Source organism: Rhipicephalus microplus, chromosome X, assembly GCF_043290135.1.
Source record: "Rhipicephalus microplus isolate Deutch F79 chromosome X, USDA_Rmic, whole genome shotgun sequence".
NCBI classification, from domain to species: domain Eukaryota; kingdom Metazoa; phylum Arthropoda; class Arachnida; order Ixodida; family Ixodidae; genus Rhipicephalus; species Rhipicephalus microplus.
In genome coordinates, this window is record NC_134710.1 from 416,980,075 (window position 1) to 417,052,163 (window position 72,089).

The 72,089-nt window shown below is 44.9% G+C and overlaps 1 protein-coding gene across 1 annotated transcript; it reads right to left on the minus strand.

Moving 5' to 3' along the window:
* Positions 1 to 1,935: 1,935 nt before the first annotated feature.
* LOC119182923 (uncharacterized) lies at positions 1,936 to 46,517 on the minus strand. The gene is made up of 5 exons (XM_075880298.1): positions 45,927 to 46,517; positions 44,129 to 44,373; positions 37,390 to 37,555; positions 4,050 to 4,168; positions 1,936 to 3,595 (listed from the first exon to the last, which is right to left on the minus strand). Exons 2-4 carry the CDS (start codon positions 44,292 to 44,294, stop codon positions 4,087 to 4,089), a joined length of 414 nt encoding a protein of 137 aa, XP_075736413.1. The 5' UTR covers positions 44,295 to 44,373; positions 45,927 to 46,517; the 3' UTR covers positions 1,936 to 3,595; positions 4,050 to 4,086.
* Positions 46,518 to 72,089: the final 25,572 nt, after the last annotated feature.

Consider the following 72,089-nt stretch of genomic DNA (forward strand, 5'->3'; position numbering starts at 1 on the left):
CTGCAGACACTTTTGAAAACGCGCTTAGAAAATGCGAGCATGTTATTCGGCAAGAGATGCATCGCATAGCAGTAGGGTGAGAAGGCACATGTATGCACAAAGGCACAAGGGAGAATAAATTATAATAGTGGTCAGTAAGCACCACCGCGGTGGTCTAGTGGCTAAGGTACTCAGCTGCTGACCCGCAGGTCGCGGGATCGAATCCCATCTGCGGCGGTTGCATTTCCGAAGGAGGCGGAAATGTAGACCCATGTGGTCTGATTTGGGTGCACGCTAAAGAACCCCAGGTGGTTGAAATTGCCAAAGCCCTTCACTACGGCGTCTCTCATAATCATGTGGTGGTTTTAGGTCGTTAAACTCCACATGTCAATCAATCAGTGGTCAGTAAGAAGAATTTACGTTCATTTCGTCCACTCATAAGGGAGCGTGGTGCAGTTTCAAAAATGCAGGGACCATACATTGTAAAAAGGGAGCATTTTTGACAGAGATCTATCTGGCTGCGTAAAAATGTACGTATAAACAGACTTTCCAGCCACGGTTAGTCTATATTTTTTAATATAAAATTAAAACTGTCTCTGCATTTCGAGACCCATTTGGTCTCTTCTTCAGGCGGTGACTCCTTTGGGATGGGTCTCGAAACGTCGGGCCAGTTTTACTTTTAGACTAGTAGTAGCAGGATAGTATATATTATTCGTATGGGACAAAGTGGTTCAAGTTAGGAAGAGGACACGATTTTCTATTGTCCACAAGGTAACAGTGTCACGGAGAATTAGGTCAAGGAATAAATAGAAAAAAAGGTAAATAAATCAGTTTTAAACCAATATCTGTAGTAGACAACCGAATATCAACAATCAACAATGACCAACTGTGCTGAAGATCCAATACATTGCTCCACTACATATCATCATAACATATTTTTGTAGCGTCATGTGTCAACTTAGCCCTTTAAAGACAACTATTTCCAACACAAATTTAGTGCATAACTCTGCATTATTTCATGAAATGTGCACTTGCTTTTGAAAACTATTCATGCAACACACACAGACGGCAAATATGAAGCTTCACTTGGAATCTGAAGTGAGATGTTCTCATTTCGCACAATTTTGTGTTGACCTCTTTCCTATCTGCTTTACATAAAACATTCATGTTCTTTTCCTAAACTCTTCCTGTTTTCAGACTTGGTTCAGGTAAAGACAAAGCTTGGTGTAACAATGTTTGCTGGTACACAGTGCCAGAATGGGGAATCGCATCAAGCTGCTACGGCAGCAGCTGCTAATTCCTCTTTTTGCAAATGTTTCACAATAATTTTCCCTATCTGTTTCCTTGTAAACACTACTATTGCATATATGAACACTGCGCAAGCTTTAGAGCAGAACAGCATGCTCAATGAACTTAAACGTCATACAAGATGTATCAAATATCTGCATATAATTTTCTATTGCAGGTCTAGGCACTGCGGTGCGCAGAGCAGTTGAAGTTGGAGACCATTTGCGCGAATTTTTTCAGAAGAGTAAAGAACGCCTTCGCCGTTTATCGGAATAGCGGGATGCTATGCTGCAGCTTGAAAGGGAGCAAATGCGGATTATTCACCGTGCCGAAGCTACTATGCTTAGGATGTTTGAAAACGACGCAGAGGAGTAGTTGGGGCTAATGTCCCTCATGTAATGTCCCTATGGCACCTTTGAGGAATAAATAAATAAATAAATAAATAATGACAGCACCCTACCTTCTGAATTATAACAATGATGAAAACTTTCAAAAACAGCGAGGGCCAGCATGGATGAACAAAATTTCACAATTTTCTTTTGATCACACATCAAGCAGCTATGTGACCATGTGTTGAGGATGCAGTATTTCTATGCGCAGAATTGTAGCAACCATGAGGACATGCAGTTGCACAGGTTATACAGGAAAGGACATGCCGAAGGGCCTGAATGCCATATGAAAGAAAAAACAAGACATTTATTTAGGAAGATTACTTACTTCTTATTTATGTATCGTTGTCACAGAGTAAAACGTTTATGGGAGTGTTACAAAACACATTTAAGCATTTAGTAATTAATATCAACAAGGCACGTAGCAAGTTTCTTTCATACTATGTCAACTGCTAGGTCGTAAAAAACAAATACAGGTGCAAAATGAAAACACAACTTGTGTATACAATTTTAGCAAAAGTTTGACGAAAAAAGCTTTCATCTATAGCATTTACAATATCAGTGGCAAAGTGAATAGGCGAGGAAGAAGACACAGGCGAAACTGCTATGTGTTAAATACATAGGAGGACACGAATACCATAGACAACCATTGCCTTGAACTTTTTCAATATTGATGCATGCATTGTATACAATGATGATTGCCACTGCTGTTGACTGTCTCTGTCATGATTTCATGAACAGAGACAATATAGCAGCCCTGAAAGACTGCACATCCCACTGAGGTTTAGCTTGTTTACGGGGCTTAAAAGGTTCAAAACAAGAACTTGTTTTTACCAAAACAGAAAAACCTGCGGATATCTGTGTAGCAAAATATGTTGCACATCGAAAGAAGCTTATCAGTTTGAAAGCAACTGAACTTCATGATTACTGTCTTACACGCGAAAAGCGACTCATTAAATGTGGCCGATTCATTACTTTAAAAAAATACGCCTTTAAAATTTAAGGTAGCTGACACCCGGTCAGAAAAAGTCAAACGCGATCAGTGGAGCAACTGCTCAGTGTAATTCGCGCAAAACAGTGACCTCCCAGCCACAACCAAGTGTGAAATATTGATTACGAAACGAATACACAAGGCATGCAACTATTTTCTGTTCAGTTCATTACCAAGTTGTTGTCCTTTTGTCCATTGGATGAATAAACTGCCTTAACACAATTATTCTTGTTCATTCAGTCCAGATTTTATTATTTGTATCTAGAGGTGAGCTCAACTTATTTTTATAATGTTATGCACTGCTCTGCATACCTCTAGTATTTTTCATTTATGCATTTCTTGTGTTGTGTGTGCCACTAATTTTAGCATTTCAACATTTTGGATTTGCAGTGAATGTAGCTTCCAAGTTGATACTTTGTAGAGAGTGGTTATGCGCATCTTCGGAAAAGTGGCAAAGTACTTTCACTGGTTTACGGACGTCGTTAGGAAGGAAGTTGATTTTTCGAAGATATTCAGAACAAGTACTATGACTGAGTAGCCTCTTTCTCAAGAAAATATACCACCATAAATGTCAACTACAGATACACATATAATCATACTTGCAACACAGGAACACCTGCCGGCAAAGGAAATGTAATCTTTTAGAGTAGAATGACAAATGAACACCAACCTGCATCACCATCAAAGAAGCAACTAACAGCCATACCGCCACAACAGTTCACATGCCCAGTGGAGTTCACATATGCAAACTGAGCAGCATGTTGAGTTTCCCATTCTTTGCTCGAGACTGCCAATGTGGTTCGACTTGAAAGAACAAGCTCGCCAGGTCAAGATACATCCAAGAGGGGTACACTGTCGACGATGTTGGCAAACAGCAATCGCAGGGTGATGGCTGTGACGACTATATGGCACAAGCCATGGTACGAGGCAATCGGTTGGCAATGAGGGCCTGCATTATGAAGAGGAAGTGATTAGACCCAAACTAGTAGCTTATCAAGCAAACAAAATAATTAAATGAGAACACTTCTGTAAAAAAATGCAGAAAATGGGCTGACAAAATCTGTCTGCAACATTCTATGAAAGCTGTGCCAGGACTACAGAAAGCTATGTAACAATGCACAATCCAGCAGTGAAAAAACACAGCAGTGAGGAAACTTAAAAAAGTGCAGAGATGAAATTTGTGAAGCTTTATTGAGCTGAATGATTGGCTCCTTACTTATTAATGATGGCAAAGAATCAACGTTTTGAGCTTATTTACAGTCTCAGTTCAGTTCTTCAGCTCAATTATATTCAGTCTACCTCGTTATTTTCAAAGTGGCAATCTTCATTGAGCTAAATAATATAAATGATGCACAAAGAAACTTGTTAGTAGTTTAAAATTGCAATATAAATATGGTGCTTACCAAACAGATGGCACTCACAGCATAGTATTCCTTTCTGTCACTCCTCATCAGCTGCATTGGTGGCAAAGTAAGATGAAATTCTGCTCTTCAATTTTTTCTTCTGGCACGTGCTTATGTACCTAAAACACAATAAAAAAATTCATCCAAAACATGAAAATAAATCTATCAGCATGATTTTTGGTACAACACAGTATGCATTAGAGTTATAACTAAGGAGCAGATGTCAAAATGTTCCAAAAGACATGCCAGTTCATGATTAAAAATATAGACTGATACTTAACACAACACAATATAGCAAAAACTACATAAACGTTTCGCCAAATATGCAGTTGGCATCCTCAGTATGCCCTGGCACCAAATGAGCGGAGGTTACACAGTTTGCTGCTTGTCCCGTATGTCGCTTAGTATGCGGCCGCGGTTGTTGTCGCGCGCCAACTTTTCACACTAATGAATCAAGAATCGAGAAGATTTCTCTGGCCCCACTTTTGTTCCCGAACTAGCATTGTCTCATTATTGAAGTCGAAGGCATGTCCCCTTGTCGAACAGTGTTCGTCGAGTTTTCTCTTATATTGTGTGGCATGGGTGGCTTTTGAAATGTTTCCCTTGTTCTCTTTGAGCCATGTTGGTCGCTTCCTGCCTATTTCACTCATGCATAAGGTGTCGCATACATCATTGTTCAGCACTTGCAGTCATATAGGTGGAAAGCGTGGTTACTTAATATAACGAAGTCATTATCTGCGCAAGTTTATCAACGACACCCAGAAACACATGCAAAAGAGAACAAGAAGTGTGCCGCGTGAAAACACAAAACCCATTGTTTTTGTACCTTACGTTGAAGGTTTTTCAGACTCTGTCCACTGAAAAATAAAACAATTTTCAAGCCTCATTGTACCTTGATAAACGTGCTCTCTAAGCCCAAAGAGAGCACCCCTGCGAACGATCAAAACATGGTTGTTTACGTTTTTGTGCCATGGCTGCGACACCACATATATTGTCAAAACTGGCAGGAAGTTCTCAACGAGTTTTAATGAACACAAATGGGACATCACAAAAGCCACTCATTCTCAGACAGAACTCGTCAAACACTGCTTGAAAATGGGGCATGCCTTCGACTTCCGTAATTTGACGACACTGGCTCGGGAACAAAAGAGAGGGAAGAGAAAGCTTTTCTAGTCGTGGTTAGACCGTCATGACCAGTCAGCGTGCAACAACAATCACGGCCTCCATCCGGATGAGTAGACACATACAAGACATTCAGTGAATTTGGTCACCTCCACACATTTGGTGCCAGTGCACACTAAGCATGCCACTCACATAAGAGGCGCAATGTCTGTGTATATTTGTTATATATTGTTGTGAAAATTCGGAGTACATATTATGATCACTAAGGAGCAGAGTTTTATTTCCATGTTAATTTGGCATATGTTCAAATATTTATAGAGAAAAAATTTTATTCAAACAAAAAGAAATATTTATAGACTTGCTTTCTCTCTTTGCGTACATAATTCATTCGTGAAGCAAAATAAACATTGCTGCTTAGCATTCATGCCATGTGTCAACTACTGATAATTTGCCATCGCATAATTATGCTATTGCCAGTGAACTACTTTCTTGGAAATTGTTATCTATGCGTCTCTTCTATTTGGCTACACAAACTGTGTTAATTCAAAAAGGGCAACAGTTGGCCACCAAATGTTTGGTTAGTAGTGAGCTCAACGGGTGCTGCTCACTCTACCAGATTGCTCCTTCTAAATTTAAAGCATCAAAACAAACTTGACCCAATTTCATGCATTTGCCTTAAGTAAAATTCCAAAATTTCCCAACTTTTCTAGACTAGGACAAGCTTAGTTCTTTGCTCTAGATTTTGTCCAAGCATTTGCCTTAAGTGAAATTCAAAATTTCCCAAATTTTTTAGAATTAGACAAGCTTAGTTCTTTGCTCTACATTTTGTCGTATAAGATTAAAACATTTATGTACTTCCTCGTCATGAAGACACTGTATCAGTGGCTTCGCAGAGGCATTCCCTTGAAGATCATGTTAAGCTGCAAATTCACAACAAAACATGGCTAAGTCACGTAAAATTCCTAGCCTTAATTATACTGGTATAACTTATATTAGCAGTATTTTGCCTCATGCAAGGCAAACGAGTACCTGCATTTTACGACATTTCGTTTAAAACATACCATCTTTCTGACACTAAATTATTCTAATATGCATCACTCTATAATGCCTCTGTCGGAGCTTAAAGCACACTGAACAAAAACAGGAAAAAAAACAAAAGCATCAAAATTCCACTTGAGAGCAGCTTCTGTTTCGATAAACCATTTACTTTCAGTGTTTCTCAAGATCTGCCTGTATTTTTCATGCAATGCTAGCAGGCCGCAGCTGCACACCAGTTTTTGTGAGGCAGCACCTCGATGGGCATGATGTCAGACGTCCCTGCGGCATGATGTCATATGTCCTGTCCTGCTACTTCCCTTTCTCCACTTCTGCTTTACATCATGCACTCTTCCTTCAACAGAAGTGCTAAGATGGCCCCCTTTTCAGGGATTTACTCTCAAACCGGTAGCATTATTCACTACCGGTGCTATTCACATTCGTTCTAGGAACCCTACAAGGGGAATGTAGTGAGTTAAGAGACACGAGCGATAGCTGGCAAGGTTTGCAAACCCTTTTCAGGGAATGTTAAATGTCACCTCCTCTACTTGCTCTCGTGGCCACTAGATGTGGCAGTTCGTAAAAAACACCGGAGCAGATGACATGTGCTCCGGCGTTCCCTTTAACAGTGGACCCCTCTGCACATATACTGTGGGTGTTGCGCATGGTTCGCTTGATACTTATGTCGCTACAAACAAAAGCTACCAGGAAAACTATCTTTTACAACTTCCTGACTAATATTACACAAAGCCCCTTTTTCATGCCTTGCAGTGAGCGAAAAAATGGTGATTTCATGGGCAAGAACGGCGGAAGGAATTTGCCAGCCAAATCATTACTAGCCTCATGCATCGCTAAAGAGATGTATCGGTTGCCATTTTCTTTTTCTTTCTCCCATAGCTACTTGAAACCTTCAAGAATATTGTGCCGGGGCAAGGTCTTGGCTTACAGGACAGCGTCCACCGAGAATCGGTAGCAGAACAAGATGTCCGAGTTGCCTCTCGTGCAAGCGCCTAACGCACAGGCGTCTTCTTCATCTTCGCTAAGTGCCACGCTTGCTCCCGTCGATGATGCACCGTAACATCATTCCCCTGCTGCGGAAGCGCCGTCACGGCGCTTAGTATGGCGGCGACGAACGAGGAGGGTGATACGGTTTCAGTCTGGAAACGTGTACAACGTCTGTCTGGAGTGAGGTGGTTTAAAAGGCATTGTTTAGGGGTGCGATCTCGTAGCTCACGTCACTAAGTTGTCGTAACACTTTGTAGGGGCCATGGTAGTGTGATAGTAGCTTCTCTGATAAGCCGACTTGGCGGTTTGGTGTCCAGAGAAGTACCAGAGACCCCGGCGAGAAGTGCACGCTTTGGTGGCGACTGTCATAGCGGTCTTTTTGCTGCGCTTGCGACAAGTGCAGCCGATCACGGGCAAGCTGACGGGCTGCATGGGCTCGAGAAACGACATCGCTGGCGTACTCAGTAGACAAGGGGGCAGCCGAAGGAAGGAGCGTGTCAAATGGTAATGCTGGATGTCGGCCAAATAGCAAATAAAACGGCGAATAACTAGCTGTGTCGTGCCGTGAAGAATTGTACGCGAACGTGACAAAGGGGAGTGCTTTGTCCCAGTCACGGTGATCTGGCGAAACGTACATTGACAGCATCTGCGTCAGCGTTCGGTTCAGACGCTCGGTCAATTCATTTGTCTGTGGATGATAAGCGGTGGTAAGCTTGTGCTCAGTGGAGCAGGCGCGGAGAATGTCATCCACAACACGTGAAAGAAAGTACCTTCCTCGATCAGTAAGCAGCTGCCGCGGAGCGCCGTGATGAAGAATGACTTCATACAAGAGAAAGTCGGCGACGTCAGTGGAACAGCTTGTCGGCAGTGCTTTAGTGATGGCAAAGCGTGTGGCGTAGTCTGTGGCGACTGCAACCCATTTATTTCCGGAGGTGGACGTAGGAAACGGGCCCAACAGGTCAAGGCCAACACGGAAGAATGGTTCCGTCGGTATGTCAATGGCCTGTAGGAGGCCAGACGGTAGCACAAAGGGGCGCTTGCGGCGTTGGCAGCGGTCGCAAGCAGTGACGTAGCGAACCACAGAACGATACAGTCCGGGCCAGAAAAAACGACGTCGCACACGATCGTAGGTACGAGAGACGCCTAGGTGACCGGCTGTAGGTACGTCATGTAGTTGTTCGAGAACGCTGGTACGCAGGTGATGGGGAAGCACGAGTAGTAATTCCGGGCCATCAGCGTTGAAGCTGCGACGGTACAGAATGTTGTCGTGCAGTTCGAACATGCGAACGGAAGGGTCTGTTGGAGCAGAGGTCAGACGCTCGATAACGGAGAGTAACGACGGGTCACGTCGTTGTTCGGTGGAGATATCACCCAAAGCGTGGATGGAGAGAACGCAGGGGTCTGAATCAAGGTCTGTCAAGTCGGGCGTTTCAACCGGATAACGTGACAGTCTGCGCCTGTGTGGAGGCGTCCCGACTTGTAGTGGACCACGAATGAGTATTCTTGCAGACGGAGTGCCCAGCGACCAAGACGTCCAGATGGGTCCTTTAGCGATGACAGCCAGCAAAGAGCGTGATGGTCCGTAACAACGGAAAAAGTTCAGCCATACAGGTAAGGCCTGAATTTCGCCACGGCCCACACTAAAGCTAGGCATTCACGCTCAGTGATGGAGAACTTCCGTTCGGCAGGTGAAAGAAGACGACTGGCGTAAGCAATCACGCGGTCCTTCCCGTGCTGTCGTTGGCCAAGGACCGCTCCAATTCCATGGCCACTGGCATCGGTACGAAGCTCTGTAGGTGATGCTGGGTCGAAATGGGCCAGTATTGGTGGCGTAGTCAGCAGATGGATAAGAGCCGAAAAGGCGTCCGCTTGCTCTATACCCCATGCGAAGGGAACGTCCTTCTTTAAGAGATCAGTAAGCGGTCGAGCGATGTCGGCGAACTTGCGGACAAATCGACGAAAATAGGAACATAGCCCTACAAAACTTCGGACGTCCTTGGTTGAGCGTGGTTCAGTAAATTGTTGTACTGCTCGCACCTTTTCGGGATCTGGTTGAACACCATCGGCACTGACAAGGTGGTCAAGTATGGTGATTTGGCGACGTCCGAAATGGCATTTTGCAGAATGGAGCTGGAGAGCAGCTCTTCGAAAAACATCCAGAACGGCTGACAGACGTGTTATATGGCTGTCAAAGGTGGGTGAAAAGACGATGACATCGTCTAAATAACATAAGCAGATGGACCACTTATATCCTCGGAGAAGGGAGTCCATCATGCGCTCGAAAGTTGCCGGCGCATTACACAGTCCAAACGGCATGACTTTGAACTGGTAGAGGCCGTCGGGCGTAACGAAAGCGGTTTTTTCACGATCCATGGGGTCGACGGAAATTTGCCAATAGCCGGATCGAAGGTCGATAGACGAAAAGTACTGGGCACCATGGAGGCAATCGAGGGCGTCATCAATCCGAGGCAAAGGGTAGACATCTTTGTGGGTCACTTTGTTTAAATGGCGATAGTCCACGCAAAAGCGCCAGCTGCCATCTTTCTTCTCAACGAGCACGACTGGGGAGGCCCAGGGGCTGGATGAGGGTTCTATTACGTCTTTAGTAATCATTTTATCCACTTCATTTTGAATTACTTGGCGTTCCTTGTGAGATACGCGATATGGACGCCACCGTATAGGACTGGCATTACCAGTGTTGATCCGGTGAGTCACTGCAGTTGTTTGGCTGAGAGGGCGGTGGTCAAAGTCGAAAACGTCTCTATATGATGTTAGCAGACTACGGAGGCTGGCAGCTTGCACTGCAGTGAGGTCGGGAGCAATCATCTTGTTAATGTCATCTGCAGGCAGAGTGTAATTGCCGCCAAGACAGGGGATGTAGTATCGGTGTCCAAACCAGTAACGTTGCAGCTGTCAAGTGGAGATAGGGTGGCCAAAGACATGTCTTGCGGAATAACTTGAGTCAAGAGAATCACGTTGAGTAGTGGTATAACCACTGTATTATTAGCGACGGCGACAACAGTGTGAGGAAGGGCGACGTCTCGGGCCATCAGTACGTCGACTATAGGAGTGACGAGGTAGTCACCGTCGGGCACATGACGTGAGCACGACAAAGTGACATATGTAGCAGCTTGCGGAGGCAAGCGAACGTGGTGACGAGAGCGTAAACGGGGAGAATAGTCTGCTGGAAAATCGGCAAACTGTGGCAGTTCAAGCTGAAGAGCACCAGTGGCACAATCAATGAGCGCAGAATGACGTGACAGGAAGTCCAAACCAAGTATTAGGTCATGAGGACACATTTCAATGACGGCAAACTGAACTAATGTAGGATGACCGGCAATGGACACACGGGCCGTGCACATTCCTTGAACATCAGGGGTCCTCCCATCAGCGACACGAAGTTTGTGGGAAGCGGCAGGCATGAGCACTTTATGTAGGCGTCGGCGAAGGTTCGCGCTCATTACAGAAATGTGCGCTCCAGTATCTATAAGGGCAGAAATAGGCACACCGTCAACGGCAACGTCTAACAAATTTTGTCTCGTCGGAAGCGTCAAGAGAGGATTTGTGGAGGGAGTCGAAGATGCAGCGTCACCTCCGGGCGCTGCACCGTTTAGTTTTTCAGGTAGGCAGGAGCGGGGTTGAATGGAGATGACGGCCTGCGAGTCTGCGGTGAGCGAGACGACTGGCGACGTCCTGGAGGCGAACGCGACTGATGACCATGCGGTGACGGAGATCGGCTGTTGAACCTTCTGTAGTTGTTTTGCGGAGAAGGCTGCACGGCAGACGCGAAGCGGGTGCTGCCCTGTCGGTAGTGAGGTTGAGATGAAGTCTGAGGTGGCGAGGACCAGCGGTAATTGCAGTAACGGACGACATGACCGATACGGTGGCAATGAAAACAAATTGGTCGATTGTCGACGGTTCTCCACGCCGCAGGGTCGCGAGATCGGGCCGTGAACTGCTGCTCGCGATAGGACGAGGGTGGACGCCTTGAAGCTTGCTGCGGGCTGGGCAAAGCGCACACCGAGGGAATACCTATGCTGGCGAGTTCTTGACGGACGATAGCTTGAACCATGTTAGCAGTGAGTGGGGTGGTGTCACTTGCAGCGGTGTGAGCCGGAGCAGAGGCAATGGCTTCAAGTTCGCGCCGTACAATTCGGGTCACATGATCCGATGAATCTAGAGGTGGTGGCTGTGTTCTTGCATGGTCTTCGCAAGATGATGTTGCAGCCGTATTCGGAAGGCGGGTGAACACGCTGTTAATCCGCCGGCTCTTCGCTTGCTCAAAGCGCCGACATTCTTTTATAATGGCGTCCACTGTAGAAAAATTTTTGCAGATGAGGAGGTTGAATGCGTCATCCGCAATACCCTTAAGAATATGCCCGACCTTGTCAGCCTCCGGCATATCGGCATTGGCTTTGCGACACAACGACAACACATCTTCTATATAGGAGACGTAAGACTCGGTCGAGGTCTGCGCCCGAGACGCGAGCGTTTTGTTCGCGGCCATTTTTCTTCCAATTGGCTTTCCGAACAGGTCTAGCATTTTCTCCCTGCACACTGCCCAACTAACAAGTTCTGTTTCATGGTTCTAATACCACGATTTGGCGGTTCCCCTAAAATAGAATAACAGGTTTGCCAGCATAAGAGTCGGGCCCCATCGGTATCGAGTACTCACACGTTCGTACTCTGCCAGCCAATCTTCAACGTCAACTTCATCTGGATCGCCGGAACCGCTGAACGTGCCAGGATCCCGCGGGGGTTCGAGCACAAAGGTTGTGGTCGCAGAAGGAGATGTAGTTACCGCATCATCTCCGGCCGCAGGAACACCAGGAGCAGATGCAGACGCCGTACTCTCCGTCATCGTTATGGAATCACCCTTCAAACGTCGGCCGCTGCGAAGTTCCGTTGCGAGGCTTGCCCAGCACTTCCACCAAATGTGACGGGGCAAGGTCTTGGCTTACAGGACAGCGTCCACCGAGAATCGGCAGCAGAACAAGATGTCAGAGTTGCCTCTCGTGCAAGCGCCTAACGCACAGGCGTCTCCTTCATCTTCGCTAAGTGCCACGCTTGCTCCTGTCGATGATGCACCGTAACAATATGAATAGGGATGAGGGTGACATCGTTCCTGATGCGGTGCAAGCGTGGTGAGTTGACAGAGGGATTGATGAGGTCAAGCAGGGCAACATTCATACTTGGAGGGCAGTCTCACACTTACATACGCGAATTCATAGCTCAAATTTAGAGAAATATTCGAGTCGATTCTTTCAGCTATAAAACGAGTTCTGCTCGCACTGCAATTAATTTGTAAAACAGATGCAAATTGCACTCGCTGAATTTTGAACTATGAATCTGATGATCTCATATTCATGCATATTTCTAATCTAAAAAGTGGGCATTTATTTGATATGCCTTAGGCAGTATTCAATTAAGTGTGAAAAGTTAATATTAGTCACACGCTCTTACAAAACAAACAGCAGAGTACACAAGGTCAGTGAAGTTAAGAGGCCTTTTCAAGCGCGAAAAGTGCCTGCTGCTGTCTGCTCTCTTAGGTCACCATCTTTAGGTCACCCAAATTTTAGAAATCATGACGTCATCAAGTGACATTACCGCTTGGTCTAAACTGGGCAGATCCCCGAGAAACTGACACACCGCATGAGGTGCAGAAATCTTTTGGCAAGGGAATATAGTGGACCAAGAAACAGAACAGGATGGCTGCTTCGGCATTCAAATCGTCTAAGACAAACGCATATCGGATCTTGGGAGCCTTCTTAAGACAAAAATTTCACACCCCACCTGTGCACTTACTGGGCTTTCACGAATGTGACGGTAGACCTGTCAGAATCTCACCAGTTTGTGCACATTACTGCAGATATTTACATTCCAGTTTTAGAACAGCAGCACCGTGGTGTGGTATACGAAGTATTCACACGTAAACAATTGCTTCATTAGTGCTAACCTATGTGAGTACTCATATCACTAGCATGTGATACGGTTATCGCGAAAACTCACGCCCAGTCTTTTTTTGAAAGGTCCCAATTCTTTTAATTCAAACTTGAAATTGCCTCCTCCTCTCCCTCCCTCTTTGTGCTTTTACCATCTTGAGTGTCTGGACAGCACGCAAGCTGATTGGGACCCCTGGCTTAGCGAGTGGAAGCTGCAAAACCAGTCCGGGTATTGCATTTGTCATTTCGGAGGTGCGGGAGAATAGGCGGCTCACACTTTGTGACTGTACCCAGTGAGCTCTCGAAGAAGTTCATTCGAGAAATACGCTTGAGTGCGTCTAAGTATCCTGTGAATGTCTCATTTTTTAGGTGTCTATGGTGGCCGATGCTGACAGTAAATGCGTTATGTGCATCTATGGTAGAGAAAAGGTCGAGACACTTGACCTTTGTTTTGCTGCGCTTGGCTGGGAACACTATAGAGCCCACGCAGCCATCCGCAGTTTTTGCTGCAGTCAGGGAAATATGACTCATTAACTCACAGTTTATAATATAGTTACTGCACGCATAAAAGTTTGTTTTCCACCAACTTGCCCGCAAACTACCCCCAAACTTGCCAGTGGGCTCTTTGAAAGTCTGAAAAGCACCTCTATGAAGGTCACCGAAATCGAAAGTAGGGGTCCGTAGCCTCTTAAGTTATTCGGCACGCACTGGTAAAAAAATCTTGGGGGCTTGTATTTTACAGGAATGATTTGCAGATGATTCAAGCTACCTTTCAGTTAGCAACTGTCGCCTCTCTGTGCAACGTTTATAGAGGCTGCTTGGCCTTGTGACCTCCCGCTTTCTCCCAAGAAAAAAAAACCCCGACGCGCGTCATGTCGCCACCCCTTCACATGTGCAGACTATGTCTCGAAAAAGGTCCAAGGTTATACTACCCTTCAACCAGTGTCACGTGAAACACACTGCCAAACTTTCCTCACCTTCCCGCAAAGTAAAGACCACCAGGTAATGTCCTATGAGTCTCAAAAATAGAAGGCAAGGTCAAGTTCTTTATGTACTTCAGAAAGGCTTCTGCAGTCCCCAAGCTACAAAGGCGAGCAGCCAAGCAGGTCCTGGAATTCAAGGCACAATTGCCAAACCACTTGGTGAGAAATGTGGCACGCTTTGTTCCCTTCTTTCTTTCTCTCACTTCCTCTCTTTCTTTCTTTCTTTTTTTCAGCAGCCTCTTGGGGTTACATTGTGTATTGGAGACGTAGCGACTAAATTTACCCACTGGGCTAGACACTGAAGCCTGAAATATGGAGAAATAACCCATACGTGTTTCGGCGGCATAGTCATGTTTAGCGGCATCACTTTTGACAAACGTCAGAACTGACAGGAGACAACTTCATGGTTCTTTTCACAGATGACGTCACGATCAAAAAATGTTTGCAACATTTATTATATGTTGAAGATCTTTTGAGTCAAGCGCTGCTACACAAAGTTAGTGGGCTCTGGTAATTACAAAATATGACATAGTCCTGCTAACGTGCGTTAATTGTGAATTAGCAATAAGTAAATTTGCACGAACCTGGCAAGTAGAAAAATGAGCTAAATTTACTCTGTCTTACATTTTTCTAATTAACTTCAACACGCAAGCTTGGACGTCAGTATTTTTAATAAAGTGACACGGTTCGAAAAGAAAACTAAGGCGAACATGTGCTACACGTGATGCAGCTATTAAAGATGAAAACACTGCGCATGAGACAATCACAAAATAAATAACCAACACATGGCCATGTGCCGTAAAACCATAAAGATTAAACACAGGGCACGATACATTCTAAATTACATTTCTCTAAAAAGATGATCAGCATCTTTTCGTGATAACGCTACGGGACGTACACAATCAGGACTATGTTCCTTCTTTAAGCTTTATAAACTTCAGTCAGTTCTTTATAGCATATCATGACATTTAATGTATGCTGTCATCAGTTCCTTCTCGCATTTATTTCATTGCTGGGTATCGCTGAAAACTGGCGAGCAACCGCACTTTCTGCAGTCGAGTCTCCTACCGATGATGTGACGGACAATTCAGGTTATTTGAACGCCCCACCTGGCCTATGCACACTCTATCACGAAACAAGGCATGGCTGAAATCTCTGTCCTTTTCTTCTTCCTAATACAACAAGAAAACAGATTGATTGATATGTGGGGTTTAACGTCCCAAAACCACTATATGATTATGAGAGACGCCGTAGTGGAGGGCTCCGGAAATTTAGACCACCTGGGGTTCTTTAACGTGCACCCAAATCTGAGCACACGGGCCTGCAACATTTCCGCCTCCATCGGAAATGCAGCCACCGCAGCCGGGATTCGAACCCGCGCCCTGCGGGTCAGCAGCAGAGTGCCTTAGCCACTAGACCATCGCGGCGGGGCAACAAGAAAACAGTATACCAATCGTATGATATCTAACAAAATAATGAGCCCATAAAAGTACGCTTCTTTCCTCACATTTGCGAGTAATTCGGTTAATTTTTTACATGGCCAGTTGTACCTGCTCTTTGATTTCCGGATTTGATGATCTCACAAAATCGTTAAAGCATTGCATGGCGCCGAAAATTCGGCAACTTTTTTTTTCACGCTATTATAAATCATCTACTAACACTCCCCTACTGTACCCACTTTCACGCGTACCTGAAGTTCCATCTGTTTCTTTTTTAACTTCCTTTTCGTTTCGACTAATCCTTGCGTCCTTACAAAGGGTGACTCAAACACTGCAGCTTTCCAACGAAGGCTGTCCAAGTACTGCCTAATTCCCTCTGCGATTGTAGGTATGCGTGATCGCCTAAAAATGCACGTTCTTTCTGCCTTGAGTCCTTCTGAACAAACAAAAAAAAGGGGTATGCGGGGGGGGGGGGGGCAGGGGTTACGAAACAGGAATTTACATTGCTAGTGACAGAAGGAATTTTCCAGCTTTTTTTTTTCAAGTGGAGTAGCTATGGAATCGCACACGTGTACTTGTCCACGGAACACGTTGTTGGGTCGGTCTGGCAGGCCATCCAAATGTGTGCTCTCGACACCGGAAGCGGGCCACTATGCAGCCCCAGGAGGCAAGGAGTTCGACGAAAACTACTGCAATGGTTCTCGGCTTCCCGGCCACACCGCCCTGCTTTAGGAGAGTGGTGTCCTGGTAGATGACAACCAGCCTCGATAATTAAGCGTGGCGAGCAGCAGTCCTTTTTTTGCTCTATTCCACGAACGTGAGACGTATGCCCCAGCCCTTCTCACATCAAGAAAGGGACACGTTGGTAAAATGTGGTGGCAATGCCTAGTCAAAACCGTCGATTTGCAGGCGAGCGTGGGCTCAGTGGAAACATCGTCGTCTGGTTTCATGATATGTCCATCTTGTAGCAAAATGCTTGTCTTGTAGTTATTCTAAATAAACGTCAAACTTCCTTCTACCGAAAGAAATTTAGTAGGTAGTTTAGCTTGTACGTATACTTCTTTACGTTACCGTGTTACCGGCGTTCGAGATTTAGCAGTGTTTTGCTACACATACGTGAACCTTTACGTTCACCGATGATGATGATCATGGATGCACACACATACGTTTTCTTTTAAATAAAACTCAATCAGCGCTGCGGAGCAAATATAATAACATTTAACCTCTAAATCTATCAAGTGTTTTGGGGCTATATAATCACCTAAACCATTAAAGTTGGCTGCGTACAGAAGGCTATAAGTAGCCACTGCATGGTTCTTTAAGCCTCTCTGGTTGAACGGTCAGCGGCTGGCCGAATTCGCAAAGAAGTGGTCGTTGATATGGCAACGAGTGTGCTCCAAGATCCATTCCTGGCTCAAAATCTTCCGTGGGGGTACATCGACGATTTACTGATTATGGATCTGCTACAGCCGCAGCCGTGAAGGAACCTCCACGAGAAAAGCATGTTGGATATCTACGCCATCGATGGAACCACCTTCTATCGAAACTTCAGGTTCCACAAAGGCGATTTGGACGACCTGATCGTTGGCCTGCTCATTCCCGGCGAAGTGATGAATACACAGCGCGTTTGAGTGTCAGATCTCAAGACTTTGTGTATGACACTGCGGCGCCTCCCAATCGACTTTGTGACCTGAAGACGATATTCAACCGCCACAGCTCCATGATCTCAAGTGTGGTGTCCAAAGTAATGTCTCACATCAAATATTACTTTAGACACCTGCTTGCAGATCTCACAGTTCATAGCTGAATGAACCTCTAGAACCTGCAACTGTTTACACAGGTAAGCATGAAAGTCGATCGATTTTGTGCGAATATCACTTTTTTTTATGAAGCAAAGTCGTAACATGTCCAAAAACTGGCAGAATATCCATAGTAACAGGTGTGAAAGTTGAAACGGCAAAATACGCCATGTTTATTTAAATTACTGATTTCAATTTCATTGCATTGCGAGTCTACTAAGTTGGCGATTTTACAGCAGAGCAGTAGGACGCTGTAGTAAAATCCTTGGTTCTGGCTGGTTAAATGTACTGAAATGCGTCTGTTCGTTCCTCGAAGTTTAAAATGTTCAGTTTGCGTCGAAGCGAGTTCAAAGAGATATTCGCACGCACTGAGAGAATACAGCTGTACTACAATTTTGAGCTCAGACAAACATGGGCACACTCCAGCGATCACATTACATGCAAATGTGTCAGCTTGTGTTGTTTTTGCAGCCAGTTTATTCTTTCGCAACCCTGTTTCTACTGTGCAAGAAGACAATTACGCATGAAAAAACAACAAAAAAACAGGTCACTGAGACCACAAGAATGCGGTGCAATGACCTCTCGTGCGAATTCTTTCACCGGAATTCCTTGACAATGTTGCTCGGATCCATTCATAACGGTATTTCGTGTGAGTCATGTATGTCATACAGATATTACCGGATTAAAGGCACCGATAAAACATGTTTCAAGAACAAGATTGAAAGTAGAGCACCCATTTTGTGAGATATTGGCATCAAATAGCTGTGACACCATGACTGAGGAAGGTAATATTATGCTAGTAGACTCATGTGGCAACACACTGAGGCTCATCGAGACTCTAGTCAAGCTGTACATCTGTGATGGTTAGTCTCAGCAATAAGTTGGCGAGTTTGATTTCAAGTGAATACAGTGGAGAAAAAACTTAGTCACTTCGAGTCCGAGGGGAAAATTTTTGGCGAGTCTGAATCGGAGCAAGTGCCCAGAGCAAAATATATCTTTCGAGCGAGTCTAAGCAAGCTCCAATACTCTGGCTGGCTTCTCATTCTACAGTTATCTTTATATTTGTTGCTAAATTGGTGCTGTGCAAATTGTTTATGCGTTAAGTACTCCTAACCGTTGACCTTCTAATGTGACATGAAACATCATTTGCATTCAGTGTCCTTTTAGTTCAAGGAGCACAAGTCTAACTGTAGGTTAGGAGAGGCAAGCATAATTCACCCTTCAATTATATTGCATATTGCAGTGCGCCTTTGTGAAATGTTAAGTGAAAATATTTGTAAGTAATGGATTCAACACTGACGCACTGAATACAGCTTGTTCTTGATCACCAAGCTGGCTGTAGCCTTATGCTGTGTCTGCTTTTATCATTGAGTAAGCTATGAATATCAATACTTCTAGTAAACTCATAGGTGTGAATCACAAAAGCAGCAAGCATCATAAACAATAATTGCTACTGCTTTCTCAGATACGGTTACTACTAAAATAAGAAGACATCATTGTTATATTTGGCACTATTCACTTTTTTGGAATACAGCCTGGTCCTAAAAGAGAAATGTCCATGGTTGTGTATCAATCACCCCTCGCTGTAACTGCCACTGTGACGTGCACTTTTAGACTGCTAAGAACGTCATTTGTTATTTTGAGTTAGCTCATTCACTGCCTGGCATGAAATGATTCAACTTTTGATGCGCCTTAGAGTATTGAAAGACACAGTGAGTAACTCCGCTTCCTGTTATGGTACGAGTAAAAAGCAAAGTGCCCTCCACTGCGGGTGGTGGAAACAGTAGCGTAAAACCACTGTAAGAACAGCTAGAAGGCAAGTGATAATGTTACGTTTGGTCCCGCTTGTTGTTTGTTCGTGTGTCTCGGCTGTCGATGTCAGAGAAAAGAGCAAGGACAATGTTTTTTACTAAGATCATATCTAAAAACTGTACTTGTGCATAAATGCTATTGGCAGCTGCTTTATCTGTTCTTTTGTCATTCCTTTTAGGCCGTGCACCAAAAAGGTGCTCCACTGAAGAACTGCTGGGGCTTCATAGATGGCACGGAACGACGAATTTGTCAGCCGTTTAGGCTCCAGCAGGAGCACCACTCTGGGCACAAGCGCTTCCATTGCCAGAAGTATCAGGCTATTATGTGCGCCAATGGCACTATTTGCCAGCTAGATGGCCCATTCAGGGGACGGCATCATGATGCTGGTAAGTGCTACGAGTAAGATTTTGCCTTTGCAGAAACTATGCTTGTAGCTGGCAAATGGCAAATGGTCATATCACAAACATACATAGGTCATAACTCACGTGCTAAGATCTCAGCTGAACAGTCAGCTTTTTGTGTAGTGTTATTATTATTTGTCCAGGGCAGCATAATGTCAGCATACTGAGATCATATTTTTGACTTGCAGACTGCAAGCAGCTATCCTGTGAATAGATATGGCTAAGATCACTGTTAGTGCATGAGAAAGCCTCTGTGGTAGTCGCTGAAGGGAGCAGCCACTGAAGCAACCGCTGAAGACAGTCGCTGAAAGAAGGAACCGCAGTAAGTAGTAGCTGCGATTGCCACCACTCCCCATGCCTTGAGAATAAATTACTAATAATATATCACTCACTTGAGGAAGTTCTGAGAAATTTTTTCAACAATATCGATGAATAAGTCGCCTCATCTAAAAGCCATCTTAATTGATTTATTGACTTGTGGGGTTTAACGTCCCATATGATTATGAGAGACGCCGTAGTGGAATGTTCCGGAAATTTTGACCACCTGGGGTTCTTTAACGTGCACCCAAATCTGAGCACACAGGCCTACGACATTTCCGCCTCCATCGGAAATGCAGCCGCCGCAGCCGGGTTTCGATCCACGATTTGCAGCTCAGCAGCCGAATACCTTAGCCACTATACCACCTCGGCGGGGTGTGATACGAGAGTGGAGGACAGTGAAGAAGAAACTGGCACTGGCGTGTAGAAGCTAAAAGAAAAAATAAATGAAATCGCACTTGGAGAAAACCACGGCTAAAGTTCTGAAGCATGAGAAGTGAGGGAAGCGAATTAAACTGAAGAAAGAAGAACTTGAGGTAGGGAAGCAGCAAGATAGACAGGCTATGCATATCAGGCGTTGGGTTTCCTGGCATGAGCCAAGGCGTATCTTAGTCTACCAGAGACCTGAGCACATGTTGTTTTTGGCTATGGGTTGCTGCTGTGCTCCTGCTGAGAAAACGTTCATGTGCCCTTGGGCAAGTGCAAGCAGTCGGGGTCCATGCCAGAGCTCAGATTCTGCTGGAGTCCAACAGAAACTTATCGGCCGCGAGAACGAGCAAAGTCGTCGCCTGGTGGATTGCTTCGTGCATCGTCTGCTAGCCACGTCATGCTTCTATGTGCGCGTACGTCTTGCACATTTTCAAAGTGTGATTTATCCAGTCATGTCAGTGCGAGTGTAACTGCTATTACCTATGCCTATAACGATGTACAAGAGCATTTGGTCTTTCGTATGCTAATTCCTTGTAATAAGATCAGCAAGTGCAACTTTCTAAAGTGCTGTTTATTGTCGTTGTATCCTCCATTTACCAGAATAATTTCAGAGTGGGTGCCGCTTTCCGTTACAAGCATACCACAAAATGCTCTGGACATCCTCCCAAACATGTGGACTATTAAATAGTGTATAAATGCAGCGTTTTATATAGATACTCGGTAGAAAAAAAGCAGGCTCTAGGCCATACATTTGGGGGCTGCTAATAGATAAAGCACCACAACACTTGATATTTTTACATGCTAAAAGTTACTATATTTGCTCCGCAGCGCTGATTGAGTTCGATATTTAAAAAAATGTATATGTGTGCATCCATGATCATCATAATCGGTGAACGTAAACTTTTGCGTACGGACGTAGAGTTTCACGTATGTGTAGTAAAATGCTGCTAAAACTCGGGCGCCGGTAACACAGTAACAAAAAACAAGTATACGTAGAAGCTAAACCTCCCTACTAAATTACCTTCGGTAGAAAAAAGTTTGACGCTTATTTAGAATAATTACAAGACAAGCATTTTGCTACGTGACGGACATATCACGAAACCAGACGACAATGTCTCCACTGAGCCCACGCCCGCCTGCAGGTGAACGTTTTTGACTAGGCATTGCCACCACATTTTACCAACGTGTCCCTTTCTTGATGTGAGAAAGGCTGGAGCATACGTTTCACGTTCGTGGAATGGAGCAAAAAAAGGGGTGCTGCTTCCCACGCTCAATTATCGAAGCTGGTTGTCATCTACCCGGACACCACTCTCCTCAAGCAGGGGGGTGTGGCCGGGAAGCCGAGAACCATTGCAGTAGTTTTTGTCGAACTCCTTGCCTCGTGGGGCTGCATAGCGCCCCATTTCCTGTGTCGGGAGCACACATTTGGACGGCCATCAGCAGGCCCATAGTTCTCCGGCAACCTGTTTCTACAGCACTGTAGTTTATTGATCGTGCTAGAAGCCTTAGTTGTATTTATCTGGCCGTAGTACCGCTACATAGAAATATTACTAACACATAAACAGTGACACATCAGTACTTAAACAGTACTAAAAACAGCGTTACCGCGTCCAAGCGTCTGCTTAGATTCAAGAACTCTTTAAAGAAGCTAGACATAGGAAATAATTCAGACGACATGCTTTATATATAATGTCGTGCAACCTAACTGAAAATTTCATCTTTGTTACACTGTCTTCAGCATTTATGTGGCATTGTTAGTGACTGACTGAAGGCAGTGGTAATTTTTGTCTGAGAAAAAAACATGCTTTTCTCATTAATCTTGCTTTTGTTGTAGCACTGTCATGCACATCGATGGAAGCTTTCTGCTGACTAAGATTTTTATATTTTACTGGTGCGAGAACATGTGTGTACACGTGGTAAATGCAGTATAGTGTCAGCCCCTGAGCCACTGAACGAAGCACGGCTGCTGAGTATTTGTATATGCGCTGCCTAACGCCTAACCCCACTTGCGCGGGTGCGGTGCTGGCATCTATAGCCCGATCTCTGGGAGGTTGCCTTATATGACAAATCCTCGAGCCGCTAGACACTAACTGCTATGGTACCCTTTATTGGCTGCTCTGCTTCGCTTTAAGGCATCTTCTTCATTATTGACCTTGGTGGGATCAGCTCCTGTGTCATCCCTTCTCTCTGCACATAACAGTATGTTAGGAACAGAGTAGTGCACAACTGTCTGACACTAGACATGTAGCTTATGCCTTTCTTCATGACTTATCTTCAGATGTAGGGGTGATTGTTTCTACACTGTTATCTTCTGTCATTTTAGGTGTTATGTGTTCTGGTTTAAGTGATGTTGTTCTCTAGTGGTGTCGTTCTTCAAGGAGTGTTCAGGAGACACCTCTGACATTCCAAAAATAACAAAACTTCCTCATTGTGCCAACAGAACCTAACAGCTACCCATATCTGCATTTTCCCATTAGTCTAGTGTAGGATGGTCTATTGAAGGCCTCGATTAAGTTCAGTGAACTAGGTGTGTGTGTGCGTGTGTGTGTATGCACATGACAAGGTAATCATGGTGGTGTTATCGGGTCACTCCACACGTAAAAATCGCAAACTTTTTTTATGAATCACCACGTAATGAAAATACGGGGATGAGAGCCAGACACCTTGTTATGTAGAAGGAATGAAAGCAACTACCTGTAGCAGCCCCCTCTGCCGATGCTTTGAACCCTTTTTTATTTTATTTGCAGAACACCTTAAATGTATGTAAAACAAACTTTCATGCCCCTTTTGCAAAATATGTAGATATTCAGACAAGGAAACGTATATTAGCAGATATTTACGCTGGTACACGCGTTGACAATGCCTGGCACACTGGCGGGCTGGGACCAGTCTCTATCCACTTCGTAGTCTTTTTCTTTCAGGCAGAGACCCTCTACCGCTTTATGCCCCAATCCCACTACTGCCTTGTGGCACTACCCCGCGGCGTTGAAGCGCTCCGCTTGTCACGAAAGGGGAGTGTTGGGTGACACATAAGGCTTCAGTCTTACGACGTGCACAACAATAGATGGTAGTGGCATTGAGTGCGCTTCACCGAGGACTCGCTGTATCTCGCAGGTGAGGTTGGTGATCTTGCGTAGGACTTTGTATGGTCCATCTTAGCGAAATGAACGTTTTTCTGAGAGGCCGATGTGACGACATGGGGTCCACAAGAGTACGAGAGAACCTGGTGCATATGAAACTTCGCGATGGTGATGTTTGTATCGATCTTTCCGAGAGGCTTGAGAAAATATGAGTCGTTCTTGGGCAATCTGTCGTGCTGCGTCGGCTCGCTCTATGGCATCGCGGACATATGTGGCAGGGGAGCTTGAACCAGCGGGAAAGAGTGTATCAAGAGGCAGAGAGGATTCATGTCCATAAAGAAGGTAGAACGGGGATGGCCTGTGGTGTCATGTCTGGAGTAGTTGTAAGCGAAGGTGACGTAGGGTAACGTTGCGTCCCAGTCACGGTGGTCTGGAGAAACATACATTGACAACATGTCTGTGAGAGTGCGATTAAGGCGCTCTGTAAGTCAATTAGTTTTGCAGATGATGTGACGCTGTGAACTTGTGGTTCGTGGAACAGGAACGTACGATATCCTGGACGACGCGAGATAAAAAGTATCGGCCTTGGTCAGTAACTAGCTGTCGAGGAGAGCCGTGATGCAATATGATGTCATGCAGTAGAAAGTCGGTGACATCGGCAGCGCAGCTGGTTGGAAGAGCTCGGGTAATCGCGTAACGTGTCGCATAGTCGGTCGCCACGGCAACCCATTTGTTCCCGGATGCAGAAGTGGGAAACGGCCCGAGAAGGTCGAGCACTACGTGGTAGAATGATTCAGCAGGGATCTCAATAGGATGAAGAAGGCCAGCTGAAAGCGATGTTGGTCATTTTCGACGTTGACAAGGGTCGCAGCTGGCGACATACTTTTGCACAGAGCAATATGGGTGCGGGTGATCATAAGTGCGGGTGACTCCCAGGTGACCAGCGGCAGGTTCATCGTGATGCTGTCGGAGAACATCTACACGCAAATGGGAAGGCACGACGAGAAGGCGGTCAGGACCATTAGGGTGCATGCTGTGGCTGTAGAGAACACAATTCTGAAGGAATTACAAGTTCAGAGAAGTGGGTGGAGTAGCGGAACTCAAGCTTTCTGTGATGGGAAGTAAATCCGGGTCACGGCGTTGTTCAGAAGCGATATCAAGAAAGTCTGATATTGATAAGACTCAAGTCTCAGTAGCTCTCTCTGTGGCGTCTGGTGGGTCCCCTGGATACCGTGACAGGCAGTCGGCGTCTTGATGGAAATGACCAGATTTATACACGACCGAGAAGGTGTATTCTTGGAGGCGGAGAGACCAACGACCGAGACGTCCTGTAGGATCCTTGAGCGAAGAAAGCCAGCAGAGTGCATGATGATCAGTCACGACAGTAAAACTGCAGCTGAACAGGTACGGGCAAAATTTAGCGACAGCCCAAACAAGAGCAAGACACTCTCTTTCGGTGATGAAATAGTTCCTCTTGGCAGGGGATAAAAGGCGGCTGGCGTAGTCGATGACACAGTCATGTCCATGCTGACACTGAGCTAAAACAGCCCCAATTTTGTGGCCGCTCGCGTCCGTGTGAACTTCTGTCGGGGCAGTCTGGTCGAAGTGGGCTAATATTGGCGTAGTCGTGAGGGCTGCAATGAGCGCCGAAAATGCAGCACTTTGAGGCGAATTCCAAGTAAATGAGACGTCTTTTTTAAGAAGCTCGGTGAGAGGCCGCGCAATATCGGCGAAATTCCTGATGAAGCGGCAAAAATAGGAGCACAAACGAAGCAAGCTCCGGACATCCTTAGGAGAAGAGGGTACGGGAAATTGGGTCACTGCGCGAATTTTGTCCTGATCGGGCTGTACCCCAGATGCGTTAACGAGGTGACCAAGTACAGTTATTTCGCGACGGCCGAAACGGCATTTGGAGGAGTTCAGCTGGAAACCAGCGTTGCGGAATACTTGGAGAATACTGGACAGTCACTCAAGATGGCTTGCGAATGTCGGTGAAAAAAAAACAATTATATCATATAAGTAGCATAAGCAAGTGGACCATTTGAAGCCGCGCAAAAGGGAATCCATCATGCGCTCAAAGGTGGCCGGCGCATTACAAAGCCCAAAGGGCATTACTTTAAATTGGTATAACCCATCGGGGGTTACAAATGCTGTTTTTTCTCGGTCCCATGGGTCAACAGCGATCTGCCAATAACCAGATCGAAGGTCAACGGAAGAGAAAAACTTTGCGCCTTGAAGGCAGTCAAGGGTGTCATCTATTCTTGGTAAGAGGTAAATGTCCTTTTTAGTGACCTTGTTGAGACGTCTATAGTCAACGCAAACCGCCATGTGTTGTCCTTCTTCTTGAAAAGCATGACCGCGGATGCCCATGGACTAGATGAGTGTTCGACGACGCCTTTGGCAAGCATTTTCTTGACCTCTTTCTGGATGACAGAGCGTTCGGCAGCGGAGACACGGTAAGGGCGGCGATGAATTGGGTTGGCATCGCCGGTGTTGATGTGATGGGTCACAACTGATGTCTGGTCTAAAGGGCGGTTGTCAAGATTGATTATGTCCGCATAGAATGTCAACAGATGGTGGAGGTCTTGTGCTTCGGAGGGCGAAAAATCTGGCGCTATCAGTCCGGTCCATTTCCTCTAATCCAAGCGAGCTTTCTCGTTCATTTTGTGTAACATCATCCTCCCGGCAAGCGTAGCTCCATCCCGGTACTAATCATGGAGCATTAGTTAAAGCGAAGTATATATGGTTTGATCCTGAAAACATCAACGTCACTGTTGACGTGACGTAGCAAAAACACGTCAGCTGGTGCTATTTTGTATACCACGTCACAATATTGGCTTAAGGTCTTGTAGGGACCAGAATAACAAGAGAGTAGTTTTTCAGCCGAGCTACCACGGCGCGAGGGCCTCCAGAGCAGGACAAGAGAACCAAGAGGCAATTGTATATTGGTGCTGATGATCGTAGCGTTGCTTTTGAGAAGCTTGCGAGGTCTTGACGAGCGACTTCTCGGGCATGGGTGGCTGAAGTGATTGCATCGCGGGTGTAATTGGTCGTTGAGAATATGACACCAGATAATAGGAATGTGTAGAACTTCAAGACAGGACCGCAGCCATACAAAAAATAAACTGGTGAAAATCCAGCGTTTTCTGACGGGACGAATCGTAAGCAAAATGATTGTACAGTAAAGCGGTGGACAAAGTCATGGTGATTGTCGGAAACGTACATGGCCAGCATGTCAGTTAATGTGGTTTAGTCGCTCGGTGAGCCCCTTCATTTGATGGTGGTATGCGGTAGTGATCTTGTGTTCAGAACCTCAGGAGCGGAAGGGGCCATCGTCGACATTTGACAATAAGTAACGGCCACGATTCGTTAGTAACTGTCGAAGGGTGCTGTGGCGTAGGGTAACATCGGGGAGTAGAAAGTCCGCAACATCTGTTGCACAGCTGGTCGGCATTGCTCGTGCAATGGCGTATCTTGCTGCGTAATATGTCACAATGGCAATCCACCTGTAGCGAGAGAGGAACACGGGATGGCGGCTAACGTGGTCGTATCAATATCGCTGCTTTATTCGATTGCCAAAGTGGAGCGGCGGCGGCTGCCACGTCCAAACTGCCAGGCGCGTGAGCTTGTTCTAAATCCTCACGCAGCTAAAGCTAGCATCAGCTGCGCGAGAGGCGCGGCGTGGTGATCGAGAAATGATGATGATGATCATGCCTACAGGGCTCCCCCCTTCTAGCGCTTTGCACGATATGAAGTGTATATAACAAAGAAAGAGAAAGAGACTATATACATGAACGACCATCCGCAAGGTGTCCATTTGGGAAGTCCAGTTTGTCAATGTGTAGTGACCATTGGGAACCAGTGGGTCTCTGTTGGGCAACACTGGGAGTTGTGCAGTGCACGAAGAAGTAAACGTAAGGTCGCTGTGTTTGCACACAAGTGGGTGACATGATGACCAGCTGGGGCCAGCTGGGAGCACACAGGGTGTCGTGAGTGAGCATTGCAGGTAGAGGTGCGTTCAGGGTAAGGTGAGGGCGAGTGTACAAAACCCGACTTGGCCCCTGCGCGCGAAGCTATTAGAAGTGGCGTAGTGAAGTCTTGCAGACCACCTATCGACAAGCAACGGCTTTGATGGTGCTTTCCCGGGCGTGCACAGCACTGGCGCCGATGTCGGTACACAGGCTGTAGAAAACAGATTGAAGATGGAGCTCGGAGGCGAGGAAGAAGAAGTAGCCAGGGTCACGCTCTGCATAATTTTTTTTTGTTCTGTCAACAATAAACCGAAGACGTATCGATTCTGTGGTCTCTCTGGTCCTTCTGAAACAAGGTGCCGTGACCAGGATAACCTGAAGACAGAGGCAGACTTGAACCCCATGCGCAACAACGGGTTGAAGAACGAAGCAGCGGCGCCTGACTCAAGAACGAACCGTCGAGAGAAGGACCACGACCGACGACTGTTGGCGACGCACATAAACAGGCAAGAGCTTTTTCAACACGTTTTAAGCAGAAATAAAGCGGTCCTATCGAAGAAGCAGAAGACGCTTTGAGCAAATGTGACGACGCTTACGAGCGAAATCAAAAAGAAGATAGAAGAAGATGGTGATCGAGCGCAACTTATGACGCTTCTGAACTAGATGAAGAGCGTGTCACAGATGCTAAGACAAGTTAACGAACAGATGGAACCGTTCATTGAAGAAAATGACGCGGAGGCAGAATTTGAAAGAGTTTTGCATTATGAGATGAAGATCGTCGCTGCAAGGACAAAAATACAGGAGCAATTACGCGAGTTAGAACAAGCGACGCAACTGACTACGAGAATAGTCACAGAACAGCCGAGCTCAGTGCAAGGTACTAACCAAATCTCGGAGACGCGAGAGCTTGTTAAGTTGCCACGCCTTGAAATGATCAAGTTTGATGGGAAAAAAACACCATGGCCAAGGTTTTAGCATCAGTTCGAGACGTTGTTATATAACAGAGTGAACATGCCGAAGAATCAAAAACTTAATTACCTTCTGGCATCTCTGAGCGGGGAGGCTGCATCCCTCATAGAAGGTTTGCAGTTTTCTGATCAGAATTACGAGCATGCAGTCACTCTTTTGAAAGAAACCTTCGGACAAAAAGATAAATTAAAAGAGACCTACATAAAAGAGCTTGCAAATTTGGAAGCAGTGAAGAGTCATAAACATGTAGATGGGTTGAAGAGACTCTTCTAAAAGTTGCAAGTGAACACACGAGCATTGCAGTCATTATGAGTGGAAATGGGTAGTTACGCCACAGTGATAGCTTCTGTTGTAAAATCTGCGCTACTGGTGGATATGAGTATTGAGATGAAGATGAAGGAGTTAAAGAAAGGTGACAACAGACCAGCAACTACGGAATCGGACTCACCGTGAAGAGACAGCACGAGCAGTTTGAAAGAAATTATGGAGTTTTTAAACATATATATACGCAGCAGAGAAGAAACTCGAGAGGAAAAATACGACGTTACCCAGTCACCGCACAGTATGAGGCAGACTAGAACATCTGCGCTTCAAAGCACCTCGATGAAAAAATGCATCTTTTGTGAGATGACTGGACACTACACGGAAGATTGCAGAAGAAGCATTATTATGCAACAGAAGAAGCAAGCCTTGCAACGGGAACGAAGGTGCTTCAGATGCACCAGACCTCATCACACGGCGAAGATATGCCGCGCGAACGTACGCTGCAAAACATGCAAGGGAAGGCACGCGACATCCATGTGTCGACCGCGTACGCCTGCAGGAAAGTCAGCACAGCAGCAAAGCGGTGATGTTGAGCAAGTGTGTAAAAGCATGCAACCTGACCAGTTATACACCAGCAAGTCCTGAAACATGCATGCACAGCAGTCTGATGAACACAAGTGCATACTACTGCAGACAGCCTCTCCGTGGACGGAGGGACAAGACAGTGAGCGGGTGCTACTCACGTATTCTGCTCGACAATGGGAGCCAGAGGACATTCATCCTCAAAAGACTGTCAAGAAAACTAGCGTGCAAGGTAAAAAGATCCGAAAGTATTACCGTAGGATCATTTGGAGGAGGAGAGATGGAACTAGACATGAAAGTCGTCGAGGTCAGCGTGAGGAAGGATCCCACATCGGAGCCAGTCACGATTGAGGCACTGGAGATAGAAGTTATATCCTGTGACGTGCTACCATCGCCATCGTTGACAATACACGAAAGAGCAAGATCGATGGCAATTAGTTTGGCTGATGACAGTGAGAAGACGAACAAAGAAAGAAAAAATATGAAAAGTTCTATATTAATTGGAGCAGATTATTACTGGACCGTAGTCACTGGTCGCATTCTCGAGATCCATCCAAAAGTAATGGCAATAAAAACAATATTGAGATGGACGACCCAAGGTCCTGTAGGACTTCATTGTGTGCCGATGAAATCATCGACGGTTATGATACTCAGTGCCAAGTCGGACACGACTGTGGACGAACTGCAGAGATTCTGGGACTTGGAAAACATGGGCATCAAGGAGAAACCAGCAACAAAGATGAACGATGAACATGTGCTAGACTACATCCAACAAACAATGAAGTTCAAGGCAGGACGATACCAAGTGCGGCTACCATGGAAGGAAAACGTGACATTGGACGACAACAAGACCATTGCAGAGAAGAGGCTTATCCAGGTGACCAACAGTGAAATATGGTGGAAAGGCCCCACGTGGATCAAGAATGAAAAACAAAGGCCTGAGTATGACATCACACAAGAATCGGACAGTGATGACAACAAAAACGAAGAAAAAACTGTGGCAAGCTTAACTACCACCTCGAGTGAAGAAAAAATGATTGATGTGAGCAGGTTTGGATCATACAAGAAAGCGTTACGAGTTGCCGCGTGGGTGATGCGTTATATAGGAAACCGACGAAAAGAAAGGAAAACAGGTTCGCTGACAGGAGAAGAATTGGACAAGACAGAGTTTGTGCTGATAAAGCAGGAGCAGAAAACGCTACAAAATGCAGTGACACAAATATATGACAACATGAATCTGTACGGCACGAACATCTTCGAAGATGATCAAGGTGTCCTAAGAGTAAAAGTGAGGCTTCAGTGGATTGATTTGAGCTTTGATGAGAAGAATCCTATTATTTTACCAAGAGAAAGTCACTTTTCAGAACTCCTAGTTCTGAACGCGCCACAAGTAACAATGCATGGTGGCGTTGCGGCAACATTTATACAACTAAGAACAAAGTTTCGGATTGTGCGTGCCCGACAGATGGTGAAATATGTGATAAAGAAATGCATCACATGTAGGAGATTCAATTCTAGACCAATGGCACAAGATATTCCACCACTACAAGCTGACAGGACAACACAGACGAGGCCATTCGACTCAGTTGGTATAGACTTTGCTGGACTGCTAAATGTTCGAGAGGAGAAAGGTGAAAAAGTTACAAAGTTTTACATTGTGATATTTACGTGTGCCGTAACAAGAACCATACAACTGGAGTTGGTCAAGAGGATGTCATCAGAAGTGTTTATACAAGCATTCCGAAGATTCATAGCTAGAAGAGGATTGTGTACAACTATTTACAGTGATAATGACAGAGCATTCAAGAAATATGAGAAAGAGATGAACAAGAAAGAGATGAACAAGATGGAAGATGAAAGGGTTCAACAGTGTACCAGTAACCAGAAAATAAAATGGAAGTTTATTGTAGAGTTAGTTTCATGATGGCGAGGATTTTATGAAAGACTGATGAGAAGTTATAAGACATTCATGGCCAAAACTATAGGTGCTCGACTTTTGAATGAAGAAGAACTACGGACTGTGGTTGTTCAAGCAGATGGAGTACTTAACAACCGGCCTCTTACTTATGTGTATGACGATCCTAACGCGCTAAAACCCATCACACCGGCGGACGTTATAGGAGGCAGGCAAGCAATGAACAAGCAGGAAGAAAACAGACTCGGAGAATACAGTTTGCTGAATTACTGAAGTGCAAGAAAACGGGCAATGATAACATGGTGGACCAGATGGAAAAAGGAGTACCTGAGGGAGCTTAAGTGTGCCAGCAGAAAAACAGAGCGTCACACAAATGTACAAGAAGGAGATGTACTTCTGCCTAAAGAAGCGCGAAAAAGAACTCAGTGGAAACTCTGCAAGGCCGAAAAGATTTTCCCAGGCAAGGATGGACTAGTGAGAACATGCTTGCTTCGTACACCTGAAGGAAAATTAGTCAAGAGGCCGATTCAACTGTTGTATTCGCTCGAAGGTTGCTTCGGTTGAATCTGGCCAGCGGGAAGATGTAGAAAACAGATTGAAGATGGAGCTCAAAGACGAGGAAGAAGTAGCCAGGGTCACGCTCTGCATATTTTTTTTCTTGTTCTGTCAACAATAAACCGAAGACGTATAGGTTCTGTGGTCTCTCTGGTCCTTCTGAAACACAAGTGTCGTGACTTGTGCGGTATTTGAATATCAGTGGACTTGACCCCTTACGTTGGCAGTGGGTAAGTAACATTTTACACGTCGGCTAGCGGTGAATGACGTAAGTGGTTGTAAATGGGTGTGGCTACATTCCAGTTACCCGCCAGCTGGCCCACGGTTTCCGTCAAGAACTCAGTAGGAGGCATGTCATGTGATCCAGCAGATGTGGACTCTGGAGGAGGCTCAGTGGGCGTACCTTGACTTGGGGAAGCACCTTCAGTAGTCGGCGCATGTGGGTTTGCGCGCAGGTCAGTATGGAAGATGGGTGCCTGTATGGCAGGTGTGAGATGTGCGGTCTGCTGTGATGTAGGCGGAGCGGGCACGTCGTCCTCAGGAGCGTCGGTTATACTCCAGGGTCTCGGAACTTTGGCCGTGATAGATGGCTGGTGGCTTTAACTTCGGCTGTGGGAGACTGTGAGGGCGATGCTGGTCGCTCCTGGCAGGTCGCGCAGAGCACTGAGGCTGCTAGAGACATAGGGTTTCTCAAAATTAACTAGAGGGCACTCTGGCGCTGCGATCGTTCAGCGACCATGGGAATGATGAGGAGTACACACATTTGTCTAGTTTTTGTACTTGCGGGTGGCGAATCGTACTTGAGGCTTCATTTATTGCTGTGTTTCGGTTTTGTTTTGAAAGAAAGATTCAACCTTTTTGAACTTCGTGACCCGATTTGGAAAGGTAATTTTAAAAAAATAGGGTGGTGAAGCACATTCGCTGAACATTTGCTGATTTTTGTTTCGTAAGAAAACAGCTTCAAGCCACACGAACACACACGGAGCCAAATGCAGGCCAGAAGTACGAAGTTTAGACAAATGTGTGTACTACCCATCATTCTCATGCTTACTGAAGCGCCGTGCGTTGCAGCTCCCATAGACACTAGCGTCAGAGTTCCCTCTAGTGTATATTAAGAAACTCTATGGGTAGAGAGTCCTCTTCGGACATTGGGGATGGTGAAGGTTCCGGAACCGGGAGGTAAATAGCGGGGGGAAGGATGTCTGCACCAGACTCTGAGGCGTGCAGCCAGGTAGCCCTCGTAGAGTCATGTAGGGCCACGGTGTCGCGTGCCGTCGATGTCATGGAAGACGTGCAGGTGGCAGGCACGTGCGACGAAGCTGCGCACAGGGGCTCTGAGAGAATGTACCTCTCGGAGAGGAGGTAAGACGCAGTGGGGGCATCTTCTACCTTGTGGTCAGGTGCAGGAGTGGATGTTTCTGCGACCAGATCAGGGGTAGAAGTAGTCGAAGCCGGGGTACCGAGGTAGCAGCCAATGGAGGGCTGTGGACCGGTTCATACCTTGCTCTGCGACACCTTGGACACCTGCCAGGTGCGGGTAATTGGAAGCGGGCGGTACGTGTGGCCGTTGTGGGCGAGCACTGCAGTGCAGAGGGCATCATAAGGGCATTGAGAAGAATGGCGTGCATCAGCGGCTGGTCTGTGCTGCCATTCACCGCAAGAATGGCGTCGAGCTGCATAAACCATACTTTGGGGTAGGTCGATTGGAACGGCTGCACTGGCGGGAAGAGTGGCGGAAACATGGCAGCCGATGGCGCGTCGAAGGGTGTTTTCTCAGGGTCACCAATGTAGCGAGAGAGGAAGACAAGGCGGCGGCCAACGTGGTCGTGTCGAACTCTCTGCTTTATTCGATTGCTGAAGTGGAGCGGCGGGTGCCACGTCAAAACCGCCAGGCGTGGAGCTTGTTCTAATCCTCGCGCAGCTCGAGCTAGCATCAGCTGCGCGAGAGGTGCAGTGCAGTGATTGAGAAATGATGACGATCATGATCATGCCTACACACCTGTTTCCTTTGGTCAAGTAGGAATGGGTCAGGAATGGGTCCGGGAATGGGTCAAGTAGGTCGAGGCCCACACGGAAGAATTCTTCTGTTGGGACCTCAATTGGCTGAACGGAACCAGCAGGAGGCAAGGCAGGCGTCTTTTGCCACTAACACAGGTCGCAAGAAGCGACTAGTGTCGCACAGAGTGATAGAGACCTGGACAGAAGAAGCGGCACCCTACGCGGTCATAGGAGTTGCTGCAGGTGGCTTTCGAAAGTTGCCAAAAACACGATCACATCATGTAGATAAAAAAGACACATTGACCACTTTAAGCGCTACCTAGTTTCCGGAAGTGAAGCGGCCTGTAGATGGGGACAAAGAGTGGTGCATGAGCGGTTGATTGACTGATTGATATGTAAGGTTTAATGTCCCAAAACCACCATATGATTATGAGAGACGCCGTAGTGCAGGGCTCCGGAAATTTCGACCACCTGGGGTTATTTAACGTGCACCCAAATCTGAGCACACGGGGTGGTTAAGCGGTGAACGTGTCAGATGACCTGGAGAAGACGGGGAGTGGCAAGATCTTGGCGGGAAATTGCCGACGATAATGCTCTGGTTGGGCGTGTAGAGCAAGTATGATCATCGAGAAGCAGGTGGTTGCGACTGGCATAACCGTTGACGCTTAGTTTGCCATTGTCGCTGATTAAAACATTGGCGGTCGGTTTGCCATGGTGGCGGCAGGCACATGACGTTTACTGCAAAGTTCCATCGTGGTACCAAGCATCTCCACCAAATGTTGCGGGATGAGTGCAGAAGCACACGATTTCATAGTGTGTATATTGACAGTAATTTTAGCAGTTTTCCAAAGGGTGGCGGGTCACGTCTATTTCTTCCAATCTGAGCGACCTTTTCGTTCTATACCTTACAACAATATTGCAATGGCCCTAAAAAATCAGGTATGCGAAGTTGTCTAATGCGAATTCCAAATAGCAATCAAAAACTACGCTAAAGGCATAATTCCCTAGGAAGCCTTGGCCATTTTGGCAAAAGCGGGCAGATCCCCAAATCTGAGCTCGACCACCCTTATAGTTCACTACTCACATCACCACAGAACGTGACATCCTCCCGAATAAAAACGAGACTACACACCTGACGGCCAGAGACATGCTGCGCTGAAAACAAACAAGCCTCTCATATTATAAGGAACATACCTAATTTATAAGGAAAGGATCACTAGCTATGATTAAAATAAAAACAAAAGCATATATTAATACAAGAAGGATATTCCCACCGCTTAGTTCCAAACTAAACAGCAGACAGGCCATTTTCTGGGGACAGCTCTAGATGAACAACTTCACTAACCCAGTCCGTCTAAGATGGATATATTTGGACAACCATCAGGATGGCACGTGAAAGTCATACCAGAAAGGACGTGCAACACTTTAGCACATGTTATAGGGTTGTAGTTATGTTGCCAGAATGCTTGCAGTATCTCTGGAGACCCTTTCATTGAGGTTGGCTACTGCTCTGCACATCTCAAACTTTGGCGTTTAAATGTGAGCAGTCCAGCAAGCTCACGAGGCGGCTTTGAGGCAAGGCTTTGACGTTTCCCCGTGCGAGGCCAAGCCGACATTGCATTAAACCTTGATAGACATTCAATAAAGTTGTATGCTTTGAACCATAAAGTGAGAGAAAGAGGCAACATCTGAATCTCGAGCTTGTGCACCATAGCTAAAATGTCTCGGCCTGAAATGAAATTAGGGAAACAACAAATTCAACAATGAAGAGGAGGCTGTCACTCAATGCAAGCATACATGCACCTGCAGGCATCATATGAGGTCTGTTAGAAAAGTATCCGGCCTTCGGTGGAAGAGAAAAACGGACATTATTGGAGCGTTGTAAACCTAAACACCCTCATAATAGGCCCTTGAGAATCTACAGACTTCTCTTGCCGGTGCTGCCATTGTTGGAAGCATTCTAGCACTGCTACAGTCGCTCCCTCATTTTTCTTGCAATGTAAAACCAATGCGAGCACTGCGCCTCACTCAAACACTGCATCTCAGCGACTGACGAAATTGCCAGGCGGGAAAAAATTCACACGTGCACACGAAGGTTCAAAGTCGGCTAATGCAAGCGCGCTTATTCCAAATCCATCAAGTGCTTGCAAAAAAAAACGAGTCGGATACTTTTCCAAAAGGCCTCGTACATATTCCACTGGCCTTATGTGAGACAGCGAGGCAATGTATTGGCAAAAGCGAGTGGCAAACAGGAGGCGCTATCTGTAGAGCTTGTTGAACAGCTAACAGCAAAGCATCATCAAGAGCAACTGTTGTAGTTTTGTACAACCATAAAATTGTTCATAAAATATACCTAAACCTCCATGTAATAAAGTAAGAAACATCAGAAATAAAAATCATCGTATTGAAGGTTCTTCGCATAAGAGTTGGAACTTTGATGGCGAAACCCGAGATGCCCGTGTATTTAGATTTAGGTGCATGTTTGAGATCACCACCAGGAGAGAATTTTCGGAGCTCTCAACTACGGCGTCTCCCACAATCATATTGTGGTTTCGGGACATAAAAACTCTACAAATATTATTACATTACCCCCACCTACCTTCCTCCGCAGTGCTATTCAAGCGATTTTATGACTTCTGTATTAGATTACTACACTGCTATTTTTCTACATCAACTCTTTCCAAAATTTAGAAGAATGTATTCCCCCCGACTGTAGTGGCTGGTCTCTGTTGCACAAAAGATGACTTGACAAATGCTAAAACTACATGTTTTGACCACTGGCACTAGCAGATGTTTTAGTGTATTGCCTTCCTTTATCGATTTTTTATAAAGCGCATGGACATTCAGGTGCTAAATAAAAAATGAAACTTCAACCTCAATTTTCTCCACAAATAATTCATTTCTAACTGTGAAACAAGGGGTTAGAGTTCCCAGAGCGCACTTTGTCAATCTAAAACCAAGCCAATGTTTCTCTTTAATGTTCATTCCAAGGAGCCATGGCAAGCAATTTTTGTAATCTGTATTATAAAGTTGGTCCTTTGCTATTGACAAATGAGCTGGTGAAATTTCAGCACATTTGGTTGAACACTTAATTTACAATGAGGATTTTTATCAACATGCATGTGGCCCGGTAGCCTCACAACAGTATTTGTGAACCATAATATAATAAGCCACTTGCTTTGTGAGCGTCTCTACTCCGTCCAACAACTGTTTCATGGCCAGTTGCGGTACAATTTAGCTACTTCAACTTTTGTATGCCTTGGAATTGAAAAACTGAAGAATTTGCAGTGGCTGAAGTTCGGGAGAAGAGAGATCTCCTGCATGAAACACATGACGTCCCACACCCCATGGCAACATGACGGTAGCTGCGGTGAGCAAAGTTTATAGCCGGAGACTTCTATAGCCGACTTAGCAATTAGATATTATTTTTTGAATGTCTGTTTTTCATACATTTACAGGCACAATAGACGCTCTACAATTTTTAGATGAGAACAGCAGTACGGAGGGTGACCCTGTCATGGCCCCTAATAAGTACTTAGTTATGTCGGACTTAGTTACATGGAGGTTCAAACGGATACATTACTTATTTATGAATGACTATGATTTCAAGCTGCGTTGTTGATAGCCCCTGTTGTGCCAGCGCTCCTCAGCCTGCACCTCTAGCTCCTGCCGCCTTTGCTGAAGCTTCTTTAGCTTGAATTTCGCCTCCTGCTTCACCTACCTCAGTTCAAGTTCCATTTCTTTCAGCTTCATTTCCTGTTCATGGCGCTTTATCTCGAATCGCAGCCGGTCCTCTTCAAGTTGAAGGCGGCGGTTCTCGATTGCAGTGTTCTGATAACAACGGGCCTCAATGAGGGCATATGTTGCCTCACCGTGCCGCTGTGGACCTGCAGAAATTTACAAGGAACAGTTAACTGTCTTAGGTTCAAATGAATGAGCAAGTGCAACAGTTTACAAAGAACCATGACATTCTACTGATCACACATAGTTCTTTTTAACACAGTAGACTCTCAGTAAACGCAAATATATTAAATGAAATTGTTGCTTAAGTGAAACAACTTCCTTGAGCAGGGTTGCTTTCTTACTCCACTTTTTTCTCCACTTCATTCTCCACTTTTCTTATCGTGGAACTACTGTTAAATGGAAAACATTTTCTGGTTTCTTCATATTTCATTTCACGAGAGTCTACTGTACAGTACTATTCCAAAACATTAGATTTATTAAACACAGGCAGGTAAATACTGCAATAATAGTCAAGCTGTCTCTGAACACACAGAGTTACTTGCAACAAAATGTTGCGAATACTTAAAAGAGTACTGGCAGAAATTTTATAAGTTGTTTCTATGCATCATATGAAAGGTTAAGTCTTCAAAACCAAGAAAATTCAATTATACACTTGACTACGCTTTAAAAAGCAAATGCAACACGTTTCTAAAAAGCTGGTTTTGTTTCATATACTGTATACTGACGTCAAGACACAGTGTAGCCACATGAGTTGGCGTCATGCTCACGCTAGATATGGTGAAATGGTGACATTACACGGACACTACATCATCTATTGCTACACACATGTGGGTCAAAGAAGGACCAAGTGTTGTTCTTGCTAGCATCCACTTGCTGCATACTTGTTGTAGCACCCGATAGTGAACGGATCTATCGAACTTGTATCTATTGTGGCCTATTTTCCTACAGAAAGTTTATACAGGGCAAAATGTTGCTGTCATGACAACAAATCGCAATAAAATTATTTTCTTGCCTTGTGATCAATTTAGACGATATTGGAATGCACACACAATGACAGCATTCATGTTTTATTTTACTCGATTGAAAGGTATGATGAACTACCGCAATCGAACAGCGAGGAGAAGTGACAGAAAAAGCAACATGCAAGCAGCAATTTCGTTTGCTTTGGTATCTGACATCGCATGTGTTCATTCGGGTGTGTGAAGTTGTGATTGATATGTGGGGTTTAACGTCCCAAAACCACCATATGATTATGAGAGATGCCATAGTGCAGGGCTCCGGAAATTTCGACTACCTGGGGTTCTTTAACGTGCTCGGGTGTGTAAAGCCACCAGAATTGATACTGTAGCCTGACTCATGCATGAACCATTCAAATCTTAGCAGCACTTCCGGACCTTTATACTCGCTCAGAGACATGCCCGTACACAGAATATTTGTATAAGAGAGTAAACCCAGCTTTGTAAATCAGTGTTGGTGCACATACAACTGCCTACAAGTATACATTTCTGATTGGAGGGGCTCGGGGGTGCACTGGTGTTGACGTGCGAGTCGCAGCAAGCAAAAGGTGAGCACGGGCTACTTTGTGCTCTGCGCTGCTGCGAATCAACTGGCAACTCTGAAAGGGCAATCACTAACTGAGTCATGCGAATTTATGCAGTACATTTCAACCCCCCCCCCCCCCCTTTTAAGTGGCTGATTCTGTCCGATTTCTCATACAGTAAAAGCTTGTTAAGTCAAACAGCACAGGACCAAAAAAAATGGTTCAGTTATTTAATGTTGAATTACCAAAAGTATCAAGAAAACGAAGAAATGCCTGTAATACCCCTATCACACCTGGCAACGTAAGTGCACTTCGAGCAAGCACACTTAGCCGCGAGTGTCATTTGCGCGCTGTCACACGAGCAAGTTTAGTGTCACTCGCCGCAAAACACACTTGCCGACAAGCGCTTTCCCTAACCTCACTTCGCTTTGACCAAGTTTGTAGCCTCGGTCGAAGTAGCTTGCACAGAAATACGCTGTTGCCTAAAGCGGTACTGATACTATTTTTAAACTATTGTTTTCATTATAAGAAATTTTGCTATATACTAAAACAAGTCATAAATCAACAACTCTCGCTACTCTCTCCCTCAGGCAGTTTGCGGCCACGTCCGCTGCGGGAATGCAGCAGCACATGCTGTGCAATACTGCACGTCCATCGAGTAGTTAACTTCCAGACACACATGCACATGTGTAGGCGAGTCATTCTCTAGTCGTTTATGATCGCGTGTGCCACTGGTGCTAGTTCAACGAAGACAATGTGGTCCAACAATGAGACACGGGTGCACTCCACTGACAGTTTCTTACTTTGGGACCTCCTGACGCTGTATATATAATGTGAGCTCATTTTTTTTTGTACTCATGTACTCAGCAATGAATTAATGAATGAATGAATGAATGAATGAATAAAAGTAACAACTATAAATTGGGCTACAAACCCAACAATTGCCACTGCAATTATAAACGAAGATGAAGTACACTTCGCTTCCTCGTGTAGCAGCGAACTGCCAAAATAACACTTGATGAGCGTAGGTACACTCGCTAAAGTGCACTTAAGTTGCCACGTGTGACAGGGGTATTACATCAATATGCATTCGTTATTCTGATAAATATCTAATGATTTCTGTGGTTTTGTGGGTAATGCAATCATGGCGCCAGACTTGCGAGTTTATTTAGCCTGAAGGACGCTCGTCCTCTATTTCTTATTATGTACAGCCATTATTACCATGCGCACATGATGCTAGTTGTTTCAAAGGTAAAGTTACCAACAACTGATAGTTCCTAACGATGTAGCAAATGTGTTTCATGCCAGCAGACTGACTATGGCTGAGTTTCTCATCTTCAATTACTTTTGCCATATTTCATTTTTGTGACATTGCATGTACACTGCATCAAGTTAAAATGAAGTTGCTGAGTGTTGAGTTTGAAAGTAAACAAGATGAATAACTGACATAGATAACGATGCAGACAGCACTGGCTTATTTCGGTTGCCTGCAAATGCTGTTTTCGTACGTTCGTGCCTGGTATCTGAAGCAACGCCTGTGGCACCTCATGCTTGGCGGGCTTTGCGAATCATTCATATTACCCACGTTGGAACCAAATGTAACCGAATCGACACGTTTGATGGCAATGAACTATACAAATGCTTGCCGGGGCCAGGGAAGACTCCCGAGTCATTCAATTTTCTTAATAATTCTTATAGGTCAAATTAACGAGCTTGTTCTGTATTACACATGAAGCTCCATGAACTTGTGCTAAAAAATCATGCACAAAGTTCTGAAAATATAATCTTCAAACAAAGATGACCTACTCTATATCTATGGCTCTTTGATGTTAATGCAAAAGCTCTTTGGCTACACACATTATATATTTTCTGACAGCAAAGCAAATGTGATGACATTTTTATTAACAATTTAGCTCTGGAATATTTACTGGAATAGTTCAAGTCTCCTAGTGCAGCAAAGGCTTCATATCAATCGTAATATGCAGCACTTCACTGCACTAAAAAGTAGCACCTTTTATATGCACCTTGACATTCCCAGGTGGTCAAAGTTTCCGGAGTCCTCCACTACGGCGTCTCTCATAATCATATGGTGGTTTTGGGACGTTAAACCCCACAAATCAATCATGCCACCTTGACTTCACTGCAAGTTCACATCATTGCAACCGACTGAAAGATGACCACGTGTGCTCAAACATTTTTCACAGTGAGAGTGGCCACAAGTCCCTGAGAGTGTGGATCTATTGAAGGCCACAACAGCACCCAGACGATGGTACAACCAAGCAGATGCCACGTCATAAATTTGCCAAACGTAAAAGGACACATGAGACACTAGATTGCCCATGTCTCCTTTCCTGGCCAAGACTAAAGATGCGATAAAGCCATATACTCGGAGATTTTGGCGGACAGAGTAGTAAGCTCTCTCAAAAAAAGATTTACTAGACAATTAAAGTGTTTTTTTACTCTTGCCTTCAATAGCAAGCATCTTTGTTTACAATTGCGTACCTGCATTTTGAGTGATACTCTTGTTTTCCACTAGGCAAAATACAAGTTAGACTGATATGAACAAGCTTTCTTTTTTTTGTTACACACCTCGCAGAGACACACGAGTGTTGGCCACCCGTCTGGTTTCACCAGTGTGGGACAGGGGGCTCCCACGCACAGTTGCATTTCCTGGTAGTCCAATAGATCACAAGTAAACAAGTTCAGAAGGAGGCTGCTACTTGAGTCCTAATGCACACAAAGCAGACTTATTCTCAGGGAGACAAAGAAAAGCAGCAAGGGCAACTAAAAGAAGTGGATCCTTGATGAAACTATGCAACTAGTTTTCGAACATACTGAAACTACTTACACTTATTAGGTACTTATTCTCTTATCAATTTATTATTGCATAGGACAAAAATACTGTACTGAAAAAGAAACCAATGTTCTTCGCTGAGCTCATATTGATTTAAAAGAGGACTTGGTGCAAATGTTAGTAACAGCTGAAATCTGACCCTGCATTTCTTTCATAGCACGAAATAGAATTATTCAGGCCATCTTGAATGATTTCCTACACTCAATAGCTGCACCTAAAGTTGCTTTTATTGATGTTGAAAGCATTGATGATAACAATCATTTCAATCTGTAGGCACGCACCAACAAAACTAGGGATTACAAAGTGCAGCAGCAACATCTGAAGGACAAGATGTTTGGGTTTGAGCACGGCTGGGTGCAGCAGTTGCGATGCGGTCAGGTGCAGGGCATGAGGCCGTCGGATTGTCTTCAAGTTCTGTACATCACAAGTGAACCAACATAGGAGCTGTGCTGTGTGCTTTGAGGTTGAACCAAGCTTTCCTTTCCAATACACATCAGCAATAACTCCTCTCATGCAGCAGCTCTTTTGATGAGAAATACAGGCTCTTTCCAAAACCTTATTTACATGCTGGAGGCCAGGGCTCAATAGTGCTTGTGCAATTACTTGAAAAACCTTATTTTTGATGATCTCCCAGGTATAACTTGGACCAAAAAAAATTGAGAAACAACACAGGGTGATGTACAGACTATCAACTAGCCCGATATTGCAGCGTTAGTAGCTTCAAAAACTCACTGCAAGGCTAAAAACAACAGATAAGAGAAAAGAGAAAAATAATGGAAAGTACTTTCAGGCCATGCTGAGAGGCCCACCTGACTGTAAATGACTATTTAGGACTATTTTAATGGGTACATGATGTTGCCATATCTTCCTTGTGTGCGTGTACGTGCATTTTCCAGTCTTAAAATGAATTAACACCACCTAGCCCGATTATGCGGGCTACAGCATCCACTAGTTTATGCAATAGTGTATTGAGCACATGTGTAATGAAAAACTTTTAGAGTTTCTCATTGTATTTTCAGTCACACTAGCCAGGCAGATCCATGTGAAACTCTAGGTTCTCCGGCTCATACATTAAGTTAAGCAGTGTCTGAGCCTGTGACATGCTTGCACTATCTGCTGGTCAGGAAGAAAATTTTTTTTATTGAACTCTACTTAATATAGCCAGCAGAAGTTTGATTTGTTATAGCATAAGGGCTCTAAACCAAGGAACAAGAAACAAAAGAGAGGGAATACAAGTACTTATAGATAATTAGTACGTTACACATAAACAAAAATAATTATAGAAAAATGGAGAACCATATGTTAAAAAAACAACTATAAACTCCACCTAGACAATTATTTCAGGTACACTTCTAAATAGTCTATTTCAGCTTTGTGCAAAGCTATTGAAGGGAAAAGTGTCACCTATTTTTTTAACAAAAAAAACTTTATCACGTTCAAATGTTGTTACTTGATCCTTAAATCTAGCCAGTACCTCAGCCCAACAATCTGTCTGACATTGAAACCTGCTGTTTAGTTCAGAAGAGTGAAGTTGTTCTAATCTTTGCTGGACACTAAATGACATATCACAGCCTTCATTGGTTAGACAGCTATTGCTCAACCTTTGGCAGAATAGTTCAAGCTCTGACCTAGTAAATTGCCATGTAACTGGTGAAATGATTATGTAACACAGAAAACAATTGCATATTCATAAGAATTTCATGTCTACTGACAGACGAAGGTTCGAAAAAGATATTCCGATTTGTCCATGTAATGCAAGCTGGCTGCATGTCATGTCTGTAGCATTGTCAATTTTGCCGCTTGATATACCTCATGTTCAATGTTCTCTGCGTGACTTATTTTTGAGCATGTCTGTGTTTGTGAGTAGACATATCTTTTTGTACATGTGATCCTTTTATACATCACTCTAATCACCTGACACCAGAAGTAGCAAGGTAGGCAACCAAGCAAACATTTCAGGGAATCTTATTAAGCATTGCTATATCTCTGTCTCCAACTAACTGGTAAATATACTACAGTGCCACATAGGTAGCACCAAAATCATACAACAGGCCGCAAAGTGTGCTGCAAGCATGGCTGCTGCCTTAAGATTTTACACAGAAAACTTTAAAAGGTTGCGCCTGCTATGATCGTGCAGAAAGCAAATGTTTATAAATATTTGTCCAGTTTTTTATACTCTCTTCTTAACTTACTCAATCGGTGAAGCACTGTTATATCTGCCATTTGTCAAACCACACCACCTGTAAATTCACCGCAGACCAACTGTACGGCTCAGCATCAGTTAAATACGAGTAAGAATTGCGAAATCAGCACATTTATTACCGGGCTCAACACCGTCCTCCTCTGTAAACTCCGTGTAGGCTGCCAGGGCATCTTCTTCCCTGTTGTCGATGCGACGTTTTGCTGGCGGACGGGCGACCGAGTTTCCTGTGGCTCTTTTAATGCCGTCGCATTCAGCGAGCTGTCGTATGGTTGATGGCTGTGGCATGTAGCCGCACTCGTCCGCATTGTCAGTCGCTTGCTGCAGGAGGTCCTCCAGCTCGGACTGCTCCTCTTCTCTACCGGAACTATTGCGGAGCCAGTAATCACAATTTTCGTCAATGGGAAAGAACAGTACATAATAAAGTCCAACACGAGCGCACTTACCTCTTAAGTTTCTTCTTCTGATCACGCGAAAAACGCAGGAGGATTAAGTTAAGCCTTTCCCTGACACTGCGAATGCTGAAGCACCTGCCAAGCAGCTCGGAGAGCCGATCGGCTATCTTCAGCCACCTCGCAGGGTCAAGGAAAGGATTCACATTTAATCCTATACTTTTAATCCCTCCTTTACCCCCACCCCTCGTGAGCTACTACTGTTGAGGTGTCCTCCCCCTGAGAGACAGTTACGGCGCTCACTTTTCTGTTCTTTTCATTTAAAATCACACACACACACTACCTCATTTCATATGAAAATAACAAGCATCACATAAGTTCTCCTTTGATACAGGCGTCATGTAGCTTTAACGCTAAAAGTGGTCTAAGTTTTGGTTGCGTTTTACGGCAGTCTGATAAGCATTACATTTGTATTCTTATACTTCAGTAAGCCATATTCAAGTGTTGTTGAGCCAGGACGAATTTGCAAAGGAAAGTTACGTGCGATATTCACATCAACGCACCGTAAAGTGCATTTCAGTTTGATAACGCTGATGTCCGTGCTCTAAAGCGACTCGTGACGTTACGAAATACCTTTAGTTACCCTTTAAACCCCAATGTAGCCGATGTCTGTAGTGAAACCACAAAATTCACACAACTGCTACACTTAGGAAAGCGCGTAGGTTCACCTCCTAACCACCCCGTTGAAACCCGTTATCAAAACGAGACCATGTCCATAATACCAAATTCTACCTTTCTGTCATGAACAGCGCGGCTTCCTTAAACCACATTCTTTTCCAACCCCCTGCTCTTTGAGAAGGGCTTCAAAAGAGGGTTATATCGAGCGTCTTCTAATAGTTTTTCCGGGGTCCTCCACTTCGGCGTCTCTCATAATCATAAGGTACTTTTGGGACGTTAAACCCCACATATCAACATATCTTCTAATAATTCATTCTAATTATTATTATTGTTGCGGTTATATAGTATACTAGGACACTGAACACAAATGTATTTGTTACGTATGAAAGGCAGTACAAAAGCGGGCCATGGAGCTTCAGTGTAATTCTGAGTTTGTCCGAACGCAAGCGCGAAAAGGTGAAGTAATTATAATGTCAATAACTGATAAAAATAGCGCAAAATGGGCCACCTTCAATGAAATCGCGCTAACACACTCCCAAAAACAATGAACGCACGAAAAAGAACGGACTTCATACGTGCGCAAAGAACAAAACGAAAGCTCGGTGCTTGCTCCCCTCCCTCTTTTGATTAATACTTATCAATCAGTAACTACGAAAGTGTTCTATGAGTATGCATGCCCGTTATCACACCCAGTCTAGTCAATACTGGATAGCACATGCGAAACCATGCGATGCCCCTAGAACAAGTGTGTATGAAAGATAGTAAGAGGTTGTTAACCCTCTGGCGCACATCAGCGGATAGTTAGCGACAACAACGGCACAAATGCGCGGCTGAAGCCCGTGGGACCCACCTCGGCACGCCGTTACAAATTTTTTTTCCGCCGCCGCGATCCTTCGTAGATCCTCTTCAGTCCGTTCGCAGAGGGCGACCACGGAAAGACGGCGGGTAATTCTGGCCCGATACGAAACGATGTGACGAGCCCTTTAATCCTCTACAACCTTGGCGCATCCGTGCTGGACAACTTCCCGGTTCTGACGAGCACTGTCGGCGCCAACCAAGTACAGCTCGGGTTGAGCGCGGCGCAGTGCAGCCAGCCAGCGTAGCGCACACGCTGGTGGTGGTGGTAGTGGTTACAAGGAAGAGGAAAAAGGCACCTAATTTCTGTCTGCCTTCAGGCGACACGGCGCAGTGCCTTATAGGGGTGGGGGGAAGTAGGGATAAAAAGAATAGAAGGAAAATAGACGAAGAAGAAGACAGGCAAGCGACGGAAAAAGAAGGAGATAGAAAAGTGGGGATCCGTTCGAAGCAGTCCAAGGGCGGGGCGCCACAATGCGAGAGCTGCACGGCGTCAGGAGACCGCGGAGGGCGAACCAGTCGGTGGGAGCTACGCTGGCGTCGGAGATCGCGAGGGCACAACCGTCCAGCTTGAAATCCTGCGAGCGAATCCCACACGCTGGTAACGCGCGATGCCGAAGGGCTCGCGAACAGCGCGGAAGCAGCGCGTGTGTCGCTACCTCGCGGAAGCGACGGCACCTATTGTATGCAGAAAAATGCCTCCGTGATGGCTGTGTGGTCTGAATCTCAAAGGCCATGCCGCGAACGACGCTAGCCGTGTCTCTTCTAAGAAAACTTCGCTCGGGTCTGCAGGTGCTCATCGCCGCGAACTTGTATTTTCGTGAAGCGGGACGAATTTTTTTAATAAAGATGGGGAAAAGGCGAAGAGTCAATTACTTTTCGTTCCAGAAGTCACCAGCGTCTGTGCGCGGAAGGACGTTTTCCATCACTGCGTCCCAGTCGTGGTACCAGCAGTTCCAGCGAACAGCTTCTCAAAGTTTTCTTGGTAAACATGGAATCGTCGTCACAAGCTGACAACAATAAATGCGTCGAGGCGGTCGAGGAGGTTGACAACAACGAGGTAAGGTTCATGCGACCTTAAACAGTAAGACGTACCCTTTTTTGAGGTCTCAGCAACGGTTAACGCAACTATCTCCATGCAGTTGGTGAGGGGAGAAATAAACGCGCTGCAACAAACGCCGTCCATGTCAGCCGAAAACTATGACCCCGAATGTAGGTTACCGCGTAGTTTAATATGTATGAACGAGTGTTCTTATTATTTTGCCTTACTTTTGCAGCTAAAGAACAAGCAACACCCGAAACCATTCCAGCCAGCGGCCGTGATTTGGCGGGCGAACGTAAGTGACCCAACGTATGAACTCTGCTCCATTTCAAGTAAGATGGATGAGGCTGGCTAAGTACATGAGTACATCGCATTGCAGCATAATACTACACGCTCACATAATTACAAACTTTCAAGGGACACACTTGCAAATTTTCATGAGCATGGGTTGGCAAAATTTGTGGAGCTCACTCAGCCTCGCTGATGGAAAAAATCGGGCAAATCCCACGTACCTTGGAAATCAATGTTATACGAAGCGTGCGGATGGTAGGTGACTGTGTTGTATTTTTTTTGCATTGAGCAAAACGTCGTGAAGTGGCGCTGGATATTTATTTATTTATTTAATAATTTATTTATTTATTTATTTATTTATTTATTTATTTATTTATTTATTTATTTATTTATTTATTACAGTACTGCTGGTCAGATCTTCAGACCTTAGGCAAGAGTGGGTACAAATGAGTACAAAAAAGGTTACAATAAACATATATGACGCATTGCGGTGATAATAACAGCAAAAGAAGAAGAGTAGAACGAGTTCATAGAAGCACAGCAGCAAGATATTTAAATAACTAGTAAAAACATGAATACGTAAACATATGGAAGAAAAAAAGCGTCAGGGTTCATGTGAAACTATGTCAGAGCTATGTCCTATGGACTGAAGGGCCTGTAGATAGGATGATAGCGACGGGCATTCCACCACAGCTGAAGGGAGGGAATTCCAATTGATTGCAGTTCTCGGGAAAAAAGAATACTGGAAAATGTATGTGTGACTAGAGACCTCGCTTACATTTTTATTATGAAGGGACCCAGTAGGCCGCCGGTGGGAGACTTTTAGATATGTATCCTTTTTTATACCTAAGTGTTCATGATAAAAAGGTAAAATGGTTTCATTCGTTCACGGTATCGGCGATTTGCTAATTTTTCCAGTTCAGCCGTTTCTAGAAGAGATGTTACTGATGCCTCCCAGCTGTATTGATTAAAGATGAACCTAACAGATTTCCGCTGTATTTTTTTTTCAATATAGAAATGTTTCTTTTTGCGTATGGATCCCAAACAGCGGCACAATATTCCAGGAGTGGCCGAATAAATGTTTTAAAGGCTAATATTTTAACTTCTCGAGAGGACTTACTCAAGCGCCTCCTTAAGTATCCGAGTTTTTTCATTGCCTTTCTATGTATGTTGTCAATGTGGTCATTTCATTTAAAATCGTTAGAAATGATAACTCCCAGATACTTATATTTAGTTACTACTTCCAGAGGTTGATTATCAAAACAGTAATAAAACGTTATAGGGTGCTTTTTGCGACTAATTGTCATTGCGACTGTTTTCTTTTTGTGGATGGTCATTTGACAGTCTGCGCACCATGTTTGAATTTGGTCCAAAGATTTATTTATTGTTCTCTGGTCGTGGGGTGTGGTAATTTCACGGTATATAATACAATCATCAGCAAAGAGCCTTGTTTTGCCGGGTATGTTCCGAACGATGTCATTGATGTATACAAGAAAAAATAAAGGACCAAGAACAGAGCCTTGCGGGATACCCGAAAGGACTGGAATGGCACGCGAAGTTTCATTATCAATGGCCAAGTGCAGACACAGGCATACGTAACGATGCCTACGGCAACATAAATAGCAACATCAGAAGTAGTAAGCTGATATGAAGCGCTGGTGCTCGTGAATGTAAGGTAAGCCGGACTCACTCAGACTCACGAAAATCGAAAGAAACTACCTAATCATAGGTTCCTCAAGCTAATCTACAGCTTCCTCACTGGATTATTCTTTTTCTTTTGCAGAGCTTCGCTGCTTCAAATGTTACTTAATTTAACCTACCTAATCCGGTAATTAAGAAGCACACAAACGCAGTTGAAAGTATTTCATGAAAAAGTAGTCAACCTGTGTTTGGATGCGCCAATATGCCCCATAGTTTTTGTTTTTTCAGGCATTGACAGTGTGATTGCAATGTTGCGCATACTTCTAAATTAGTGGTTCAATTTCTTTGGCGTTTACATGCGAAATCATGCCTCCTGAAGAACTGCAAAATTATGGCACAGTCAGGTTTAAATTCGAAAGACAAGATGAACGTCAGTTATCGCAAAAGATCGAAACGTTTTAAACACATGATTTTCTCGCTGATTAAGAAACGGGTGCCCACCAACCCTTCTGAGTGCATGCAGCAGTATAGAACGCTCAGCTAGTGCATTTATTTATTTATTTATTCAAATTGTGTTTTCTAATGATGAAAACGCAACATGACAGCTCGTCGTCGTGAGCTTGAATTCACACTATTAGGCAGCTCTAGAACAGGAATCGTGGGCAAAGTTGCGCATTGGTTCACATGTGTTGACTTTTGCAGGTGAAAATGAATTTAAAGAACAGCCGGAAAGTCACGGCGCAGTTGGATTTTCGTTCAAGAGACAAGATAAGCGTAAGCTACCTAAAAACATAGAAACATTCTAACCGCGTGATTTCGACTCTGATTAAAAAATGGATGCCCATCGACTTCTGAGTACCTGCTGCAGTAAAACAATTAGCAAAGGAATTTATGTCTTTATTTTTATTCGAAGTTGTGCTTTATTGTAATGAAAATTTTTAATGACAGCTTGCTATCGTGAACTTGAATTCACATTATTAGGCAGCGGAACATGCAGGTATTGAGTGCCCAGCCCACGCATTGTTTTCGGATAATTACACGCGAGGTTATCGTGTGATCGCGACCAGCTGCATTATCGGCGCCGGGGTCTGATGCATGTGCGGTAGCAATAAAAGCAAACACAGCCCATGGCTTCTCTGACCAGGCGACTACCGTGCAGTCGAGGGGGGCTACACGGATATAAAAGGCTCACTTTAATGCACGTATTGTGTTATTCAGCAGTAGTCTCTTACAGAACACACCTTGAGACCTTCCACGCTTTCATGTCTAAGTGGTCCACCGTAATACCGTATCTCTTTTACCTCTCCCTCTCTCTCTTTGTCCCTGTTTCCTGAGAACGAGCCCAAAGAACCTGCAGATTCTCCCGCTAATGATGGCTTTACACAGTTCACGAGTGAACATAAGTCACCCTACAAATGGTGTGTGTATGTATGTGTCTGTGGCGTTAATAATAATAATAATAATTTATTCATTTATTTATTTCTCATGAATACATATGACCTTGGTGGAAGGTGTGAGAGGAAAAGCGAAGAACGCTATAGGTCTCACACCTTTTACAGTGGGCAGCAGCTGGAAACATCACTATATTGCATCTGTGTTCACAAGAGAGCAACAGAAAATAGAAAGAAACTTAATGAGGTAACCTCCGTATTCAGAAGCGGCCCTTGAATTGAACTTTGCACCGTCTCAAAGCAGCGTGTTTAAAAACACGCTTGTGCTTCATTGAAGGGGTGACAAGTGAGGGAGTGGTTCGGGTGCAAGTACGCGTACTTTAAACATTTTCGCTCGTCACTCAAAATGGGGCCGCCGCGGCCGGGATTCGCTCCCGCGACCTGCGGGTTAACAGTTGAACACCATAACCACTAGACTGCGTGCGTGTGTGGATGCGCTCATTCACAGTTCCATCACTCTTTGCCGTGGACGGTAGAATATTTTCAGGGGAGGGTTGGGGGGAGGGGGGTCAGTGTACAGTAAGTCTGATACCTATAGCTGAGCGTGGGGCCTGAACACCTCGACTCAGCCCATACATTGAAATATTACCAAAGAACATTTATACTGGGCGTGATCACAAATACAATGTGAATAACTTGTATATCTTTTCCCATTCGCCCCATGTTACTGTGTTAAATAAGCTGGACGATCGAAGGATCACGTAACATTCGCAAATGCCTCCAATTTTCTATGCAGGTCTTGTGGGAAGTGTGCGCGTAATGGCCGAGAAGATGGTGCAGGACACGGCCAAGCTTTTGCAGAATACCGAAAACCTCGTTCGTCGAGCATCAGCACTTCGCGACGATCTCTTGCGACGCAACGAGCAGCAGAAGCAAAAGATCGACACCCTCAAAAGCATGCTCCTTGATAATCTGAAAAAGTACTCGAAAGATGGCGAGTAGCTGAGTCGACACTGACAGCAGACAGCATAGCATGTGAACACGTGAAGCAGGGATAGCATATTTGAAGGACTCGCTCCGTGCTATATTTCATCGATGACACATCTGCTCACTCACTATCACGTCTTAGTTATACACTTCTTTTTTTGATAAGTGTGTCACATCACCAATCTTCTAGCAAGTGAACATGCTAGCCTTTTATTTTATGTGTGTTGTATTTATCTTGAATCATTTGTTATTAATGAAGAAGTCATACTACGGGTTCCACGTAAACACAACCAACACAATCCAGTGTGGTAGGTATGTACATATGAATTTAATAAACATCTTAAGCAACTGTTTCTAAGGTACGTACGCATTGTGAAATGTTTGATGTAGTTTTAGCGAACTTCGCGTTATAAACTCGTTTAATACTACAAATATATGTAGCGCAAACATTATTACCTACACGAGAAACACGATAGACGAGCGCTACTACCTTTGGCGTAGCCAGGCGGGGGAGAAAGTGGGTGTTAATTGACAGTTGTGGTGCGCAGGAGAATAGCATCATCTAAATCGCCCGTGATATCTCCCAAATTATCTCCCCTTAATCAATCGTACGTCAGACTAGGCGCTGGTCTGACGCATCGGCACACCGTTGCATGTTTTTTTTTTTTTTCAGTGCGGTGCTTTCTCGATCCGTAGACTCGCTGGCTTGGCCGGAAAGGGAGGGGGTACAACCTTTTTACGCATACATACGCACGCACGAACATACATGAAACATAAGCTTCCTGTAAATAAGCTACGCCCCTCCTGTTCATCTGTTGTAGACATCTTCTAAACATTGCCTAACGCAAGGCTGCAGCAACACGAATTGTCTGCACTGCGTGCATATGGTAAGTCACTGGTATCCCAACCGAAAATGGTTAGCGGGAACAGCTGCGCCTATCACCCACACAGCATACGCGCGGGGATCGAGTAGGCTGTTAGCGACGTACGTGAGATGTGCATGCGCAAGTGTGATCCGTTGTTTCTTTTGCATGGATTTCAAGTACAAATATATTCGTGCACATGCAAATAAACTTTTGTTCAATAAAGTCAGCGTTACGTTCGCTCAATAAATTCTGCCTTTCTTCGATCACGTTGTTGTCCAAAGGGGTGATGTAGCTCTCACCCGAGAGTCGCGGGCTCAAGCCTGGTCGCGTTGCAATGAAGACGAGACGCCAGTGACCACAATGGTGCACCTAACAAACGTATTGTGCTTTTGCGACGTTGAACCCCAGATAGTATTTATTCTTCATCGTCCCATTTGTTGCCGTCCACTTCACTCAGTACTATATTGTAACAACATATCCAAGTGGACAAAAGCACGAGGAATAGAAACCACAGTAACGAAAGCAAAAATTCACGACGACGGCGGATTGGATGGGCTTGTGCCGTGGAGGAATGGTTTGTCCGGTGTTGTCTTGTTTCCAGTGTCAACGAACTGAAAAACAAGTAGTCTGCTTGCCTTCTCTTTATTTTTTGGTTCACCCAGCTTTATTTTGAGCCCCAAAGTACCATGGGTGAGCTTTGGAAACATGACAACAAAAAACGCTGCTGCCCACCCCCCCGCCCTAAACAACATATTTCACCGTTTCAAATAAGGCGCGCGCGCATCAAGTGCGCGTGTCGCGCTACTAGCGCCGCCCTATAGAACTTCTGCGCGCCTATTGATTACTCGGTATGGCTCCCGTGATTGCCGCCCACTGAAAACCTTGGAGGCAATGTGCTGAAGGCTGTCGGCCCTGCATACCGCGAAAATATAAGTTTTATAAAAAGGGATTTGTTCGGGCTAGACACAACGGGAATGAAACAAGAGATCAATTAACCTCTTTCTGTCAGAAGTAAGCTGCCGTCTGCTTGGAAAAGGTGTAAGCTGTTTGCAGAAGCCGTGCTCACTCTGGGATATCTTCCAAGTTGTCTATCTTGTTGCACCGAATGGATTTTTCTGGTGAATGCACTGATGGGCAAAACAGCGCGGTAATTTGACCTTATTTGTTTACGATAACGCAGTTGTATGTGGTTACCCATGATGATTGTTAACTGTCTCGATGCAGCCCCTGCTGCTTCAACCGGAGCAAACGCCGACGGCATCACCTGAAAACTGCGGTGCGGAGAGCGAAGGTTTCTGTCCGCGTACGTCACCGCGTGTTAATACGGCGTCCGTCGCATGCAAATACATTTAAATATAATGCTGTCGAACACACGCTTTGACGTTTACAGGCGAAGATGCGCGCCCGGGAAAAGCTGGAAGCTCTGGCGCCTGTGAAGTCTTGTTGGAGAAACCGGATGAAGGTATGCTGTACAACAATATACGAATGACACTGCTACCGCAGAGAGTACACTAGAGTGTAACATTACTTGCTGCTAACACTTTTATCCGTAATAATATATGCTGCGTGTTAAGAAAGCATCAAGCGAATATTTATATAATATGTATTTTAAATATATGCATACTGTAATATCGTGGTTAAACAAAGACGTATTCATTAATTTGTGTATTCATTTATTAAAGGTACACTATGAAACCGCAAATGCTTTCCGTTGAAACACGCTCGCCGAATAACCCTTTCCCATAATTTGCCAATCTCTTAAGGGTCTACGTTAAACATCGGCATGTCGTTTCAATCCCGTTTATGGAGGGTGGCAGCTTGGGCTAGTTGGTATGACACGACGATAGTTAAAGCGCGAGAAAAGAACGACGACACAGAGACAAGAAGTTCTTCTTATCGTCCGTTTATGGAGTAAATATACCGGTGATTTGCGGTTTAGATCATTCAAACTACCTGCAGCAGGCCTCATTGCAAATTTAGATTACCTACACAATGAAAGTTTAAGGTGCTGTTTCGGGAGTATTATGAAGACACTTCTCGTTTCCATCGGTTACTTATTAGGCATATTAGCTGGACATTTGGGAGTGGTATAACGTACTTAGACTGACTTTTTCTGAGCCACTCTTGAGGGATAGACGGATTGCGCGTCGCCCTCTGTTCTTAATTTCGTTTTACAACTCGCAACCCTGATAAGGCGCCCCCGGAAATTGCACGTTATGGGGCATGGAGATTGCTAACGATTTCCGTATGAACAAAACAATTGTATTATTGAGCTCGAATGATTCTCCGATTCACCGTTTACCGGTAATTTTTCATCCGTGGAGTCACGACTTGTACGTAAGGCGAACTTGCAATACTTGTTATTACGTACCTGTAATGCGTTGCTGTAATCTTTATAGGCGTTTGCACGAGAGGGGAAGGGGGCAAAGCCTGCCCCATGCATGTTAACCTAGTGGGGATGGGGACTGCGATGATCTACCATTTCCTGCGATCCCAGTCACGTAACCAGGGTTGGCACTCAAGGCCCTCGCCCACAACCCAAATTCTTTTTCGCCAGGCATACATAGCGTGAAATGACCATTTGCCATTGGCGTGCTCGGCAGTGTGGCGTACCAACTATTTTGTTAGGGGGGGGGGGGGGGGTAGGGGGAATAAACCTACCTCACTCGTCAGTGGGGATATATAAATATATATAAGAGCCTACAAGAAAAATTACCACAGCGGAAATGTTGGCAAAATTTCACTATATTGTAACACAGCCTCGTAACAATTACATTATTCCGTAAGAACATAATTGAGTGATTACTGTTGTGATGGAAAACTACACCCTACTTATGGTTTGTTCCAGTGTGCAGCCAAGAGTGACCACTGACGAAAGGGGGGGGGGGGGAGCTCAGCTGTCAACTTTTGTCAATTGGTGAGGGGGGGGGGGGGGGGCTCGCGTTTTCCTTGCCCCCCGGCTGATACGGGGGCTCGGCCCCCCACTTTAGAACAAAAAATAGCCTCCCCCCAAAGAAAAAAAATAAAAAAAAGATTCTGCATACAATCCTGCCCCTACCCTATTAAGTTGAACCTAACGCCCGCCTATGTGTATCTTATGTAGCTTAAGTTAGATGACATCTTATTTTGTGTGAACGTCTCGCACAGGTGATGCAGATAATGACGATCCCGAAGAGGAAGATGACGGTTACCGTGGGGGTGCATCACTCCAGATGGCAATCGAACGTAAGCGGCAAAAATTTGTGACATCACTTCGTGCTAAGCAGTGCGTTATTGCCGACGCCTAAAGTTTCATGCCGCTAAATGTAGCTGCTCAAAAGTACTCAGAAGTACTGAAACAATTTTCGAACCTTGCGCCAAAACGTTGTCGATATTCCTTGAACACTTCAACAAAATATTGTACTGCATGTAGCAGGAATTATACAATCAAAAATACCCCAAAAATACTCGCACGTACCGCGCTAGCCCTCAGGGTGTGGCCACATGCCTATACCACAATCAGTTAGCGTATATGCTTCCTTTAGGTAGCATTCAAGCTATCTGAAACTTAGCATAAGCATCGTGAAATATCAGGCCGCACCAGTCACACAAAGAGAACATTCTGAAAGTCATAGCCCGCGGCAAACACCAGCTTCCGAGAGGGAGAGCACGCGTCGTATACAGACCCGCCGAAGCAGGACTTGACTGCAGTTTATCCCGACCGCCTGGATCAGGCGACTGTGAGTTCATATATGCAGATCATGCCCTACACTTGCGGCGACGCCATAATCGCAAGCATTCATGCCATGGAGGAAAGAAAAACGCATGCCATGGCTACAGTGTTCTAGTTCAGGACACCTTACTATGAACCATGGAAGAAGGAAAAAAATGAGTTTTTCTTTCCTCCGTGATTCATGCCCTCAAGCGCTCTGCTCTTGCGGATTTCCTGCGAAACGTCATTCCGAAAATGACGTCAACTTTGCGTACTCACGTACACGCGTACTCGTGCTACTCGTGTGGTCGTGGTCGTTCACGGGCTTTCGAATTCGAACGGCAGCGCTAGCTCCTTTTGCCGGGCGTCAACGCGATCCGGTCAGCTCGACTGAGGCTGACGCTAAGCAGCACGTACTGACGCGTTCCAACGCGTAAATGTGGTTGGGGCTAGTACAGACCTTGGCATCTTCTCCTTGCCACCCATCGCCTTCCCTTGTTTCATTGACACTGCGCTCTCGGGAATGAAGTGAGGGACAAAATGCGTATTCTGTGCAATAACTCCGCGAAGAAAAAACAAAAACATAACAAACGCTTAGATAAGAGATTCGCGAAGAAACAGTATCATTCTGACTTAGATTAATACCTTAGAAAAGTGTTGGGAAACCCACATAAATGTTAGGATGGCGGGGCATGGGGGAGGGTGGGGGGGTGAGTGGGGTTCCTAATTCAAAGAAATATGGCTGGCAACATAGAGGAATACTATAGCATTAACAAAAGGGTGGTAGGTATCGTAATTGAACTGAATAAGAGATACAAGATGAAGGTAGTACAGGCTTACGCGCCTACATCCAGCCATGATGACACTTCGGTTGAAAGCTTCTATGAAGATGTGGAATCAGCAATGAGTAAGGTAAAACACAGTATACAATACTGATGGGAGACTTTAATGCAAAGGTAGGGAAGAAGCAGGCTGGAGACCAGGCAGTAGGAGATTATGGCATCGGTACTAGAAACGCCAGAGGAGAGCTACTAGCGGAATTCGCAGAATGCAATAATTTACGGATTTTGAATACCTTCTATCGAAAACGAGGAAACCGCAAGTGGACATGGAGGAGCCCTAATGGCAAAAATAAGAACGAAATAGACTTTATAATGAGTGCACACCCAGGCATCGTGCAGGATGTGGAAGTTGTTGGCAAGGTACAATGCAGTGACCATAGAATGGTACGGTCTCGAATTCGCCTAGACTTGAGAAAGGAACGACAGAAACTAATACGCAAGAAGCCAATCAATGAGCTAGCACTGAGAGGGAAAGTACAGGAATTCAGAGTCTCGCTTCAGAACAGGTACTCGGCACTTGATGAGGAAACCAACCTTAGCATAGATACAATGAATAATAATCTGACGAGTATCATTACGGAGTGTGCAGTGGAAGTTGGAGGCAGGGTAGTTAGACAGGACACTGGCAAGCTTTCCCAGGAAACGAAGAATATCATTAAAAAGCGCCAAATCATGAAAGTCTCAAGTACAACAGACAAAATAGAACTGGCAGAGCTTTCGAAGTTGATTAATAGGCGTAAGGTATCTGATGTAAGAAGGTATAACATGGAGAGAATTGAACACGCTCTGAAAAACGGAAGAAGCGTCAAAGCAGTGAAGAGGAAACTAGGGATAGGCAAAAATCGGATGTATGCACTAAGGGACAAAGAGGGCAAAATAACTACCAATATGGATAGGGTAGTTGAAATAGCGGAAGAGTTTTACAGAGATCTGTACAGTAGCAGGGACAACCACGACATTAATACTATAAGAACTAGCAGTAACTCAGATAACACCCCACCAGTAATGATAGAAGAAGTCAGAAAAGCTTTGAAGAGCATGCAAAGTGGCAAAGCTGCCGGTGAGGATCAGGTAACATCAGATCTGCTGAAAGATGGTGGACAGATTGTGTTAGAAAAACTAGCCACCCTGTTTACGAGGTGTCTCCTGACGGGAAGAGTACCAGAGTCTTGGAAGAACGCTAACATAATCTTAATACATAAGAAAGGAGATGACAAGGACTTGAAGAATTACCGGCCGATTAGCTTACTCTCTGTAGTATACAAGCTATTTAAAAAGGTAATTGCTAAAGAGTAAAGAAAACATTAGAATTCAATCAACCAAAGGAACAAGCAGGATTTCGAACAGGCTACTCAACAATCGACCACATTCATACTATCAATCAGGTAATAGAGAAATGCTCAGAATATAACCAACCACTATACATAGCCTTCATAGATTATGTGAGAAGGCGTTTGATTCAGTAGAAATATCAGCCGTCATGCAGACACTGCGGAATCAGGGCGTCGATGAAGTATATAAAAACATTCTGGAAGAAATCTACAGGGGATCAACTGCTACCATAGTGCTTCATAAAGAAAGCAACAGAATACCAATGAAGAGGGGTGTAAGGCCGGGGGACACAATCTCCCCAATGCTATTTACCGCGTGCTTACAGGAGGTTTTTAGAAGCCTAGAATGGGAACAGTTAGGGATAAGAGTTAATGGAGAATACCTTAGTAACCTGCGCTTCGCCGATGACATTGCATATGCATTGCTGAGTAACTCAGGGGACGAATTGCAACTCATGATTACGGAGTTAGACAAGGATAGCAGAAAGCTGGGTCTTAAAATGAATCTGCAGAAAACGAAAGTGATGTACAACAACCTCGGAAAAGAGCAGCGCTTCGAGATAGGTAATAGTGCACTTCAAGTTGTAAAAGACTATGTCTACTTAGGGCAGGTCGTAACCGCGGAGCGAACCACGAGATTAAAGTATTTGAAAGGATAGGAATGGGGTGGAGCACATTTGGCAAGCACTCTCAAATTATGACAGGTAAATTGCCACTATCCCTCAAGAGAAAGGTATATAACAGCTGTATCTTGCCGGTACTTAGCTACGGAACAAAAACCTGGAGACTTATAAAGAGGGTTCAGCTTAAATTGAGGTCGACGCAGTGAGCAATGAAAAGAAGAATGGTAGGTGTAAACTTAAGAGACAAGAAAAGAGCAGAGTGGATTAGGGAACAAACGGGGGTTAAGGATATCATAGTTGAAATAAAGAAGAGGAAATGGACATGGGCCGCGTATGTAGCGCGTAGACAGGATAACCGCTGGTCGTTAAGGGTAACTAACTGGATTCCCAGAGAAGGCAAGCGGGTTAGGGGGAGAGAGAAGGTGAGGTGGGCAGATGAGATTAAGAGGTTTGCGGGTATAAATTGGCACCAGCAAGCACAGGACCGGGTTAACTGGCGGAACATGGGAGAGGCCTTTGTCCTGCAGTGGACGTAGTCAGGCTGATGATGATGATTATGATGATGATGATGATGATGATGATGCATAGGGGGGGGGGGGGGCGTAGCTGCTTTTACCTGAAATTTCGGGTAATACTTTTTTCTCATGTGAACAATAACCTACACAGCTTCATTACCACGCTCCGGTAGCAGCATTCAGGTTTGCGAGCCAATTTAGCACGTTACAAACTGCTGACTACTATTTCCGGTCATGTCATGTGATTGAAAGGGAAGCTACCAGTACTGAATGCCCTCTCTTCCTCCCCCCCTGCAGATGCACTGATCTGCAATTAGGTCTGCAGACAACTTTGAAAACGCGCTTAGAAAATGCGAGCATGTTATTCGGCCAGTGATGCATCGCATGGCAGTAGGGTGAGAAGGCACATGTATGCACAAAAGCACAAGGGAGAATAAATTATAATAGTGGTCAGTAAGCACCACCGCGGTGGTCTAGTGGCTAAGGTACTCATCTGCTGACCCGCAGGTCGCGGGATCGAATCCCATCTGCGGCGGTTGCATTTCCGATGGAGGCGGAAATGCTGTAGACCCGTGTGCTCAGATTTGGGTGCACGCTAAAGAACCCCAGGTGGTCGAAATTGCCGAAGCCCTTCACTACGGCGTCTCTCATAATCATGTGGTGATTTTGGGCCGTTAAACTCCACATATCAATCAATCAGTGGTCAGTAAGAGGAATTTACGTTCATTTCGTCCACTCATAAGGGAGCGTGGTGTAGTTTCGAAAATGCAGGGACCATACATTGGAAAAAGTGAGCATTTTCGACAGAGATCTATCTGGCTGCGTAAAATTGTACGTATAAACAGACATTCGAGCCACAATTAGTCTATAGTTTTTAATATTAAATTTAAAACTGGCTCTGCATTTCGTGATCCATTTGGTCTCTTCTTCAGGCGGCGAATCATTTGGGATGGGTCCCGAAACGTCGGGCCAGTATTACTTTCGGACAAGTACTGGCTGGATAGTATATTTATTCGTATGGGACAAAGTGGTTCAAGTTAGGAAGAGGACACGATTTTCTGTTGTCCACAAGGTAACAGTGTCACTGAGAATTAGGTCAAGGAATAAATAGAAAAAAGGAAAATAAAGCAGTTTTAAAGCAATGTGTGAAGTGGACAACCGAATATCTACAGTCAACAATGACCAACCGTGCTGAAGACCCAATTAGTGCATAACTCTGCATATTTTCATGGATTTAGCACTTGCTTTTGAAAACTATTCATGCGACACACACAGACGGCAAATATGAAGCTTCACTTGGAATCTGAAGTGAGATGTTGTCATTTTGCAGAATTTTGTGTTGACCTCTTCCCTATCTGCTTTACAAAAAACATTCATGTTCTTTTTCTAAACTCTTCCTGTTTTCAGACTTGTTTTAGGTTAAGACAAAGTTTGGTGTAACAATGTTTGCTGGTGCACAGTGCCAGAATGAGGAATCGCATCAAGCTGCTACGGCAGCAGCTGCTAATTCCTCTCCTTGCAAATGTTTCACAATATTTTCCCTATCTGTTTCCTTGTAAACACCACTATTGCATATATGAACACTGGGCAAACTTTAGAGCAGAAAAGCATGCTCAATGAACTTAAACGTCAAGCAAGATGTATAAAATATCTGAATATAATTTTCTATTGCAGGTCTAGGCACTGCGGTGCACAGAGCAGTTGAAGTTGGAGACAATTTGTGCGAATTTCTTCAGAAGAGTGAAGAACGCCTTCACCGTTTATCGGAATTACGGGATGCTATTCTGCAGCTTGAAAAGGAGCAATTGCGGATTATTGACCGTGCCGAAGCTATCATGCTTAAGCTTTTCGAAAACAACACACAGGAGTAGTTGGGGCTAATGACAGCACCTTAGCTTTTGAATTGTAGCAATGTATGAAAACTTTCGAAAACAGTGAGGGCCAGCACGGATGAACAAAATTTCACAATTTTTTTTTTATCACACATCAACCAGCTACGTGAAATTTCTTCACGTAAGAATGCAGTGTTGATATCTTGAATGCATTTAAGTCAATAAAAAAGTTATAGGTCCAGATTGATGGCAGCGTTTTCACTGTGGAAGAAAATATTACATTTTCCGACTTCCTATCTCGAACCAACTGTTCAATTTATTAGCATGTTGGGCCACATGACATCATTTCACATAAAAGCAGTTCTTGTCCCAATTTTCAGGCATTCAGGGAGTCATTCAGATATGTATCCTTTTTTTATACTTAAGTGTCCATGATAAAGAAGGGAAAATCGTTTCATTCTTTCACGGTATCGGCGATTCGCTAATTCTTCCAGCTCAGCCGTTTCTAGAAGAGATGTTACTGATGCCTCCCATCTGTATTGATTAAAAATGAACCTAACAGATTTCCGCTGTATTTTTTTCAATATAGAAATGTTTCTTTTTGCGTATGGATCCCAAACAGCGGCGCAATATTCCAGGAGTGGCCGAATAAATCTTTTAAAGGCTAATATTTTAACTTCTGGAGAGGACTTACTCAAGCGCCTCCTTTAGTATCCGAGTTTTTTCATTGCCTTTCTATGTATGTAGTCAATGTGGTCATTCCATTTAAGATCGTGAGAAATGATAACTCCCAGATACTTATATTTAGTTACTACTTCCAGAGGTTTATTATCAAAACAGTAAGAAAACGTTATAGGGTGCTTTTTGCGACTGATTGTCATTGCGACTGTTTTCTTTTTGTGGATGGTCATTTGACAGTCTGCGCAGCATGATTGAATTCGGTCCAAAGATTTATTTGTTGTTATCTGGTCGTTGGGTGTGGTAATTTCGCGGTATATAATACAATCATCAGCAAAGAGCCTTGTTTTGCCGGGTATGTCCCGAACGATGTCATTGATGTATACAAGAAAAAATAAAGGACCAAGAACAGAGCCTTGCGGGAGACCCGAAAGGACTGGAATGGCACGCGAAGTTTCATTATCAATGGCCAAGTGCAGACACAGGCATACGTAACGATGCCTACGGCAACATAAATAGCAACATCAGAAGTAGTAAGCTGTTATGAAGCGCTGGTGCTCGTGAATGTAAGGTAAGCCGGACTCACTCAGACTCACGAAAACCTAAAGAAACTACCGAATCATAGGTTTCTCAAGCTAATCTACAGCTTCCTCACTGGATTATTCTTTTTCTTTTTCAGAGCTTCGCTGCTTCAAATGTTATTTATTTTAACCTACCTAATCCGGTAATTGAGAGGCACACAAACGCAGTTGTACGTATTTCATGAAAAAGTAGTCATCCTGTGTTTGGATGCGCCAATATGCCCCATAGTTTTTGTTTTTTCAGGCATTAACAGTGTGATTGCAATGTTGCGCATACTTTTAAATTAGTGGTTCAATTTCTTTGGCGTTTACATGCGAAATCATGCCTCCTGAAGAACTGCAAAATTATGGCACAGTCAGGTTTAAATTCGAAAGACAAGATGAACGTCAGTTACCGCAAAAGATCGAAACGTTTTAAACGCATGATTTTCTCGCTGATTAAGAAACGGGTGCCCATCAACACTTCTGAGTGCATGCAGCAGTATAGAACGCTCAGCTAGTGCATTTATTTATTTATTTATTCAACTTGTGTTTTCTAATGATGAAAACGCAACATGACAGCTCGTCGTCGTGAGCTTGAATTCACATTATTAGGCAGCTCTAGAACAGGGATCGTGGGCAAAGTTGCGCATTGGTTCACATGTGTTGACTTTTGCAGGTGAAAATTAATTTAAAAAACAGCCGGAAAGTCACGGCGCAGTTAGATTTTCGTTCAAGAGACAAGATAAGCGTAAGCTACCTAAAAACATAGAAACATTCTAACCACGTGATTTTGACTCTGATTAAAAATGGATGCCCATCGACTTCTGAGTACCTGCTGCAGTAAAACAATTAGCAAAGGAATTTATGTCTTTATTTTTATTCGAAGTTGTGCTTTATCGTAATGAAAATTTTTAATGACAGCTTGCTATCGTGAACTTGAATTCACATTATTAGGCAGCGGAACATGCAGGTATTGAGTGCCCAGCCCAGGCATTGTTTTCGGATAATTACACGCGAGGTTATCGTGTGATCGCGACCAGCTGCATTATCGGCGCCGGGGTCTGATGCATGTGCGGTAGCAATAAAAGCAAACACAGCCCATGGCTTCTCCGACCAGGCGACCACCGTGCAGTCGAGGGGGGCTACACGGATATCAAAGGCTCACTCTAATGCACGTATTGTGTTATTAAGCAGTAGTCTCTTACAGAACACACCTTGAGACCTTCCACGCTTTCATGTCTAAGCGGCCCACCGTATTACCGTATCTCTTTTTCCTCTCCCTCTCTCTTTTTGTCCCTGTTTCCTGAGAACGAGCCCGAAGAACCTGCAGATTCTCCCGCTAATGATGGCTTTACACAGTTCACGAGTGAACATAAGTCACCCTACAAATGGTGTGTGTATGTATGTGTCTGTTGCGTTCATAATAATAATATTAATAATTTATTCATTTATTTATTTCTCATGAATACATATGAGCTTGGTGAAAGTTGTGAGAGGAAAAGCGAAGAACGCGATTGGTACGTACCTTAAAAACAGTTGCTTAAGATGTTTATAAATTTATATGTTCATACATACCAAACTGGATTGTGTTGGTTTCCAGCTGCTGCCCACCTTTTACAGTGGGCAGCAGCTGGAAACATCACTATATTGCATCTGTGTTCACAAGAGAGCAACACAAAATAGAAAGAAACTTAATAACTGAATAATTGAATTGAACTTTGCACCGTCTAAAAGCAGCGCGTTTAAAAACGCGCTTGTGCTGCATTGCAGGGGTGACAAGTGAGGGAGCGGTTCGGGTGCAAGTACGCGTACTTTAAACATTTTCGCTCGTCACTCAAAATGGGGCCGCCGCGGCCGGGATTCGCTCCCGCGACCTGCGGGTTAACAGTTGAACACCATAACCACTAGACTGCGTGCGTGTGTGGATGCGCTCATTCACAGTTCCATCACTCTTCGCCGTGGATGGTAGGATATTTACAGGGGAGGGTTGGGGGGGGGGGGGGGTCAATGTACAGTAAGTCTGATACCTAGAGCTGAGCGTGGGGCCTGAACAACTCGACTCAGCCCATACATCGAAATATTACCAAAGAACATTTATACTGGGCGTGATCACAAATACAATGTGAATAACTTGTATATCTTTTCCCATTCGCCCCATGTTACTGCGTTAAATAAGCTGGACGATCGAAGGATCACGTAACATTCGAAAATGCCTCCATTTTTCTATGCAGGTCTTGGTGGAAGTGTGCGCGTAATGGCCGAGAAGATGGTGCAGGACACGGCCAAGCTTTTGCAGAATACCGAAAACCTCGTTCGTCGAGCATCAGCACTTCGCGACGATCTCTTGCGACGCAACGGGCAGCAGAAGCAAAAGATCGACACCCTCAAAAGCATGCTCCTTGATAATCTGAAGAAGTACTCGAAAGATGGCGAGTAGCTGAGTCGACACTGACAGCAGACAGTGTAGCATGTGAACATGTGAAGCAGGGATAGCATATTTGAAGGACTCGCTCCGTGCTATATTTCATCGATGACACAACTGCTCACTCACTATCACGTCTTAGTTATATACTTCTTTTTGTGATAAGTGTGTCACATCACCAATCTTCTAGCAAGTGAACATGCTAGCTTTTTATTTTGTGTGTGTTGTATTTATCTTGAATCATTTGTTATTAATGAAGAAGTCATACTTCGGGTTCCAAGTCAACACAACAAACTCAATCCAGTTTGGTATGTATGAACATATAAATTTAATAAACATCTTAAGCAACTGTTTCTAAGGTACGTAGGCATTGTGAAATGTTTGATGTAGTTTTAGCGAACTTCGCGTTATGAACTCGTTTAATACTACAAATATATGTAGCGCAAATATTAATACGTACACGAAAAACACGATAGACGAGCGCTACTACCATTGGTGTAGCCAGGCGGGGAAGAAAGTGGGTGTTAATTGACAGTTGTAGTGCGCAGGAGAATAGCATCATCTAAATCGACCGCGATCTTACCCAAATTATCTCCCCTTTATCAATCGTACATCGGTACACCGTTGCATGTTTTTTTTTTCAGTGCGGTGCTTTCTCGATCCGTAGACTCGCTGGCTTAGCGATAAAAGGGAGGGAGTACAACCTTTTTACGCATACATACGAACGCACGAACATACATGAAACATAAGCTTCCTGTAAATAAGCTACGCCCCTCCTGTTCATCTGTTGTAGACATCTTCTAAACATTGCCTAACGCAAGGCTGCAGCAACACGAATTGTCTGCGCTTCGTGCATATGGTAAGTCACTGGTATCCCAACCGAAATTGTTAGCGGAAACAGCTGCGCCTATAACGCACACAGCATACGCACGGGGATCGAGTAGGCTGTTAGCGACGTACGTGAGATGTGCATGCGCAAGTGCGATCCGTTGTTTCTTTTGCATGGATTTCAAGTATAAATATATTCGTGCACATGCAAATAAACTTTTGTTCAATAAAGTCAGCGTTACGTTTGCTCAATAAATTGTGCCTTTCTTCGATCACGTTGTTGTCCAAAGGGGTGATGTAGCTCTCACCCGAGAGTCGCGGTCTCAAGCCTGGTCGCGTTTCAATGAAGACGAGACGTTAGTCGCCACAATGGTGCACGTAACACACGTATATTGCTTTTGGGACGTTGAACCCCAGATAGTATTTATTCTTCGTCGTCCCATTTGTTGCCATCCACTTCACTCAGTACTATATTGTAACAACATATCCTAGTGGCAAAAAGCACGAGGAACAGAAACCACAGTAACGAAAGCAAAAATTCTCGACGACGGCGGATTGGATGGGCTTGTGCCGTGGAGGAATGGTTTGTCCGGTGTTGTCTTGTTTCCAGTGTCAACGAACTGAAAAACAAGTCGTCTGCTTGCCTCCTCTTTATTTTTGGTTCACCCAGTATTATTTTGAACCCCAAAGTAACATGGGTGAGCTTTGGAAACATGACAACAAAAAGCGCTGCTGCCCACACCCCCGCCGCCAGTTTACAAAGGCGAGCGGATAGAGCCCTCCACAATGCACCGCGGCCTAGCGCTTTTGGAGGCTTTGCATTTCCGCCGGCCTAACTGTGTCTTCACGCTGACGCTCCCCGCACTTTCGCATAGTGTTGCCGGAGGCTGCTTCTGCAGCTAGCGTGGGGTCGCGCTCGCGGGAAGGAAGCCCTGCCAAAGCATATGGCCCTGCAATCGGATGCTCGCGAAGTAATCGTGTGCGGCTCGTCTGACTGAACGTGCTGCGCTAAGTTAGATACTTGTGAATAAAGCGTGTGCCCCAACCTCTCACTGCCGAAAAGCCGCGCCATTCAGGATGCAATTAAGCCGAGTCGCCACTACGCCTGTTGCCAAGTGCTCGGAAGGAAGCCGTGCGCCGAGTAGGATACTCGCGAAAGAAGCGTGTGCGCCCACCTCTTACTGAACGAACGCCCTACGCCGAGTTGGATACTCATGAAGAAAGCGTGTGCCCCGCCTTTCACTGCCGAGTCGCAAAGCCGCGCCGTTCAAGATGCATTGAAGCCGAGTCCACTGACTACGCCTGATACACCTAGGCCTGCTGCAAAAAACGCCACACCGGAGATTACTGCACTCCATTTGGTGAGTTTTTGTTGATTCTCAGCATGCGGTTATTGAAAGCGCGTTTCTGATACTGTCGTTTTAAATAAGGCTACGAACTGTGCTCGGGCAACAAGGACAGAAATGTAGTGGTGATACATGCGTGTGATCGTAAAATCCTTGAAAGCCTGCGCGCAAACTTTGTCGTGCGTCACTGCCACAATGTCGAAGTTGAAAGGAAAGCATGCAGCTTCAAGACATTGTCTTTAGTCGAACTAATTTAAGACAAGAGAAATAAACTTATTAAAGAGCTCTTCGCGGATGTTTTTCTTTTCATGGCTTCACTGCAATACGGCCCCGTGTTTAGGTGAAGGCAAGTTAGACTCGCAGTTATCCTCGCCCGTTTGTGGTTGTCGCTTTTTTTTTTCGCCCCCTGTGTATTTGTGATCTGAAAATAATCTGCCACCCTTCTCTATGAAACTGTCGAGTGCACTCCATGCGGCTCTACTCTGCATGAGGTCTCCTTTGAAAGGCTTCTTCAATAAAAGAATGTATTAGAACGAAGCTTACTAAAATCACAGTTGCCAACTGTTGTAACCACTATACCCATGCAAAAATTAATATGCAATACATGAGATAACAATTTATTAACATGAAAACTGTCCCATGAGAGAACACTGAAGGTACTTACAGGAGAATGGCACAACAAAGATAACACTTTATGCGTCAAGCATAAACGTACATGAATGTATACATTGGGGAGTTCATGTATGAACAGACATGGTAATAACTTTGAAAAGCAAAATGAACTCTGCTTGCAGTGCAAACTGAAGGAAAAAAAATTGCCCGCAGCTTCCCTCGGGGGAACACTGAGGAGGATGCGGAGCATATAATTGGTTAACGGGGTGTTAAAGTGTGACTTACTTGGGTCGATGGCTAAATTGGTTAACGTGGTTGTGAAATGGGGTGTTAAATTGCGACTTACTTGGGTCGATGGCTAAATTGGTTAACGTGGTTGTAGGAGGGGGTGTTAAATGAGTGAACACGTACACACGTATGCGAAAGGGCGGCGCTGGTCGAAGGGACGTCGATCATTGTGTTTGTGGATTCGTTGGAATTCATTTCACCGCGACCTTGGTCGTCGACGCGCCGTACAAACCAACCGACGAGCGGCAACTGAGCGAGCGAGCGCCGACCTTGAGTATATATACAGCACGGCGGCGCATGCACTGTCAGCTGTTGAATGTTCTCGAAGCGCAACGCCACATGCGCGTCCACTGGAGAATCAGGAGAATTGTAGATGTCGAACGCGGTGTGTAGAGGAGGAAGGGTGCACAGATGGTGGAGGAGTGAAGCGCGCGCGGTGTGTAGAGGAGGAAGGGATGCACAGATGGTGGAAGAGTGGGCGACGGCGCGACGGCGCATGCGCGCGCGTCAGCTGTCGAATGTTCGAGAAGCGGTGCGGACGGCGCGGACGGCGCACTACAAGGCGCGAGTATAAGATGCTTCCGCATCTAAAATGAGAAGGGAGACAGGAAAGAGCGTACTCTTTCCTGTCCCCCTTCTCGTTTTTCCTTCAGCTTGCACTGCAAGCAGAGTTTTCAAGTATGAAACCAACTAGTCTGCAAAGAAGTATTGATTCAAAAAGCACAAAGTCTTTGTTAGAATTTTAGTGGAAGCGGCATGGCAGGCACGTATATTAAATGGACACTGTCGACACGATGCTGTCATGCCAATATGTGTAAAGTACACAGATGCAGCATGGTGCATACACAGGCAATATCAATTTGACTTTCTGTTGACCAGAAAGCACTATACTGCACTTAGGCTCAGCCATCTTGAGACTAGAGTAGGGCGCTGTTGTTTTGAGCTAAAATTGAAAATGCAAGTGGCACATCAGTACTAAAAATGTGGACTCGGTAGTTGGCCATCATATAATGGTGCACTGGATGATGTGGTGTTCACAGAAGGGCATACTATTGCTGACAGCACAGGTAGTTTGCCGAGTTAACGCATAAGTGTGCATTGCAGGGAACTTAGTGGTGACAAGTGGTGTTCTGGTACCGTTTTATACATTGAGTGATGTGGGCCGACAGCACTGAGGACCAACCCACTACATCTAGTGGCGACCTGCAGGTTGCGTCATTGGAATCCCGGCCGCGTTGGCAGTCTCAATGCAGCACATTGGAATGAAAGAAAAAGGATGAGTGCACTATACAATGGGACGGCGTGTCATAACACAAAATAGCTCAATCGGCCGCTATCAAGCAAGGTATCAAATAAGAATAAACAGCAAAGAACAAAATGGAGAGGGTGAAATAAAAGAAACCATTCTAAGTTGTCAATACACAGTAATGTTGCTAATTACACGAGTCGGAACAAGAGAAGTACGGTTAAAGTCTAGAAACGCGCGCGACTACACTTTCTGGAAGCTGATAGCAGTTTCTTGAGGTGCTTTCTGGGAGAACTTCATAGGGTACTTCAGTGATTCGCTGTAAAACCTTGTAAGACACGAAATAGAATCATAGCCCAAAAACCTTCTCCCAAAATATGTATGTGCCTCAACAGGTGTTTCAAAAATGATATTGTTACTGGTAGATGACAGAAAACAGGTATATTTACAATATTTACAGTCACAGTAATGCGGGTAAAAACAACTAAGATAGCGAGAGCAGGCACCACCTAGTCTTTCACTTTTTCGTCCTCTCTATGTGAGCGGCGCATAACGTTACCCTCCGGCGGTGAAGGCACTGCCTCGGAGCAGTCAGGGAGGCGGCATAGTGGCGGTTATTATACATGTGCGTTGCGGCAGCCTGGTGTATGACATGGCTTCAGACGTACAACGTAAACGATGTTGGTACGGGGTTGAGTCGAGGAGGACAAAGACAATTCAATTTCTTATCTCACGTCGGTCACTTGGCGGTGCACAGGGTACGGTTCGGAGGGCGGGAACAGTAGCTTTGTAAAAAGCCCAATACAGCGTGCTGGAGACCACAGCACAGGAATCCTGGAGAAAAGTGGGTGTTTGTATGACTGCTCTCGTAACGAAATTGTTGGCCCGTTTGCGAGTCGGTTAGCCGAACGCACACAAGTTGATGTGTATGGCCGGCATGGGCTTTAGCTTATTGAGCATATTCAGTGGGTGGGCATGTTGAAGGAGGCATGATTGGTGTCCATAGGCAACATTGGATTTCAGCCAAATAAAATAAAGGCAAACAGCCAGCTGCCTCGTGTTACGACGTATATGTTGCACAAGACTAAGACATCTTGTGTGTAAACCTTGTGCAGCACCGTTGAGGTTCAGGCACGGCGCGAGAGTTCTTAATGTTGGCGTGCAACGGGCTTTCCGAAAAGGTGTTTCATTTTTTTGTTTACATGCGTCTTTTTTTGTTAAAAGTTTACATTCTCCTCGTGTGTGTCGAACCACACACTGGCCCTACCCCTGAAATTTGCAAGCATGAAAGTCGAATCCCAGCGATTGGTCTTGCTGCTGCACTCTTAGTTGGCCAGCCACTTCTCCACGTGACCGTTATCCATCCCGCAGAAGGGACCTGGGTCTCGGAGGTGGGTCACGACAACGTGACTGGGTGCATTCGGCATAGCGAGGACTAGATCAGCAAAATTGTCTGCCGGCATGATGGACTGTCCAAGAATACTCAGCAGCCAAGTAGGAGGTCCCCTTTCAAGGAGGTCCCCTTTCAGCCTTGTGTTATGGGACCTCCTTGTGTATATACTACCCCAATGCGTGTATATTTTTTGCGACAATAAAGATCTCTCACCCTCTCAAAAAAAAAATATGCCCGCTGCGAATTTCCGTTGTGTGCTCCTGATGTGCCCAGCACCTCCACCAAGGATGTTACGGAGAGATGACAGAAAACGAGTGTATTTACAATATTCACAGTAACAGTACTGCGGGTAAAAACAACCACGATGGCCAGGACAGGCACCACCTAGTCTTCTCACTTCGTTTTCTAGGTAAGCGGTAGATAACAATACTGTTAGGGTCGTGGTTTTAGGACATTAACCCCCCCGCCCCTCAAAAAAACACAATTGAAGACCTCATAACTCGACGGTAAGGCGAAACAAAAGTCACTCATGGTGGAATAGCACAATGTTACTGCACAACATTGATGAGTATCTGATTGTGACTTGTAAGGGCCACACCTGGTGGATCCAAGGGACTAGTGAGATTAGTGGGCACCATTCTTTAACATCAGCTTTGACAAGGCTGTATGCATGATACTGAGGTAGTAGTGCAGAGCCAAATGCATATGCCTGTGGCTAAGGTGACCAATTGTAAGGTTGTGATCTTACAGCTAATGCGAGGAGTTGTTCTCGCTTTGGTTCAATGAAAGATGAAGCATCAAGTGCAGCGGTGGTGGTGAGCTGCTCCTTCGCTTAGATTTAGGTGCACTTTAAAGAATCCTACATAGCCTAATTTGATCCGAAGTCACCCACTGTGGGCCCCGTCGCAGTGGTGGAGTGGCTAAAATACTTGGCTGCTGACCCGCAGGCCGTGGGATTGAATCCCGGCTGCGGTGACTACATTTCCGATGGAGGTGGAAATGGTGGGTCGAAATTTCCGGAGCCCTCCACTACGGCTTCTCTCATAATCATATGGTGGTTTTGGGACGTTAAACCCCACATATTATCCGTCGCCCACTGCAGTGTGCTTCACAATCATATCATCGTTTCGCCACATAAAACGCTAGAAATTATGTTTGAAACTAAGTTGGCTCTGTGCCTAGAACTGTTGGGCTCCCAGTTGGTGGGAGGCAGCTGCCATTCAGTCCAGCCTTGCACCAGGCACATTTTTCTCTATGTTGTGGCTCAAAGAATGGGGCCTCTTCTTTGCTTTCTTGGCAGCTGGATCAACTGCTGGGCGCCCTGTAGGGACCCTCTTGGACCCCCTTGTAAGCCCTGACGTATGCCTAGCAGGGCTGGTCCGTTGCACCCTTATGTGACGGGCCCGGCGACGTCTTGCTGCAGCGGTAGCCTAGAGTGCCAGCATCAGTCCTGTCCCATCGCTGCTGTTCTGAACATGAGCAAGCTCCTCTCCAAGGCCCTTCACGATATCAAGGTAAGCTGGATTGTGTGCATTCATAGAATGCGCACGCCGCAACTGGACCTCCCGGAACTCGTATGCATGTTCTTGGGCCTGCACCAAAAGTGGTGAAAGAAATATACTTCCCGTGTACAGCACACCAACAAGAACTGCACAATTATTTTGCTCCTCTCTAACTGCAGACAACTGCTCAAGAATAAAGTTCAAGCTGAGGAGTCGGTTTAAGTTAAG

What these genes read in the sequence shown, in the direction of transcription:
- LOC119182923 (XM_075880298.1), bottom strand. Translation starts at nt 44,294, where the DNA reads ATGCCACAGCCATCAACCATACGACAGCTCGCTGAATGCGACGGCATT. An exon ending in GGAGGACGGTGTTGAGCCCG is followed by an intron (nt 37,556 to 44,128) that starts GTAATAAATGTG and finishes AAATTTCTGCAG; the next exon opens with GTCCACAGCGGCACGGTGAG. An exon ending in GAAATGGAACTTGAACTGAG is followed by an intron (nt 4,169 to 37,389) that starts GTAGGTGAAGCA and finishes ATTGTGTTTTAG; the next exon opens with GTACATAAGCACGTGCCAGA.